The 60,830-nt window shown below is 44.3% G+C and overlaps 2 protein-coding genes across 2 annotated transcripts; both read left to right on the plus strand.

The window, feature by feature from the left end:
- Nucleotides 1–326: 326 nt before the first annotated feature.
- On the plus strand, nucleotides 327–14,365 carry LOC130482448 (zinc finger protein 420-like; the record flags this gene model as incomplete). The annotated part of the gene is made up of 5 exons (XM_056855203.1): nucleotides 327–341; nucleotides 1,965–2,091; nucleotides 2,518–2,610; nucleotides 13,185–13,562; nucleotides 13,713–14,365. Coding segments are annotated over exons 1-5 (1,266 nt in total), but the record flags the coding sequence as incomplete, so codon positions are not given.
- A 3,021-nt stretch (nucleotides 14,366–17,386) lies between these two features.
- Nucleotides 17,387–48,374, plus strand: LOC130482533 (zinc finger protein 420-like). Its single transcript, XM_056855326.1, has 7 exons — nucleotides 17,387–17,516; nucleotides 18,505–18,647; nucleotides 23,855–23,945; nucleotides 30,194–30,279; nucleotides 35,235–35,361; nucleotides 45,487–46,343; nucleotides 46,920–48,374. The coding sequence occupies exons 1-7, from the start codon at nucleotides 17,387–17,389 to the stop codon at nucleotides 48,372–48,374; spliced, it is 2,889 nt and encodes a 962-aa protein (XP_056711304.1).
- The last annotated feature ends 12,456 nt before the right edge of the window (nucleotides 48,375–60,830 follow it).

Genomic DNA, 60,830 nt, shown 5'->3' on the forward strand with positions numbered 1-60,830 from the left:
TTCACTGTTTACTGCAGTAAAGTGGTGTCATCTGCCTATCTCAAATTGTTAATGTTCCTTCCTCTAATTTTCACTCCCCCTGCATCTAAATATAATCCAGCTTTCCTTATGATATGCTATACATTTCAATTGAAGAGATAGAAAGGCAAAATACATCCTTGTCTGATACCTTTGCCAGTTGGAAGCTATCTTTCTCTTCCTCCCCTCAGCTGTTGACTCCTGGTTTCCTACCCTCATTTTTTCTCTTCATCCCAGACAGCAGAGAAAAGACACCCTTGATGCCTCCTCCTCCTCCTCCTGTGTGTAATGAAAGGAAAAGAAGCACCATGCAGCAAGCTCAGGTAAGCAGTGTGTGTGTGTGTGTGTGTGTGTGTGTGTGTGTGTGTGTGTAATCACTGGGGAGATGTGCAGTGGAAGGAAGGAATGCCTCCTTGTTTCCAAGACTCAGAGGATCAGGTTCATGGCCCTGTGTTCTGGCACTGCACGATGTCAAGTCTGCCCACTGGGGAGGCAGAAAAGTGGTCCCCCCCGTCTAGGATGGTGTGTGTAGAGAAGCCCAGGCAGAGCCTATGGAACAGTACCGGCCTCTGGAGAAAATGGCTGCTTTGGAGGGTGGACTCAATGCCATTATAGCCTCTTGAGCTCCCTCCCCTCCCAAACCCCACCCTCCCATGGATCCACCCCAAAAATCTCCAGGTATTTCCCAATTAGGAGTTGGCAACCCTACTGTGTGCTGTTCTTCCAGTATTAATTTACTGTCTCCGGCTTCTTGGCTTTTCCTCCCTTAGACCATTTTTTCAGTGATGTAAAGAAATGCTTTCTTCTTCCTCTTCCTCCTCTTCCTCCTTTTCTTCCTCCTCTTCTTCCTCCTCCTCCTCTTCTTCTTCCTCTTCTTCTTCCTCTTCCTCCTCTTCTTCCAGATTAACCCTAGATTAACATGGATACATATTATTAAAATCATGAACACGTGACATCCCCGTGGGGCTCTTCTGTCTTGCCCTTTCTTCTAGTCTGCCACTATTAATTTACTGTCTCAGTTTTTTGCTGTTCTCCCATGGGCCAACTTTCCAGTCATGTAAAGAAATGTTTTCTCCTTCTTCTTGCAGGGCGGGGTGTCCTTTGAGGAGGTTGCCCACTCCCCCTCTCAGGGGGAGTGGGCCCTGCTGCACCCAGCACAAAGAGTTCTGTACAAGGAAGTCATGCTGGAGAGTTGCTCCGGAGTTGCTCCTGCTCCGCATGGTCGGGGCCGGATTCTACAGCCAGCTCCTGCTACCTCCGCCTGCAGGGATGAAATGAGGACACACTGGCTAAGAACTCGCCCCTCCCCCTGCGCTCATGCTGGCCTTGTTCCTTTAACCCATTATCGCCACTTCCGCCGCCAGCCCTCTTGTAGTACAGAGGGAATATGTTTCTCCACCGCCTGGGTGAGAAAGGGTTAACACAGTTTCTTGGGCAGTCCTAGCAGCTTCATAGCTAACGACTCTTCTGCAAGGGGGGAAAAGGTTCCCTTTCTCAGCAAAGCAAATTCACAACCACCTTGAATAGAGGCTGTTCCTGTCCGCGGGAGGGGACAGATCGCCAGTCATAGATCCTTCTGAGCTAGAGATCTCCCAGGACCCACGAAGGGCCAGACCAAATGATTTCGCGGGCCTTAAACAGCCCCCGGGCCTGACTTTCCCCACCCCTGTTTAACGGTGATAACTCACTCACAGAGCTGTCTCAGCCTTTTCTCATTCTGCTCAGACCCCAACTGAGGAGAAACCAAAAGTGGGTGTTAGACTTGCCTCTTTCCTGGCTCCTCCCAGGAACTTCAACATAACTGTTTTCCCCATATTGCTGCTTTTGTTATGGTTCTGATCAAACTACATAAGAATACAGAAAATGTACTATGTCTGTTTTTTGCTTTTCCCCTATGGGGCAACTTTCCAGTGATGTAAAGAAATGCTTCCTCCTCCTTCTTGCAGGGCGGGGTATCCTTTGAGGAGGTGGCTGTGTATTTCACCCAGGGGGAGTGGGCCTTGCTGCACCCAGCCCAAAGAGTTCTGTACAAGGAAGTCATGCTGGAGAATTTTGGGAACGTGGCGTCTCTGGGTGAGGATCTTTTCCCCCTGGGCTGTCCCCTTCTTGCTGCAGGGAGTGACTGTAACCTTGACAACATGAGAGGGCATAAGAAGCAGTGCCAAGGGATTCCTGGTCTGGAGAAGGAGGGGTGGTGTAAGGAGGGGCTTCCTTCCAGTCTGGGCCTTGCATTGCCTGGGCTGAGATGTCGCTGTGGAGGGAACTCTGCTGGCTTCTCTGCCCCCTACTTAGTTCTTAGCTGGCATTTCAGTCAGACCTGAGTAGAGAATAGGGAGAGAGCCTCCAGTGCTGGATGGATGATTCTTGGCCCCATACTGTACTCCACTCCACCCCTCTTAGTTACCTGTATTTTTGAAGGGACAGAGTTAATCTGGTTTGGATTTGCTGAATCTATGTGCACGAAGCAGACCTAATTGTTTGCTTTTTTCTGATAAAAAGGAACCAAGATGGTCAAACCTGGCCTCATATCCCAGCTGGAAGAGGAGGAAAAGCTGTTTCTCCTGAGCTCTGATGAAGAGGAGGGACTGGCAGGTAGCTACTTAGATATCTGTCTTAGGACTGGGTGTTGACTGTGCTTCCTTCTAAGGGCAGGTGGATTTATATGGCCTTATTTATCCTTGCAGTTAGAGTTTCTCCTCCAATGAGCTTGGACGAGTAGTGAAGGCTGAAATGATGCCTGTAGATCTTGAATCTACAAAAATAGGTGACTTCTTCTCCCAACTCAGATCACTTATGCTAAGTCCAGCCAAGTATTGTCCTCTCTGAGAGACAGGGACTCTCTGGCAAAGGTGTTTGACATCCCCGTTTATTCTGAGGTCTCTTTAACTGGACAGGACAGGCAGGGACATTGTGCCTGTAAAGCAAAGGATGTGGTTCACCACAGAGACATGACCCCAAGCAACCCCAGACAGCTGTCATATGAACTCATTTTACGTCCCCACTCCAGCCTAGAGCAGTGTTGCATGTGATTGTGAAGGATCTGGGGTCAACTGTATACTAATCCTGGCTTTCCCAGCATATTTTAAACCCTAGCCAGGATTTGTCTCTTCTGATTAAGATTCAGATTCAGATAGTTTATTTGCAGCCCTTGGCCAGATAAAACAAGATACATGGACTAAAATGGTCTTACCGACAAAGGTTTACAGTCCGAGTCTTAAGTCACTTAAAAAATTAAAAATAATAAAATAAAATAAAATAAAATAAATAACATCCGAGTTACATCTGCCATTTGGACTAAGGGAGTACTCTGTGGCAACAAATTGCAGCCATACAAAATTTTGCTACCTGAGAGGTGATTGAGGGATTATCTCCTTGTAGGAGCTTTTCTACCTTTTCTCTTTCCCTGACGGGTCCCATTCTCAGTATGAGGGGCTCAATAAACTTAGAGCAGGGTATAGTGTAATAGTTACAGTTCAGGAGAACATGTTCAGTGGTTTCTAAATCCCCGGATTTACAGGGGCATAATCTCTCTACCCTGGGTATCTTCTTGAATTTCCCCTCTAACATAGCAGAGGGTAAGGCTGCGCACCTAGCCAAGGTAAAAGCCCTCCTTTATTTGTTTATCTCTAGGTAACAGAGATAGGTTGCCTGTGCAAGGATAAATTTGGAGTGGGGGGGAGCCATAAATAGGGGCGCTCTTGCTAGATCTACTTGTCACTCAATATCTTTAACTCTTTGGTTTATAGTTGACTTAGCTTGATCCCACCCTAACTGAAGTAGTGCTATGGGGGTAAAACCCAGTTTATTTAGTTTGTCTTCAATGGCTAATATCCACTTAGACCTAAAGGTATCACAAAGAATCAGTGGAAGAAGACCCTTGGGGTTGAAATTAATTTTTAGCCATAGATAAAGCGAGGACAACCCTTGCCTCCACCTTCATCATGCCAGTTTCTAAATGGATCATAGCATTTGATACACATCTGGGCAATTGCAGGGCAGCTCTAAGAAACTTGGATTGCACTCGTTCCACGGGAATAAGACATGAGGGTGGAGAGTTGAGTTGTGTTCCATATAACATTTGTGCTAGGGTTTTCGCCTGAAATAGTTTAAGGGCGGCTGGAATATAATGTGCCCCTTTGGTCCGGAGAAAATTTATTATTGAACGGGCTGATCTTTCCCCTAAATTGGCAACATAGGTATTGTGGGCTAGCTTGGAGCCAGATGCCTGGATTGTCGTTCCAAGATATTTGAATTGGGTTACCTGTTCCAACCTTTGTCTCTTCTGATTAAGAGGCAAGTACCTTTTGTCTGAAGCAGCACACTGGAAGCTGGTTAAGGAACCCAACAAACATGCAGGAGGGGTCTTAGCGGGAAGGGGGTCTCCACAGCAGATTCCCCTAGTGTTGGGGGAGGGAGGGATAGGGACAGAGAAATCACGGGCCATAGTAGAGCAATAGGCAGTTTGGCCAGAGCCTATTCGGATGTAGTGCTTTCACTTGTGAGGTTGGGTTCACTCTTTGAATGTACTCCTGTCCCTTTAGAAGATTTTTAAAAAAATAAGTACAGAGCCCTAAATGAAGAGCCCCGTGGCGCAGAGTGGTAAGCTGCAGTACTGCAGTCCAGGCTTTGCTCACAACCTGAGTTCAATCCCAATGGAAGTCGGTTTCAGGTAGCTGGTTCAAGGTTGACTCAGTCTTCCATCCTTCTGAGGTTGGTAAAATGAGTACCCGGCTTGCTGGGGGTAAAGGGAAGATGACTGGGGAAGGCACTGGCAAACTACCCCGTAAACAAAGTCTGCCTAGTAAACATCGAGATACGACGTCACCCCATGGGTCAGGAATGACCCGGTGCTTGCACAGGGGACCTTTACCTTTATAGAGCCCTAATGACTCCAGTTTCAGCAAGTGAACTGTTTGTCGTATAGAGTATAGCACAGAAAACAAACAGTGGAACACCATAAGACTAAAATATGGGAGCATAGGAAAACCAAATATGTAAAAAAAAAAAAAGTCAATCATCAATCAATCAATCAAATTTATTTATGTTGTGGTCACAGATCTTAACAACAGGCTTATTGTTTATATTAAAATAATCCCAGTTGCCGCCTTCATGTGTTAGCTGATCCCCTTGATGGTAGCTTTTGACTTCCTTCTCAAAACACTGCTATGCCTGGAAGTCCACCTCCCCCCCGCAAGAAAGCTGCCCACCTTCTTAAACCCTGTGTGTTTACTTCCCATAAATCCCAGGGCAGGAAATGCCTTGGTTTCACCATTTGTTTTTGTTTCTTTATAAATTTTTATTGCTTTTTTATAATTAAACAAAAAATAAACAACAATCATACTACAATACAAACAGCAAAAAATAACATAAAATAAAATTAAAAAACAAAAAATATAACATCACACAAAGAGCACTATTACATCCAGATCCAGTACAGATAAATTGTGTATTTTCTAATATATAGTGCCCAAACCTCCACCACCCACCGCTGTGCCCTCCACCCTTGGACTTCCGGAGGGGTGTTATGACAGTATTTAAAAATCTATTATTATATTTGTTTATTAAAAACACATTATTCTATAATTCATTAACTATACGTGTAAAATCCGTTTTTGCCAATTTATCCCAATATGCAGCGGCCTTTGACCATATTTTTTTAAATTCATCCATATCTTTACCACGTAAAGAATCTGTAAGTTTGGCCATCCGCATATACATCCATAACTTTTCTCTCCAATCTTTAATTGAAGGTTTATTTATTTGCTTCCAGTTCTTAGCAATTACAATTCTAGCTGCAGCAAAACTATATTGGCATATGACTCTTGTCACCTTTATCTAAATTTTTTTTAGGAATACCCAGTAAACAAAAGGCCGGATCTTTTTATTTTTGGACTGATCAAATTATTAGTTTCCTTTAAAACTAATCTCCAAAACTTTTTAATTTTTTTACAGAACCACCAGACATGCATAAATGTACCTATATCCATTCCACATTTCCAACAAAGACCCTCATCCTCTTTTTTCATTTTACTTAATAATACTGGGGTTATATACCATCTGTAAAACATTTTATATAAATTTTCTCGTATTTCATTAGTAATGGTAAATTTAAATTCCCATATTTCCAAATCTATATTATAACCTAATTCCCTCATCCATTTCACCATCACTGGTTTAATACTTTCTTGTTCCAAATTCATTTCTGTCAGTAATTTATAAATCCTTCCTATCAATCCTTTATTTCCCTTAATTAACATAATTTCAAGTTTAGATTTGGTTTGATTAAACCCCATCCTAATATCCTTGTTAAATATATCCCTTACTTTATAGTACATAAACCAATCTTTAATTTGAAGCTCTTCTCTGGTTTTCAACATCCAGATCCCATTCTTATATTCTATCATTTCTTTGTATGTATTACTATCCAAATTTAAATGCACACCCCTTTTCATAGAAGCTTCTATGGGATTAATCCAACCAGGAGTTTTATTTTCCAAGAAACTTTTATATTTCTTCCATGTTTGTAATAAACTAATCCTAATAATATGGGAATTGAATTCTTTATTTACTTTCTCCTTTTCATACCATAGATATGCATGCCACCCAAATCGTAAGTTAAATCCCTCTAATTCCAATAATTTCGGATTCTCTAATAGAATCCAATTTTTTATCCAGGTGAAACAAGCTGCCTGATAATACATTCTCAAATCTGGTAGTCCCAATCCTCCTGTTTCTTTCAATTCCACTAAATTATTATACGCTATCCTATGTCTCTCTTTACCCCAAAGAAAATTTAAAATATCTTTCTTCCAATTTTTAAATATCTGTGCACCTTTCAATATTGGTAGATTTTGAAACAAAAAAACATCTTAGGTAATATCATCATTTTAATTACTGAGATTCGTCCCCACAGTGATAATGGTATTTTTTCCCAACTTTTTAAATCTTTTACTACCTGTTGCCATTGGTTTACATAATTATTTTGAAATAAGTTAAGATTATTATGTGATATCCATGTACCTAAATATTTAAGTTTATGTTCAATACTAAATCCTGTCTTTTTAATCAATATTTGTTGTTGTGAGAGAGTCATATTTTTAACCAATATCTTAGTTTTATTTTTATTAATTTTAAATCCTGAAAGCTGTCCATAAACCTCCATAATTTTATTCCATCTATCAATTTGCTCAACCTGATCCGTCAAAAAACACACAAGATCATCTGCATATGCTTTAACTTTATAGTGATTTCTCCCTAATCGTACCCCAATTACTTCATCAGTTTGTCTAAATTTTTTTAATAACAATTCTAATACCAAAATAAACAACAAAGGAGAGAGAGGACATCCTTGCCTGGTTCCCTTTTGAATTTCAATCTGTGGTGATACCATTCCATTTATCATCAAATTAGCAGTTTGATACGTATATACACTTTTTATGGCAGTCTGAAAGTTCTCCCCAAAGTCCATAAATTCTAATATCTTAAACATAAACTGCCAGTTCACATTATCAAACGCTTTTTCCGCATCCAAAAATACCATAGCTATCGGAGTTGTATCTTGTTCTGCATATTCTAAGAGGTCTATTACTACTCTTACATTCTGACTAATCAGTCTACCTGGTAAAAAACCTGCTTGAGCTTCATGTATTATTTGATTTAATACCCTTTTCAATCTAGCTGCTAAAATTGCAACAAATAATTTATAATCATTATTTAGTAACGAAATCGGTCTGTAATTTTTAACTTCCGATATATTGGAATTCACCTTAGGAATTAGTACTATGTTTGCTTGTTTCCATGTTTGAGGAATAGACCCATTTAACAAACAAGAATTCATCACATCTAGTAAGAAAGGGATTAGCTGGTCTTTAAATACTTTATAATAAAATGCAGTAAATCCATCAGGCCCGGAGATTTATTTAATTTACTTTTACCTATTACCTCTTTTAATTCTTCACTAGTTATTGGGGAATCCAGTAATTCTTTGTTTTCTTGAGTTATTTTTTCCCAATTTAAATGGTTAAGATATGCATCCATATCTATCTCTGATACTAAATTCTTTCTATACAAATTTGTATAGTATTCCACAAATGTTTCTATTATCTCATCCTTATCTCTGGTTATCTTACCCTTCCTTTTAATTTGAGATATTGGTACTTTTTTCTCCTTATGTTTGAGTTGCCATGCTAACATTTTACCCGGCTTATTAGCATGTTCAAAAAATCTTTGTTTATTAAAAATAATTTTCTATTCAATTTCATCCGATATTAAAAATTCATATTGATGCTGCCATTTTCTAATCTTATCAAGCTGTTCCTGTTTAGATGTTTTATCCTGAAGTTTTCTGAGTAATCGTTCTCCTTGTCTTATTTCATCCAAAATATTTGTTTTCTTTGCCTCTCTTTCCTTAAACCATCTTGTATTTTGTTGAATTAATACTCCTCTAATCACCACCTTACTGGCATCCCAAACAATATCTTCCCTAATACCCTTACCTAAATTTTCATTAAAATAATTCTGTATATCCACCTTTAATTTATCCACTATTTTACTATTTTTAACAGAAATTCATTTACTATCCAAGGTTTATATTTTCTATCCCCTATTTTAATTTTTACTGTTACCGCATTATGATCTGATAACACCTTAGGCAGAATCTCTGGATTCTCTGATCTGTTTATCAACCCTTTTGAAAGCCATAACGTATCTATCCTGGAATGTGTAAGATGTCTTGGAGAAAAAAAAGTGTATCCCTTCTTACTACCATTCCCCAGTCTCCAGACATGAAACATATCCCATTGATCTATAAGAGCATTAAAAATTCCAGGTAATTTACCTTCACTTTTTGCTTTTTTCCAGACCTATCAAGCTTAGGTACCATTACACCATTAAAGTCCCCCATCCATATCATTTTCTCTGTAGCATATTCAGCTAATATTATTGCTAAATTATCATAATTTTTTTTTTATTAGTATTAGGCGCATATATTCCAACCAATAATATCTTCTGTAACCCACTAGTTATTTCCACCAGCAACATTCTTCCTTCCTTGTCTGGATAAATAATTTTTGGTTCGAATGATAAAGGTAAATACATAGCTATTCCATTAGTTTTTTTTTTTCATTGCATGACGTAAAACGTTTACCCAACCTTAGATTTTCCAATCTTACTATGTCCTTCGGAACAATATGCGTTTCCTGTAGACAAATAACATTAGCTTTAGACTTTTGCAAGTGATGAAATACTTTCTTTCTTTTGTTAGGAGAGTTCAACCCATTAATATTCCAAGACAAAACCTGTAACATACTAAAATTCAGTTAGATCCTTTCTCTTTATAAAGCCAAAAATGTCAACCATATCCCATAGCCTCCCCCCCTCCCTCCCCCACAATTCCCCCCATTTTTAATTTGTCCCTGTTCAGCCTTCCTTGTCATCCGACAGAGATTCCTCTGGTGACTCTATTGGTAAACCTCCACCCCCAGTTGCTTCAGACGCCTTTTATTCTTCCGTAGATTCTTTAGCAGAAGGTTGTCTAGTTGGTTTAGCTGGTTTGAAGAGCTCTGCATCATATCTTCGCAAAAACTGTTCAGCCTTGTTAATGTCTGTGAACTTGAACCTCTTAGCCTTAAAAGTAAAAGAGATGCCTTGTGGAAATTCCCATCTGAATTGTATTCCACTTAGTCTTAAACGTTCCACAATCTCCATGAAATCTTTCCTGTTCCTCAGCAACCTTGCAGGAATTTCCTTCAATAATCTCAGAGGTTCATCTTCAACTTTAAGAGGTGACTTGTAGTGGCTGTTAAGGATAAGATCACGATGACTCCTTGAAAAAAGTTGAAGTAAGCAGTTCCTTGGTACTTTATTTTTAGTTGCATATGCAGAGTTAATTCTGTAAGCCGTCACAATCATCCCTTCAACTACTTCTTCTTCTTCCTGTAGATATTCTGCCAAAAGGCCTTTCAAATATCCCCACAAATCTATTCCTTCAATTTTTTTCTCTCAGCCCACGTATGCGAAGTGAAGATTCCTTGATCTTGAGTTCAAGCATTGCCATTTGGTCTTCTTGCTTCTCATCTCTCTCCCGCGAGACCTCTAATGACATCTCCAAGGTGTCTACCTTTTTCTTGATCTCTTTAGTCTCCTGTACAGTTTTAGAAAGTTTAGCTTCCACCTTGTCTTGTCTAACAGTCAGAGATGTAATTGTGTCTTGTAAAGCAGCTATTGCAACTGAATTCTGGGAAGTAGTGGCAGTATTTTGGCTCAGTTCCTGCTTCATTTCAGTGACATCTTGCTGAGTCTTAGTTAACAGTTCAAAAACAGAAGTAAGTGTCACTTCAGGTTTAACTTTAGGGGCCATCTTTGCAGTTATTGATGTGGTTGTTAAAGGCAAAGTTGATGAGGTTGTTGTAGATACAGAAGCTCTTCGTGGTGGAAGCTGTACCTGTAGCTTTGCTTCTTTGAGAAATTCTCTGGCGTGCTTCTCCTTTTCTTCCATTGATCTTGAAGGCTAAGCAGAGTCCAGTTTATAATCCACAAAAAAGAGGGGAAAAGAAAAGTGAGGGGGCAGAGTACTTACTTTAGTTCATCAGCTTAAAAAGAAAGTTAGATCAGATGAATCACTTCAGTTTGGAGAAAACACATTCACTATGACATATCAGTTGTTGTATTTCATGTCAATGTAGTTGTTTTCTTACTCTTCTTTTTTTATTAAGAGTCTTCCAATACTGAAAGTAATTTTTTAAATTGCATCAGTCCACTGGCAAAAGTCACTAGGAACGTCTTAATGAAGTTATAGATAGTTCGAAATTGTCTTCTTTGGTAACAACTCTGCCAAACACCCCAGTTTTAATTATAAGAATTTCTTTAAAAGTAAAAAACTTGCTTTTTGAAATCGGAGTCCTCAGCCGCTTCTCTCCAGCTTTTCCCTTTGATGATGGTGCCGGCTCCGCGGCAGCGCCCGCCAGAGCAACCGTCGCCGATTTCTCGGCGGCTATCGTTAAGATGACAGGGCAGCCACCGGCTCCCAAATCAGCATCCCCTCTTCCTCCGAGGGGTGCCGCTTGCCGATATTTTGGGGGCGGTTTTTTTGCCCCCGGGGCAGCGTTTAGCTGGAGCACAATCCTCGCACTGCTGGCGGGGGGGGGGCATCCGACCCGGAAGCCGGTTTCACCATTTGTTGAGCAATTAGGCCAGCATGCAAACTCTCCATTGCCTCTCAGCCAATCACTGTCCCAGTTAAAGGTTGTTCTCCATCAAATTGCCACAGGCTGCAGATTGGTTAATACCTTCCACTCTGTCACAGGACCAAAATTCTCAGCTCTCAGCTCAAACAGCCTCAGCGCAGCAGTAATGACCCATGCCTTGTGCTGGATACTGATATGCCTCTCTTACAGGCATTGGGAGGCAAACCTTTTCTCCCTCACAGACAGCCTCTTAACCTTAAATGACTTCTCACCCTTTCCCAAGGTGGACAGAGACTCTGGAACAGGGCCTGCAACAAACCAAGATGCCAGCTCTGACCTCATATTCATTCTGACCATGCAATTACTGGACCTAACAGTACCAGCCATACCATCTCAGGTTTATTCACTTGTTCATCTTCCAGCATTATATATTGCATCAAATGTCAGCAGTGCTTTTCCACTCTGTACTTCAGACAAACAGGTCAGTCCCTATTCAAAAGAATAAACGGACATAAATCTGACATTAAAAACCACAACCCTCTAAAGCTAGTGGCAGATTATTTTAATCTTCCAGGTTATTCATTTGCTGGCCTGAGAGTTGCAGGCGTTATACAAAGATGCTTCAAAGGGAGATTACAGTGTGAGATTGATGATTTAAGGATTCTTAACTTCACTACACATGGTAATTTTCTGCTCCATAGCATTTATCTAATCTAGCTACTTATCTAATCTAGCTACTTTATCTAATCTATCTTCTTACAATGTGCACTGTACCTCTGCATCTTGAGTTCCTTCTTTGCAACACCCTTCCCACACTGACTGGGATATAAGAGATCTCCATTCTGACTCGTATCTGACGAAGGGAGCATTCACTCTTGAATGCACATAGCCAGAAACTCATTGATTTCTAAGGTGGTACTGGATTTGAAACTAGGTATTTGTGGAAACTGTCATATCATGACACCAGGTTCCCCTTTCTTTCAGCAGGAGACATGTGGGAGACAGCAAATGAAGGAAAAGATCATCCCATGAGGGAGAAAGAGGATACATATTCAGACACGAAAGGCAAGGTTGAATATTATGATGCACTGTGGAAGGAGGAGGGAAAACACTCACCTAAAGGGAGAAATAATTCTAGTTTTTTACTGGATGATCACACTCTACAGCGAAAAATATACCAAGGAGACAAGAGGAATGAGCTCACTGAAAAATCAATTATTAAAATTCAACAGAACACCTGTAACAGAAAGAAAGTATATAAATGCCTGGAATATGGGAAAAGGTTCACTCAAAGAGGAAGCCTAACTTCGCATCAAAGAATTCACACAAGAATGAAATCATACAAATGTCTAGAGCATGGAAAAAGCTTGATGCAGAGGAGAAACCTTAATTCCCATCAACAAACTAACACAAGAGAGAGAAAGTATAAATGCCTGGAGTGTGAGAAAAGCTTCAGTTGCAGTGGAGATCTTACTTCCCATCAAAGAGTTCACACAGGGCAGAAACCATATAAATGCCTGGAGTGTGGGAAAAGCTTCAGTGATAATAGTAACCTTACTACTCATCAAAGAGTTCACACAGGGGAAAAACCATATAAATGCCTGGAGTGTGACAAAAGCTTCAGTGGGAGTGGAGCTCTTACTTCCCATCAAATTGTTCACACAGGGGAGAAACCATATCAGTGCCTGGATTGTGGCAAAAGCTTCAGTACCAGTGGATCTCTTACTTCTCATCAAAGGCTACACACAAGGGAGAAATCATATAATCATATAATTGCCTGGAGTGTGGGAAATGTTTCAGCTGGAATTCATACAGGAAAAAAACCATATGAATGTCTAGAGTGTGGGAAGAGCTTTAGTAACCATAGAAGCCTTACTGTCCATCAAGGAATTCACACAGGGAAGAAACCATATATATGCCTGGAGTGTGGGAAAAGTTACAGTCAGCAACACAACCTTACTTCCCATCAAAGAATTCACACAGGGGAGAAACTATATAAATGTCTGGATTGTGGAAAAAGCTTTTTCCAGAGTGGAAACCTTACTGTCCATCAAAGAATTCACACAGGGGAGAAACCATATAAATGCTTGGATTGTGGAAAAAGCTTTTTCCAGAGTGGAAACCTTACTGTCCATCAAAGAATTCACACAGGGGAGAAACCATATAAATGCCTGGAGTGTGGGAAAAGCTTCAGTTGGAATGACAGTCTTACTTCCCATCGAAGAATTCACACAGGAGAGAAACCATATCAATGCCTAGAGTGTGGGAAAAGCTTCATTGATAATCAAAACCTTACTCGTCATCAAAGAATTCATACAGGGGAGAAACCATATAAATGCCTGGAGTGTGGGAAAAGCTTCAGTGATAATCAAAACCTTACTCGTCATCAAAGAATTCATACAGGGGAGAAACCATATAAATGCCTGGAGTGTGAGAAAAGCTTCAGTTATAATTGTAACCTTACTACTCATCAAAGAATTCACACAGGGGAAAAACCATATAAATGTCTAGCATGTGGGAAGAGCTTCTGTGATAGTGGAAACCTCACTGTCCATCAAAGAATTCACACAGGGGAGAAACCATATAAATGCCTGGAGTGTGGGAAAAGTTACAGTCAGCAACACAACCTTACTGTCCATCGAAGAATTCACACAGGGGAGAAACCATATAAATGCTTGGATTGTGGGAAAAGCTTTTTCCAGAGTGGAAACCTTACTGTCCATCGAAGAATTCACACAGGGGAGAAACCATATAAATGCCCAGAGTGTGGGAAGAGCTTTAGTGACCGTGGAAGTCTTACTGTCCATCAAAGGATTCACACAGGGGAGAAACCATATAAATGCCTGGATTGTGGGAAAAGCTTCAGTGAAAATGGGAGTCTCACTGTCCATCAAAGAATTCACACAGGGGAGAAACCATATAAATGCCTGGAGTGTGGGAAAAGCTTCAGTGATAATCAAAAACTTACTCGTCATCAAAGAATTCATACAGGGGAGAAACCATATAAATGCCTGGAGTGTGAGAAAAGCTTCAGTTGTAATGGTAACCTTACTACCCATCAAAGAATTCACACAGGGGAAAAACCATATAAATGTCTAGCATGTGGGAAGAGCTTCTGTGTTAGTGGAAACCTCACTGTCCATCAAAGAATTCACACAGGGGAGAAACCATATAAATGCCTGGAGTGTGGGAAAAGTTACAGTCAGCAACACAACCTTACTTCCCATCGAAGAATTCACACTGGAGAAACTATATAAATGCTTGGATTGTGGAAAAAGCTTTTTCCATAGTGGAAACCTTACTGTCCATCGAAGAATTCACACAGGGGAGAAACCATATAAATGCCTGGAGTGTGGGAAGAGCTTTAGTGACCGTGGAAGTCTTACTGTCCATCAAAGGATTCACACAGGGGAGAAACCATATAAATGCCTGGATTGTGGGAAGAGCTTTAGGGACCGTGGCAGTTTTACTGTACATCAAAGGATTCTCACAGGAGAGAAACCATATAAATGCCTAGAGTGTGGGAAATGTTTTAGTAATAGTGGAAGCCTTAATTCTCATTGGAGAATTCACACAGGGGAGAAACCATAGAAATGTCGAACAGTGAGAATAGAAGCCTCACTGTCCATCAAAGAATTCACATTGGAGAAACCATATAAATACTGGAGTGTGGGAAAGGTTTCAGTCAGAATCACAGTCTTACTTCCCATCAAGTAATTCACAGAGGAGAGAAACCATATAAATGCCAGGAGTGTGGGGAAAGTAATCTCCCTACTTATCATCATAGGATTCATGATGTGGAGAAACTGTACAAATGAACTGACATACAGCTAGTTACCATGGTGATACCCACCAATCACAGAGTGGTGCCAATGCAGCCCCACCCCTAGACCACCTCTCCCTTAAGGAGGAAAGACCCAGCAACTCATATTCATAATAGGCTTGTGATGTGAATGACACTCCAGTGCATCCCACAGATGATTGTCACCATCCGCATGGGACATTGCATTCCTTGAGAATTACATGTGATCTCCAGACCACACAGACCAGTTTCCCTGCAACAAATGGCAGCTTCAGAGGGCATACCCTGTGGCTTCATATCTCCGCTGATCTACTTTCTCTCCCCCAAACTCAGCTCTCTCCAAACTCCATCCCCAGGTCTCTTAGAATTTCCAAAGTCAGAGCTGGCAAGCTTGGATGAGTCCCTGTCATGGGTCCATCAGGCAGTGGTACGGCAGATATGAGGGGGAATATAGGACAACACCCCCAATTGAATCTTAAATACACCTCCCCCTGTACTTCTCCAGGGAAGAGCAGTCCTGTGTCAAGTGGGACACATGGGGGTGGTCAGGGATGGTAGCTCAAAGACAAAGCCCACCCTTTCTAGCAACCCATCTGAGCTGCCTAAAGGTACTAAAATTATTCACACAGTTTTTGCCTGTATGGAAACAATGAACATACTTTATAAAGGAAAATTAATTTAAGTAGTCTAAAGTAGCTATCAGAAGGAGATTGAAATCAGAAGGAGTTTGAGACTGGGAAGGGCAGCCATGAAGGAGGTAGAAAATATTTTGGAGTGTAAAAATGTGTCAGTGGCCACCAAGACTAGGTTAATTCATGCCATTGTATTCCCTGTTACTATGTATGGGTGTGAAAGCTGGACAGTGAAGAAAGCTGATAGGAAGAAAATAGATTCCTATGAAATGTGGTGTTGGAGGAAAGTGTTACGGATTCTGTGGACTGCCAAAAAAACAAATCAGTGGGTTATAGATCAAGCCTGAACTGACCCGAGAAGCTAAAATGACTAAACTGGGGCTATCGTATTTTGGTCATGTCATGAGATGACAAGAGTCACTGGAAAAGACAGTCATGCTAGGAAAAGCTGAAGGCAGCAGGAAAAGAGGAAGACCCAACAAGAGATGGATTGACTCAATAAAGGAAGCCACAGCCTTCAGTTTGCAAGATCTGAGCAAGGTTGTCAAAGATAGGACATTTTGGAGGACTTTCATTCATAAGATCGCCATGAGTCGGAAGTGACTTGACGGCACTTAACACACACACAAAGTAGCTATGTTCTCTCCTGGATGCCCTAGGATAGCAGAGTCTCATCAGATCTTGGAAGCCAAGCAAGATCAGCCCTGGTTTGTATTTGGATGGGAGACAACTCAGAAAGTCTAGGGTTGCTACGCAGAGGCACTCAGTGGCAAACTGCCTCTGAATTTTTCTTCCCTTGAACCCCTTATGAGGTTGCCATAAGTCAGCTGTGGCTTGACAGCACTTTTCACCACCACCAAAGTAGTCTGCAGGAGAAAATCATATCTACAGAAGAGTCAGTGCAAGAGAATAATATACTTACATCTCTTCAGTTGTCAGAACCCTGAAGGATGACAGAGGATGGGACCTCTCTCTGATCAAAATGCAGAGCTCTTCTTCACTGTATCAGCCTGGACTGAAGTTTCAGTCCCTGAGTTGTTCCCTCAGCTTTTATACATTTTATCTATAGCGATGTGTCATACTGGCCTTTTCAAAATTGCTACATTTCAGATTCTCACTGGCATACTAATTGGTAGTGGTAAACTTGCAGTATAGATAGGTATCTGTCCACCCTTCTACATTCCCCTGAGGGGAGGAATATGGCTTCACACAGAAAAGCAATGCAATACACCAGGGATATAGAGATAATGAAGAAAAAGACTGTTGAGCCCTGGCTGGAAAAATCCACGTGATGGGGATGGGTGGGGAAAATGGAAAAAATAAATAAAAGCTAAACTAAACAATTAGACTCAAAGGACAGTCATTTGAGGGAAAAGAAAACAAGCCTGCAGCTTTTATCTTACAGGCAAAAATTAACCCAAACAAATTAAGATAAAACTAAAAAGAGTAAAATCACTTAGCAGAGCACAAGCTGTTAGCGACTGTCAAACTAGCACCAGAAACTGAAAATCTTTACAGTATGATCATTTATTTAGTGTCAGCCTAGATATGCACTATATGACATCTGAATTTTTTTTAAAAAAATACAGAAATAAGTTAAAAGCATTTTAACTTTTAAAACATTTTTCATTCATTAAGAATTTTATGGCTACTTACAATCCAAGTTGTTGTTGTTATGCTAGATTTAGGAATGTATAAGAATACACCCTGGGAGTGTTGTTAAAATATTTCTGTGGAAGCACCATCCCAGGATGCCAGCGAGGCCTTCCACCAGCCTCCCACCTGGCGTTCTGGGGGGCATTATGGTGTCCCCGGGGGTGTTCCGGGAGGAGGAGCTGCCTGTAGGCAGCTTCCTCTCCTTTTTCATCCCTGGATATCCTGGTGGGGAGGAGTGAGGCTGCGCCAGCTTTTTTGCTGGCACAGCCTCACCTTTCTCTATGGGGGAAAAAGCCCCATTTAAAATGTAAAAAGCCTTTTAAGGCTTTTAAAATATTTTTGGCAGCTGGGAAACCAGTGTGGAGGTGGTGCAATGGCGCCTCCACGCTGTCCCCGGCTGCCAAAAGCTCAGGAACGTACTGTTAGCCCTGTAGCTGAACAATTTTTTTAAAATCAAATAAATAATTAAATAAAACAAACAGCAGTGCACCCTTGAATTACTGAGTTAACACAGAAAACAAAAAATCAATGAAAAGCCAATCAATTTCCTCATTCAAACCCTTTGGTGCAAGAGTACCAAGAGTGTAGATCCTAAATTTCCCTCTTCTTTAAAGTTTCTGTTGTTGAGATTGTTCCACAATCCAGAAGCGAAGGTCTTTTTCAGTATTAGTGCAGGTGGTGAAATGATGAACAGTGATGTCATCTTCCTAGTTCTAATAAAGCTCCTGTGCTCACAAATCCTCACCGTAAGAATCATAGAGTTGTAAGGGGCCATATAGGCCATCTAATCCAACCCCTTGCTCAATGCAGGTTCAGCCTAGAGCAGGGGTGGGGAACCTTTTTTTCTGCCAAGGGCCATTTGGATATTTATAACATCATTTGAGGGCCATAAAAATTATCAACTTAAAAATTAGCCTGCTATATTTACTATATTTATTTACAGCAGGCAAGTAATTGCAGTATGCAGAGATGTGGCAGTAATTAGCAGATGTAGACCTCTAGGACTAAGTATGCCTCTCAAAACAGGAAGATGATACCACGTTAGTTGATGCAAGAGAATTCCTGAGAGTGGAAGCTTTGATCTATTGACCTCTGAAAATTGCTGTAGTATCAGGGCGGGAGACCTGCCGGTGAGCAGACAGTGGTTCCCCTCTGCATGGGAAGGGGAGGCAGGCGTCCATCCAGTTTTAGGATACAGGTTTGCTGGCTGCAGGTGCAGCAAGTGTCCCCCAGTGGCAGCGGCTGTTTCCCCGGCGCTTTCTTTACACCCCCTCCCCCTGCCTGGTGCGCAAGAGATTTCAGGAGCTCCCTTACAAAGTGGCACCTCTGAAGGCTTGCTGCTCGGTGTGGAAAGAGGTAAGGAGGTTTCTTTAAGGCCGACCTGCCGAAGCACGGCAGGCGTACTGGGTGGCCAGCAGCCGGGCCACCTTAAGAGGGGAAGTGGGCTGAGAGCGCAAGAAGCAACCTGAGCAAAGCTGTTTGACTCGTTTCCTGTTGCTACAGAGAAACGTCCGTTTGTGCATGGGAGGTTTTGCCTTGGATTTGCTGCTCTCTAGATGTTTGCTTTGACCAAACGACTTTGCGGGCCTTAAATGGTACGTGGGTCGGACATTCCCCACCCCTGGCCTAGAGCATCCCTGACAAGTATTTATCCAGCCTCTGCTTAAAGACTGCTTGTGAGGCGGAGTTCACCACCACCAGAAGAAGAGTTGGTTTCTATATGCTGACTTTCTCTACCACTTAAGGCAGACTCAAACTGGCTTACAATCACCTTCCCTTCCTCTCCCCTCAACTGACACCCTGTGAGGTAGGTGGGGTTAGACAGCTCTAAGAGCCGTGACTAACCCAAGGTCACCCAGCTGGCTTCATGTGAGGGAGGAGGGAAACAAATCCACGTCACCAGATTAGATTAGCCTCCGCCGCTCATGTGGAGTAGTGGGGAATCAAACCCTGTTCTCCAGGTCAGAGTCCACTGCTCCAAGCCACCGCTCTTAACCACTACAACACTCTGGCTTGTAACTGGTCTTGTAGACATGGCTACATATATCAAATTGGTTGGACATTGTACTACATATATTATGCCACTGGAGTTACAATTGACAAAAGAATTAATATAAAAAATCCTGTCTCTAGTTGGATTCTGAAAAGTCTTCTAACAGAATAAGCACAAACAACAATGTTCACATGGGAAGTTCCCTTTTAGCAATGCCCTCCCATCAATAGTTGTTATCCTAATAGTAGGGTCTTTTAATTTGCTATTGCCCAGCATATCCTTAAGGTTTCTGTATCGTTTGAAAGTAAAGAGAGGGGGAAAGCTACACCTTGGGATACCTGATAAAAAGTATTTTTAAAAAGTACCTGATAAAATATCTGATAAAAGTACCTGATAAAAATATTTTTATATTATACTCTTGACTCTGTTGTAGACACTATTCTATATTAAGGTATAGCCATCCTATCATTATTTTGTTTTTGTTTTTTTGCCTTGGGTCTTAACAAAGATGATCTTGGGGTGATGGAGGCTCTGTGGAAAGCTTGTTTCAAAATTTTGGATGGATATTTCCTATCTGAAAATTGACTGATCAAAACCTGGGTTTGTCTGCAAAAGGCTGTGGACTGACTTCCTTCTCTTGTAACCATCACCTTCTCTATAAAAAGTGGCATGTAATGGTCTAATCCGGCTCGTGGCCTTCAGTCAGAGAAGGTCTTGCATTGGGTGAATATATCTTGTGTGCCGGGCTTTCCATTTTTCATATTGTTCTGCTAATCAGCGGAAAACCTGATTTGTGTTAATCTTAGAGAATTGTAATGCTTATATATTTAGCTAAGTTTGAGAAATATTGCGAGACCTGATTTTTATCACATGCATTTTTTCTGTACTTGTGGGATTTTTAGTTTAAATAAAATCATTAACTCCAAGAAATTCTCTCTTTGTTCTGGGCAAAGATCTGACGTCTGAGCTCTAATATTTGACCAAATATCTAATGTCTGACAAATAATATTTCATTGCGCTACAAGAGGTAAGTCTTTCTCCAAGTGTTTGTCTTGAACAGATCTAGTGGGGGATTCCGCAGCTGAGTTCAGCTAATGAGGCTTTTACATTCCCAAGAGCTAAGTGCAGTGCACATCCATAGAGCGGTTGCAAATTAAATAATTAAATCCAACCCCTTTGGAGAGATCTGTCTCCAGCTGGCGTCTGCCTACGGTCGGGCCTCAGCAAGTCAATGCGTTCCTGGCAATAACTTTCCTCCAGACGATGCAGCGAGGTAAAAGTTTATTTCAGAAGAACACAGCGATTTCAGCAGGTCAAAAGACTTAAGGCTAGCATACAGGTATGGGGGAATATTGAAACATATATAGGGTGGATACAATGGGGTTGATTGGATTATTGGAAACAAAGACACAATACCGAAGCTAACTACCGGTAAAGACTTGAGCAAAAGTATTCAGTTTTAAATGCGTGTGTTAAGTGGCTGATCTTCCCGGGCTCCCAGCATTGTTCTGCGGGACCCGGTATCAGATCAGCCATTACCGGGGCGGGTCTCCATTGAGCTGCAGATCTTGGGTAGGAGACCAGGTGCAAACGGGGAGGGATGGAATGCAAAAGGACTCCATTTTGTCCATGGGGGAAACCATCTTGTTTCTATCCGGGGCCGGCTGAGAGCCTATCTGACACCTACAGAGCTGCTCCTTTTCTTTTGCCGCAATGGCAGGAGTCAAGCAGGGCTACCAACAGTCATCAAAGCCCATGATCCAAAGTCGTGTCTAATTTTGTAATTTTACGTACGCAGATATATGTGTAGCAATATACTACACATCTGATGAAGTGGGCTGTACTTCACAAAACTCTCAGGTGACAATAAATTTTTAGTAAGCAAATCAGTAAGAAGTCTATTTAAGTTTACCCTTGTACCTTTAGCTAACACAAAAGCAGAGGCAAATTGATTATGCTGTGGTGCTAGATGAGAAGTGCTGGATCATTGGGATTGATTTAACTGACTGAAAAGATTATTTCATTTCTCATAAAATGAAGCTAAATGTCTACAGTGGTGAAGTAGTGCTTACAGAGGGATATTAGAGGTCCTACCAATACAACAGCAACCCTCTGCTTGAACAGTAGTGTTAAAATGTAATTAAATCTAACCGGGGTGGGGGAAGAAGGAGTTTGAACTTCTATTCCATGTGTGTAACCACTAATACACATTAACATTCCATTACCATACATGTAAAGGGTGGGGAGCATGTTAGTGCACAAACACCTGGTTTCTTTAGATGAAACAAAATCCTCTGGGCCAGATGAATTGCACCCAAGGGTACTCAAAGAGCTTGCAGATGTAATTTCGGAACCTCTGTCCATTATTTTTGAAAAGTCTTGGCAAGCAGGTGAGGTGCCTGAAGATTGGAGGCGGGCAAATGTTGTCCCCATCTTCAAGAAGGGGAAAAAGGAGGATCCGGGTAACTACCGACCCATCAGCTTGACTTCTATACCAGGAAAAGTGTTCGAACAAATCATCAAACAGTCAGTCCTTGAGCATTTAGAAAGGATGGATCTGATCACTAGGAGCCAGCATGGGTTTCTCAAGAATAAGTTAAGTCAGACTAATCTTATCTCCTTTTTTTGAGAAAGTTACTACCTTGCTGGATCAGGGGAATGCTGTAGACATAGTTTATCTAGATTTCAGTAAGGCTTTTGATAAGGTTCCACATAGTATTGTAGTTGACAAATTGGGAAAATGTGGGTTAGATCCTATTATTGTTAGATGGACCTGCAACTGGTTGACAGATCGTACCCAAAGAGTGCTAGTTAATGGTTCCTCGTCCACTTGGAGAGAAGTGACTAGTGGAGTTCCTCAGGGATCTGTGTTGGGCCCTGTGTTGTTCCAACATCTTTATAAATGATTTGGATGAAGGAATAGAAGGGATGCTTATTAAATTTGCAGATGATACTAAATTCGGAGGGGTAGCACATATGGTAGAAGACAAAGCCAAGATGCAGGATGATCTTGACAGGCTGGAGGAATGGGCTAGTACTAATAAAATGCACTTCAACAAAGACAAATGTAAAGTTCTGCATTTAGGTAGGAAAAATCAAATGCATAATTATAGGATGGGGGAGACTTCTTTTAGCAGTAGTGTGTGTGAAAAGGATCTTGGGGTCTTAGTAGACCAAACACTGAACATGAGTCAGCAGTGTGATGCTGTAACTAAAAAGGCAAATGCAGTCTTGGGCTGCATCAACAGAAGTATAGTGTCCAGATCACGCGAAATGATGGTATCGCTTTTCTCTGCTCTGGTTAGACCTCAACTAGACAACTGTGTTCAATTTTGGGCACCACAATTTAAGAAAGATGTAGACAAGCTGGAACGGGTCCAGAGAAGGGCAACAAAAATGGTGAGGGGTCTGCTCGAGAAGGTCGGACCAGAACCAACAGGTTGAAATTAAAAGATTTTCCGTCTAGGCATTAGGAAGAATTTTCTAACAGTTAAAGCGGTTCCTCAGTGGAACAGGCTTCCTCAGAAGGTGGTAAGCTCTCCTTCCCCGGAGGTTTTTAAGAAGAGGTTAGATAGCCATCTGTCAGCAATGCTGATTCTGTGACCTTAGGCAGATGATGAGAGGGAGGGCATCTTGGCCATCTTCGGTTCACTAGGGGTGTGGAGGGGGGAGGTAGTTGTGAATTTCCTGCATTGTACAGGGGGTTGGACTTGGTGGCCCTGGTGGTCCCTTCCAACTGTATGATTCTATGATTCTATGATCCTTTTACTAGTTTGATAGATCGTGGGGACATATTAACTCCCCACCACCTCTTCTGTTCATAATATTAACAAGGGTTTGCTGCTGTACTATCATGAGGAGTACACTGATAATTGCCAACCAGACATGAGAAGGAATTGAGACCAAGACTGACAAATAAGGGGGGGAATTAAAAGGAGGGGGGGAGAAATGAAGGCATATCATAAAAGGAAGAGAACAAAAGAAGGAAGAAGAAAATTGTGGAAACGAGGGAGAGTACTTAAGAGGAATGGTTTCCTTTTCAACAGCACACTCACAGGGCTTCCCTTCTGCAAGATCTGGCTCGGCAGAGAAAATGACAGAGCTAGATAGAAGGAAAAGAAGAGAGAAACAGTCTGCTGGAAACAAATACCTTGTTAGGAGGCTGCATCCTGGCAATGACTGTATTGGCCATGAGCTGTGCTGGCTAGTCTCGCCTTGCTCCTAAGCTGGCTTGATTGATGGGTTTAGCAGGATCTGATAAGCAAGGGTTTCCCTCAGCTTCCTAATAAACATTGCAGAAAGGCCAAGCCAGCAGAATCAGAGCAACTCCTATTTACTGAGCTGTGCCTTCCCTGCGCTATAGAACTGCATTGGGGGGGGGGGGGAATCAGAGGCATTCCGAATGCACCGTGACACTGGCTTCAGGGGTCCTCCAGCTGAATTGGGCCCTGGGAATTTTGTCCCCTTAGCTCCCTCCTCTTGGCCTCCAGAAACTTTGTCCCCTCCCACCAAAACCATGTTAAGCTGCAAGGGCTCAAAACACATCTCTGGTGGCTCCCTTTTGTTTCAGAGAAAGCTTGAATTGCTGGGCTTAACAAGAATCCTTGAATATGACCTCATCCCAGGTCCCCTGAGACCCCAGAAGAAGATGGTTCCAACAGGTTAGACTCTGGTCTTTTAAACATTATCACAAATCCAAACGTTAACCCAAAGCAAATCCAAACACACCAGAGATCTTGTGTCCTCTCTACAAACAGGTCAGTCTCTTAGACAAAGATTAAATGGACATAAGTCTGACATCAGAAACCACAATATTCAAAAACCAGTGGGTGAACATTTCAACCTTCCAGGACATTGTTGCAGATTTAAGAGTAGCAGTTCTCTTACAAAGGAATTTTAAAGGGAGATTGGAAAGAGAAACTGCTGAATTACAGTTGATATTCAAACTAAAGTCAATGCATTTACCTGGGCTGAATAAAGACCTTGCATTCATGGCCCATTACCAATACTGATTTCTCCACACCCATCTCTCCCCTGGACATCACAGACTCTTCTGCATATCACACCTAATCCCATCAAGCCTGCTATTCACATTTACATACTGTTCCTCTATTTAAAGACCGATGGATTCACATTCTAGCTGTATCTGAAGAAGTGAGCTGTGGCTCACGAAAGCTCATACCCTACCAGAAAATATTTTTGTTAGTCTTTAAGGTGCTACTGGACTCTTGCCCTTTTTGACTACTGTATTTTATTTGTTTGTTTGTTTAGTTGGTTTTGTCTCTCACCCTCACTCCCCGGCCAATGCTTTAGTAAAAGCTTATGTGTGGAAATGAGTCACTGAAACTTTTATTGGCATGGAGGCAGGAAAAGGGGAAGACCCAACATGAGATGGATTGACTCAGTAAAAGACCTGGGCAAGGCTATTTTCAATAGGACACTTTGGAGGTAATTAATTCATAGGGTCACTATAAGTCAGAAGGGACTTGACGCCACTTAACACACAGGTAAATAAGATCCCATGGGAGCCAGTGTGGTGTAGGGGTTAAGATGTCAGACTAGGAGCTGAGAAACCCAGGTTCGAATTCCCACTCTCCCTTGGAAACTTGCTGTGTGACCTTGGGCCAGTCACACACTCTCAGCCTTGACCCTGGCAAGTAAAAAGCGGCTCCTCATTGCAACAGGCTTCCTGGGGAGGTGGTGGGCTCTCCTTCTTTGTAGGTTTTGAAGCAGAGCCTAGATGGCCATCTGTCAGCAATGCTGATTCTGTGAACTTAGGCAGATGATGAGAGGGAGAGCAGGAAGGGTTGTGTCAGTATTTGGTTCTCGTGGCCCTTTCTTACACGGCCAGGATCTGATTGCCACTTAGGGGTCAGGAAGCAATTTTCCTCCAGGCCAGATTGCCCAGGGATCCTGGAGGTTTTTTGTTTGTTTGTTTGTTTTTTGCCATGTTTTGGGCATGGAGTAGGGTCACTGGCGTTGGGTGGGGGAGGAAGTTGACAATGTCTTACATTGTGCAGGGGCTTGGACTAGATGACCCTGGCGGTCTCTTCCAACTCTGTGGTTCTAAGTATTTGGATGGGAGACCAAGGATTTCCAGGGTTGTGACATGGAGGCAGCAATGGGAAACCACCTCTGAACGTCTCTTGCCTTCAAAACCCTAGAAGACAGAAGAACCAATTTGTTTTTTGCCACATCACTATTCTCCATTTTGTGTGTTTAGAATTTAAAGGTAAAGGCCCCCTGTGCAAGCACTGGGTCATTCCTGACCCATGGGGTGACATCACATCCCGACATTTCCTAGGCAGACTTCGTTTACGGGGTGGTTTGCCAGTGCCTTCCCCAGTCATCCTCCCTTCACCCCAGCAAGCTGGGTACTCATTTGACCGACCTCAGAAGGAGGGAAGGCTGAGTTAACCTTGAGCCGGCTACCTGAAACCGACTTCCGTTGGGATCGAACTCAGGTCGTGAGGAGAGCTTTTCATTGCAGCACTGCAGCTTACCACTCTGTGCCTTGGGGCTCCTGTTTAGTATTTAGCACTCAATAATTTTCCATAAGGCCTAGCTCACTCTATTCTCACAAACACCTGCAGGTTGTTACGCCAATGGGCAGAGCCGTCAAGGTCACTAGCTCATACCATCCGAATCAGTTGAACCAGCACATGTGTGGGAAGATGGGAGGGGGATGAGAGCACTCTTCTCTCCTGAGAACATAATTCCAGCTCAAACTGGCTAAAACCATCTAGAGACTTCTCCTTCGAGTCCACCTTGATTGGGAGTTGTGCGTCATCTGACCCTGGTCCACTTTTCCACAACTCTGGCTATGCCTTATGGTGGTCACTCTTTCTTTAAGCTTCAATTTCTAGGGTTGCCGACCTCCAGGTACTAGCTGGAGATTTCCTGCTAATGCAACTGATCTCCAGACAATAGAGATCAGTTCACCAGGAGAAAATGGCTGCTTTGGCCATTGGACTATGGCATTGAAGTCCCTCCCCAAACTCCTCCCTCCTCAGGCTTTGCCCCAAAAACCTCCCACCGGTGACAAAGAAGGACCTGGCAACCGCTATTCAATTTCAGAATGTCACTCTGTTGCTTGAAACAACATCCTTATAGCTATGAAGATCAGCAACAATGTAACAACTTAGTAAGTATAATGTGGCCAGCTAGACTTTATTGTTTTCTTTGCCAGTTTGCCCATTTGACTATGTAACTTGTGTTTTAATCTACTTTTGAATCTTTTTCTATTAATAAACCTTTTTTGAGCTTTAAGGTTGTTGAGTTTCCCGGCCTAATACAGTGGTTTGGTTACTCCACTGGTACAAGACTAGGGCTCAGTCTTCACCGCCTTTATAGCTCACTGTAGCCAATCTGTGTCCTAGAGAGCAAGACCAGGCCATCAGCATATATATCAATGCAGGATGACCTTCTAAGCAAGGCGCATGGACAGAGATATCCTGCAGCACCGGTCCAAAATCATTCAGGTGTAAATTAAACGGATGGGGTGCTTTTCCATTCAAAGGCTGTTACCGCACTTGTATTCCCAGCGATGTATTAAGAGTCTGAAAATGTTATAAAAAATACTGTTCGCACTGTGTTTGGCCCCTTTGGCTGTGAAGATGTCTTCCAACCATTTATATTTGGTATAAATAACCATTTGGTATCCAAAAACCCTTTGAAAGCGATGTTTTTTATAACGTTTTCAAACTCTTAATACATCGCTGGGAATACAAAGTGTGGTAACCCCCCCTGTTTGCATTTTCTGCGCTGAATCCCCAGAAATGCTCTCTAAGGGTTACATTGAGAGAGCCAGGGGGAGTCAGTCCTAGAGAGGCAAATGGGGGGTGGGAGGTGGGTTTAATACTCTCGCCTGGCTGCAGACGCCTCTGATTCCCCAGGGCTTCTGCTTGAATGGCTGGGAGGGAAGCTGGTGAGCAAAAGGGGAATATGGGGCGGAGGAGGGGAAATAGGGGCCGGGGGCTGCAATGCAAGACCCCAGGCGGAGAGAAAGGAGGGGGGACGGAGCAGGGGGGTGAAAAAGACCTTCCCCCCACACCTTCTCCTCGCCCCATCCTGCCCCAGGAGGAGCCTCGTGGCCTCTTTGTTCAGCGCCTTTGGAGGCTGGGCGGGGCTGCAGGCTGCCTAGAGGCAGGTCGACGAAGGAGAGGCGGAGGGAGGGAGGGGAAGCGGTGGGCTGCAGGGAGCTCGAAGGGGGCTGGGAAGAAGAGGGGCGGTGGGTGGGGAACCCGGACTGTGGCTCTTCTTGGTTCTCGGATGAGTCACCCGAAACAGAACCGCAGGCGCAGCAAGGGAGAGTCTTGGAGGAAACTTTCCACCTCCTCCATATCAGCGTGGTGCCGTTTTGTCACTGAGAAGGGGAGGCAGGTGTGCCAGGCCTTTTCCATGCAGGGGATAGGGTGTTCCAGGTGTGAGGCTTTTGAGAAGCAGTCTTCCCCCCCTGCTTTCCTGCACCATCACGGAGCATTTGGGAGGCCTCTCCCTCTTTTCTCTGATCTCTCCTAGACCTGCTTTGCTGTGAACCTCAAGCTCTCCACCACGCCTGGGTGGCTGCCCCCTTCAACCCCCCCTGGACCTGCTCAAATGGCAGCCATTTCCCCTTTTCCTGCCCTGGGGTCAGGGAGGCATCACCCCCCTCCCCCATGGATGAGCAGAGGACGGGGAGAAGCATGTCAAGGAGGAGAGGGGAATGGATGTATAAGGAAGGTCAGACCTCCGACTATACAGAGTGGCCTGGGTGCAGACCGAGATGAAGCTGCTTTCTACTGAATCAGACCATCGGTCCACTGCTCTGACTGGCAGTGGCTGTCCAGGGACCTGGGACCTTCTGCCTATGAAGCAGATGCTCTACCCCTGAGCCATGCCACCACCCCCCCCACCACCCCACCACCTGTTAGATTCTCTCTGCCTCCCTCCTGGTGGAGATCGAATGCCCTGGGCGGCAGGCAGTTCTCCTCCAGGAAGACAGCAGAGATGCAGAGTATTGGGCAAAGGGGTGGTGGTTAACAGCATCTCTGAGCTATCCTACCCAGTGTGATGTAGTGGTAAGAATGCCAGACTAGGGGCAGGGAGACCAGGTTCAAATCCCACCTCTACTATAGAAGCTTACTGGGTGGCCATGGGCCAGCCACAACCTCCCGGTCTAACCCAGTTCACAGGGTTGTTTTGAGGATGAAATGGAGGAGAAGAGAACGACCTAAGCCCCTGTGGATGTGTCCTTCCATCCCTTTATCTGCCCCTCTGAGGCAGACATCTCTCCTCCGAAAATGAAGCGCAGAGCCTCAGAATTGTCCAGCTGGTTCAGGATGGGAAGTGCAGTGCCAAAAATGAAGGGAACTGGGAACATCTTGGCCCAGGTTGTGGCCAGAACACCACCACCCATGCGATTTGCAAAGAGAGCCCTATGGTTTGGGGGGAGACAGCCATTTCCTGCCCTCCTTCCTTTGTAAATGTCACCTCTGAATGTCAGAGTCTGCTGCTTGAATGACTAGGAAGGATCTGGGAAGCTCAAAGGGGCTTTGGAGGGGGGAGATATGGGGGGGATGCAATACAATTCCCAAAGCAGAGAGAAGAGAGGGGTGGGTGAGAGAGAGAGTCCGCATTCGAGAGAGACGCTTTGGTCAGAGCCAAAAAAGAGCTGCCTGAGGGAGCAAGGGGTCATGGCTGCAGAGAGGCAGGGGGGTAGGAGTTTCTTCTAGATCTGGTCTATAGAAAACTTATATATATATACACACACACACACACACACACACACACACACATAGCACTTAAAAATAATATCAGATCTACAATGCCCAATTCTTTAACCACAACCAAGTATCATGTAGAGAAGGGGGGGGGGAAACAAACTTTAAAAAGCAAATTAAACAAGGACCAAAATTGTTTTGCTTCAGGGTAAGATGCCAGAGTTCTGTACAGCACACCCCATTCCCATCCACTTAATTATATAGGTGTGTATGGACCAATTCCCATAATGACAGATTCAAAGAAATTAAAGGGAGGGGAGAAGTCATGGTAATATTTGTTTGAAGGCTAGAAAGTAAATAAAAATATGGGGGTGGGGAGAGAAGAAGAAAGAGAAAAACATGATAGTTAAAACATAATATCAAAGATGCCCAGATGAAAACAATTTTTTAGCTCAACTCTAGGCTAAGTAGATTAATATAGAAGTGGACAATCTAATATTCTTTAACTGATCACAAGTAGCTACTCATTTCTCTGTAATATCCATAAACTCTCCTCCATCACCACATTTCAAAGAAATCTACTTTCTTCCCATCAGCTTTCTTCATGGTCAGCTTTCTTTCACACCCATACATAGTAACAGGGAACACTAACCTGATCTTGGTTGCCAGCAACAGAATCTTACATTCATGGATATTTTCTAGCTCCTTCATGGCAGCCCTTCCCAGGCTCAGGCTCCTTCAGATTTCTTGGCTTTAATCTCCTTTTTGGTTAACGATGAAGCCAATGAATAGAAAATCTTGGAACAATTTCCATTTCTTCACGGTCAATCTTAAAGTTGGATAATTCCCCGACTGTCATTACTTTTGTCTTCTCAATGTTCCAGTGTAATCCTGCTTTGGCACTTTGTGTTTTAACTGTCATCAGTAATTGTTTCAAGTCTTCACTATTTTCTGCCAGTAAAGTGGTGTCATCTGCATATCTCAAATTGTTAATGTTCCTTCCACCAATTTTCAATCCCCATTTATCTAAATGTAATCCATCTGTCCTTATAATATGTTCTACATATGGACTGCAGAGACAGAGAGGCAAAATGCATCCTTGTCTGATACCTTTGCCGATTGGAAATGATGCTGTTTCTCTATATTTTTCTCCTCCCCACAACTGCTGGCTCCTGGTTTCCCCCTCTCATTCTTTCTCTTCCTCCTAGGCAGCCAAGAAAAGATACCCTTGATGCCTCCTCCTGTTTCTCCTGTTTGTGATGAAAGGAAAAGAAGCACCATGCAGCAAGCTCAGGTAAGCGGGGGTGGAATCACTGGGGAGACATGCGGTGGAAGGCAGGGATGCCTCCTTCTCGGTTGCAAGACTCAGAGGATCAGGCTCATGGCCCTGTGTTCTGGCACAGCACAATGTCAAGTCTGCCCACTGGGGAGGCAGGAAAGTGGTCCCCCCCAACTAGGATGGTGTGTGTACAGAAGCCCAGGCAGAGCCTATGGAACAGTATTGGCCCATGAATATGGACCTCTCTGGCCTCTTCCCCTCAACACTTCTAGCCCTCCTGCCTATAAAGATAGCCCCTGTGGCTCCAATATGGCCATAAGGAGGGCTGGGAGTGTGGAGGGCAAATGTCCCCCCAGGACTCTTTTCCCCTTCTCTTTGTGGTAGGGTTGCCAACCTCCATGTGGTACCTGGAGAACTCCCACTATTACAGTTGATCTCCAGACAACCAAGATCAGTTTCCCTGGAGAAAATGGCTGCTTTGGAGAGAGCATTATAGCCTCTTGAGCTCCCTCCCCTCCTAAACCCCACCCTCCCCCGGACCCACCCCAAAAATCTCCAGGTATTTCCCAAGCAGGATTTGGCAACCCTTCTTTGTGCTCCTCTTCCAGTATTAATTTCCTGTCTCCGGCTTCTTGGCTTTTCTTCCCATGGACCATTTTTCCAGTGATGAAAAGATATGGTTCCTTCTTCTTCTTTCTCCAGGGTGGGGTGTCCTTTAAAGACGTGGCCATGTATTTCACCAAGAGGGAGTGGACCCTGCTGCACCCAGCCCAAAGAGCCCTGTACAAGGAAGTCATGCTGGAGAATTTTGGGAACGTGGCCTCTCTGGGTGAGAATCCTTTTCTCCTGGGCTGTGTCCCTCTTGCTGGGAGGAAGTCCCTTGAGAGGAAGGACGTGGTCAGGCAGTCCTGCCCTGGGCCTAATGGCTGATTTGTGCCACCCTCCATGATCCTTCCTCTGATGTGGGGGGGTGGTTTCTGGGCTTGCAGAGAGGGGGCCCCTGCCTGGCAGTCCTGTGTCTGGACCACATGAGAGGGTGTCAGAAGAAGCGCCAAGGGATGCTTTGCCTGGAGACGGTGGGGCAGTGTAGGGACGGGCTTCCCTCCCATCTGGGCCTTGCCTTGCCTGGGCTGAGAGGTGGTTACGGAGTGAAGTCTGCTGGCTCCTCTGCCACTTTACTTAATTACTAGTTGGCATTTCTAGATCAGCTGGCCATACAGTAGGCACACAACTGCCAGTGCCAGACGGGTGATTGTTGACCCCGTAATGTACTCAACCGTAGTTATCTGGCCAGTCAACAACCTTATTGTTGTGTATTTTGGAGGGACAGTTGACCTCACTGGGAATTGCTGAATATATGTGCTCACAGAAGAGTTATAACTTTTTTTTTAATTATTAAAAAGGACCTGAGATGGCTAAACCTGACCTCATATGCTGGCTGGAAGAGGAGGAAGAGCCTTTTCTCCTGATCTCTGAAGAAGAAAAGGGATTGCCAGGTAGTTGTTCAGACCTGTCGTGGGACTGCATGTTGTCTGCCCTTTCTTCCAAGAGCGGGCGGATTTCCATGGCCTTGTTTATTCTCACAGTTGCTTCTCCTCCCAAGAGGATAAGTACGTTGTGAAAGCTGAAATAGTGCTTTTGGATCTTTGTGAAAATTGGGTACTTCCTTCTTCCATGTCAGATTGTGTCTTCCAAGTATGGTCCACTCTGGGAGGCAGAGGCTTTCAGAGGGAGGGCTGTTTGCCAACACTGTTTCTCCCAAGTTCCTTTTAACTAGAGATGCCAGGCCTCGATCATGGGATGCTGTCGATGGAAAGCAAAGCTCTTTCTTTTCTGTAGAGAAGTGACCCAAAAGAACCCCAGACAGCTCTCACCTGAATTCATTTGCCGCCTCAGCACACAGCAATGTTGTAAGCCATTCTGGAGGGTGTGGTGCATACAATATGCCCATATGAAATCTAGCACCTTGCAGAGGGAATCCAGACTTTCTCAGCCTATTTTCCACCCTAGCCAGGATTTGTATGTTCCAATTAACAGTTGATTACCTGTTGTCTGGAGCAGCCAGTCGGGACTCTGATTAAGTACCCCAACAAATGTTTGGGAGGGGATTTGGCGAGGGGGGGCCTTCGACTGCAGACCTCCAGTGGAGCTTAGCGGGGCATAATGCCACAGCGTTCACCCTCCAAAGAAGCCTCCGCCTGCCCAAGGGAACCAACTTTCAAAACCTAGAGAATAGTTGTAAGTGTAGGAGATCTCCAGGCCCTATTGGGATGTTGACAACCTCTGCTCAACAGAAAATGTGCATACTAGAAAAGATTTCCCACCCTTTCTCTCCCTCACAGGCAACAGTGGAAAGACATCCTTGATGCCTTTTCTGCCATCTCCTCCTTGTGTTGAAGGGAAAAGTGGCACCATGAAGCTAGCTCAGGTACATGGGAAAGGCGGGGTCCACTGGGGATGTGTGTGGAGGATAGCAGTGAGGCTTCCTTCTGTGTGGCAAGACTCAGAGGATCGAGTTCCTTGCCCTTGGTTCTGGCACTGGAAGATTTGGGGCTTCCCCTGGGGAGGTAAGAAAATGGTCCCCCCCTGCCTAGGATGGCATGTGTGGAGAAGATAAAGCAGAGCCCCTGAAAGAATCATGGAGCATGAATAGCTCACAGAAAACTATGTTGTCCTTTACCATCTGGACATTTCTGGCCTCTTCCCCACAAGGCTGCTAGCCCCCTGTGCCTGAGGACCGCCCTTCTGGCCCCAAAATACCCCCAAGGTGGGCTGTGAGGGAGGGGCAAATGTCCCTATGAAATTGGTTCTTGTAGGTTATCCGGGCTGTATGACCGTGGTCTTGGTATTTTCTTAACGTTTCGCCAGCAGCTGTGGCAGGCATCTTCAGAGGAGTAACACTGAAGGACAGGGTCAATGTCAAGTGTGTAGGAAGAGTAATATATAGATATAGATATATTGAGAGTAAGAATGAATAAGGCTTGCCTTCCTGTCCTGAAAACCTCCAGACTAACAAAGACTACAGTCCACAATAGCCATGCGGATTAGCTTTGGATTTCCTATGTTAACAAATCACTTCAGGATACAATGGTTCCATATTAACATACCACACCCTCATTAGCACATTATCTTGATACTTACAGGACAATGATTAGCACATTACTTTTGATACTTTTTGCAGGACAATGATTCAGCTCAAACCCAACCGCTTTCTGACTATATATTACTCTTCCTACACACTTGACACGGAGAGACACTGTCCTTCAGTGTTACTCCTCTGAAGATGCCTGCCACAGCTGCTGGCAAAACGTCAGGAAAGAAAATACCAAGACCACGGTTACGCAGCCCGGATAACCTACAAGAACCAATGAACTCTGACCGTGAAAGCCTTCGACGATGTCCCTATGAAAAATTATCTGATTTGTAGTCACTCTAGGAATCTGCAACGAACTCAGCTCTCGAAGAATTGAACTGAGCCACACAACCACCTCAGGGCAAACTCTCTGAAAGAGATTTATTTCATTGTGCTACTGACTCCTTTTGTCCTAACTGAACAGCCACCCCTGCTTGGTTGGCTCAGCTTGAATGTATAGAAATGCACCTCTTTTCCTCATGGCCTGGTGCCTTGAGATGATAGTAGGTGCATATTTTACATTTTTTTCTGTGCCCTTCACCTGTGTGCTTTAACAAATTATCAAGGATGTCATGCTGGAGAATTTTGGGAATGTGGCTATTAATGACAGGACTTTTTGGAGGCCATTAATTCATAGGGACGCCATGAGTTGGAAGCGACTTGAGATGGCACTTGACACACACACAGCACACACAGCTTTGTGCACCTGAGGCAAGTATACCCGTATTGTTTCAAAGTGTGTTATTTCTGTCTTTACATTAAAATGCTCTCAGTCTCCGAGCACACTTTCAGACTTTACGGCAGGGGTGGGGAACAGTTTTTCCGCCAAGGGCCATTTGGATATTTATAACAAATTAGCCGACCAATCCCCAAGCAGGCAGCTGCCCCAGATGACCTCTCTGCACAGGCAAGCAAGCAGACATCCAACCGTTGGCACAATCGCCCACCTGGTGGCACAGGATGGTCTTTTGCACCATTTGGGCGTAGCCGACCAGCCGCACGCTGGAGTTGCTCCTGCTCCGCATGGTCGGGGCCGGATTCTACAGCCGGCTCCTGCTACCTCCGCCTGCAGGGATGAAATGAGGACACACTGGCTAAGAACTCTCCCCTCCCCCCGTGCACATTCTGGCCTTGTTCCTTTAACCCTTCCATTATCACCACTTCTGCCGCCAGCCCTATTGTAGTACAGAGGGAATATGTTTCTCCACGGCCTGGGTGGGAAAGGGTTAACACAGTTTCTTGGGCAGTCCTGGCAGCTCCATAGCTAACGACTCTTCTGCAAGGGGGGAAAAGGTTTCCTTTCTCAGCAAAACAAACTCACATCCACCTTGAATAGAGGCTATTCCTGTCCGCGGGAGGGGCAGATCGCCAGTCATAGATCCTTCTGAGCTAGAGATCTGCCAGGACCCACTAAGGGCCAGACCAAATGATTTCGCAGGCCTTAAACAGCCCCCGGGCCTGACTTTCCCCACCCCTGCTTAACGGTGATAACTCACTCACAGAGCTGTCTCAGCCTTCTCTCATTCTGCTCAGACCCCAAGTGAGGAGAAACCAAAAGTGGGTGTTAGACTTGCCTCTTTCCTGGCCCCTCCAGGAACTCTGCTTTCCCCCCTTATTGCTACCTTTGTTATGGTTCTGATCAAACTACGTAAGAATACAGAGATTAACATGGATACATATTATTAAAATCATGAAAATGTGACATCCCCGTGGGGCTCTTCTGTCTTGCCTTTTCTTCTGGTCTTCCACTATAAATTTACTATGTCTGTTTTTTGCTTTTCCCCTATGGGGCAACTTTCCAGTGATGTAAAGAAATGCTTCCTCCTCCTTCTTGCAGGGCGGGGTATCCTTTGAGGAGGTGGCTGTGTATTTCACCCAGGGGGAGTGGGCCTTGCTGCACCCAGCCCAAAGAGTTCTGTACAAGGAAGTCATGCTGGAGAATTTTGGGAACGTGACCTCTCTGGGTGAGGATCTTTTCCCCCTGGGCTGTCCCCTTCTTGCTGCAGGGAGTGACTGTAACGTTGACAATGTGAGAGGGCATCAGAAGCAGTGCCAAGGGATGCCTGGTCTGGAGAAGGTGGGGTGGTGTAAGGAGGGGCTCCCCTCCAGTCTGGGTGTTCCCTCATCAGGACTGAGATGTGGCTGTGGAGGGAACTTTGCTAGCTTCTCTGCCACTTGCTTAGTTCTCAGTTGGCATTTCAATCAGACCTGAGCACAGAGCAGGGAAAGAACTTGCAGTGCCAGATGGATGATTCTTGGCCCCGTACTGTACTCCACCCCTCTTAGTTACCTGTACTTTTGAAGGGACAGAATTAATCTGGTTTGGAATGACTGAATCTATGTGCTCAAAGCACACCTAATTGTGTGCTTTTTTCTGATAAAAAGGAACCAAAGCGGTCAAACCCGGCCTCATATCCCAGCTGGAAGAAGAGGAAGAGCTGTTTCTTCTGAGCTCTGATGAAGAGGAGGGACTTGCAGGTAGCTGCTTAGATATCTGTCCTGGGACTGGGTGTTGCCTGTGCTTCCTTCCAAGGGTGGGTGGATTTCTGTGGCCTTATTTATCCTCACAGTTAGAGTTTCTCCTCCAAAGACCTTGGATGAACTGTGAAGGCTGAAATGATGCCTGTAGGCGTGGAATCTATGAAAATTGGCGACTTCTCCATTCTAGGGCTGTTGAATTAAAAAAAATTCGGTATAGTTCGGATTCGGCCGAATTTAGCCCTTTTAGATTCGGGATATGCCGAAGTCCGAACTCCCCCACTTCGGATCCGTTCAATTCGGCGGGAATTCAAAGTTCGGGAAAAAAATTCGGCCTAATAAAGCCATTAAAAACACAATCGCTCCTTTCCGCGGCTCTAGGTGGGCATTTTTGGGGTTAGAGGTCCCAAACTTTCAGCAGAGCTTCAAAGGACGTTTATTGAAAGACTCCCCAAGTTTTGTAAAGATTGGGTCAGGGGGGGCTGAGATATGGGCCCTGAAAGGGTCCCCCCCACCCTTAATGTTAATCTCTCAGCAGAGCTTGCCGCCCACGCACAAAGCTCCCAGCCCCGACAACAGCTGAGAAATTTGCAAAGCAACTGCAAAGCAACACAACCTTGTAAAACAACACCTTTGCAACAGGGAAAACCAGAAGACACACAACTGAAACCTCCCCCCTCAAACCAGGGAGCGAGAGACTCGAGGGGGAACACACACTCCAGGCAGAACCGACGAAAGCCCCCTTTGGCTTCCCCCCCACCCACAGAAACTGCTCCCTCCCCACACACACACAGACTCTGCTTTCCCCCACACACACACACACATACACAGGAGAAAAATATAGATTAAAGCCCCCAAAGGGGTCTTACTGTGGCTGTTTTCTGTTCCATCAGGAGGGGCTGGGGAGGACTTGTAATCCAAGATGATTCCAATTAGGCAAGGGACGTTTTGCTCTGGAGAAGATGCACACAGGATCGGCTGATCCATTCATCCCAATAGGGGAAAGGGGAAATGGGAAAGCCCATATCTCGGGACCCCCTGACCCAATGTTCACAAAACTTGGGTGGTCTCTTAAGAACACTTGTCTGAAACTCCGCTCAAAGTTTGGGGTCAGCACACCCAAAAATGCGCCCCCTGCAGCCACAGAAAGAGAAAAGGGGGGAGCCGATATTTCTGCCCCCACTGAACCCATCTTTACAAAACTTCGGTGGTCTCTTAAGAGGGATTGTCTGAAGCTATGATAAAAGTTTGGGGGCTGCACCCCCAAAAAAGCGCCCCCTGCAGCCACGGAAATGGAAAAGGGGGGAGAGGAAAAAGGGGTGGAGCCCATATCTCGGGACCCCCTGACCCAATGTTTACAAAACTTGGGGGGTCTCTTAAGAAGCCTTGTCTGATGCTCCACTGAAAGTTTGTGGTCAGCACACCCAAAAATGCGCCCCCTGCAGCCATGGAAAGAAAAAGGGGGGAGCCCATATCTCGGGACCCCCTGACCCAATGTTTACAAAACTTGGGTGGTCTCTTAAGAAGGCCTGTCTGAATATCCCCTGAAGTTTTGGGGTCTCTACCCCAAAAAATGCGCCCCCTGCAGCCACGGAAAGGAGCGAATGTTCACAAGCACCCCCGCACACACACACAAGGATTTCCCTCTCTCTCTCTTTCCCCGGCGGGACCGCACATCAGCTGATTCCTCCAGTACTCAATCCTGACTGATTGGCTAGAAGAAGACCCAGCTTGGCCACCGATTGGCCGGGGGAGGAGAATGCTGCTTACTGAAGGTTATGCTGCTTACTGATGGCCCCAAATTGGCCGGATTTATTCGCGAACTCGCGAACTCACTGAATTCGGGCCCCCCCCCCCGGTTGCCCTCCATTTTTGAGTTCGGTTCATCCCGAACTAAAAACCACCGAATCAAGGGAAATTCGGCTGATTTTCAGTTCGGGCCGAACCGAATCAACAGCCCTACTCCATTCTCAGATCACTTATGCACAGTCAAGCCAAGTATTGTCTTCTCTGAGGGGCACTCTCTGGCAAGGGTGTTTGGCAGCCCTGTTTCTCCTGAGCTCCCTTTAGCTGGACAGGACAGGCCTTCACGCAGAGACACTGTGCCTGCAAAATAAAGGATGTGCTTCAGCACAGAGACACGATCCAAAGCAACCCCAAACAGCTGTCCTATGAACTCATTTTACCTCCCCACTCCAGCCCAGAGCAGTGTTGCTTGTGATTGGGAAGGGTCCGGGGTAAACTGTATACTAATCCTGGCTTTCCCAGTATATTTTAAACCCTATCCAGAATTTGTCTCTGCTGATTAACAGATGGTGGAATGTCCACCATGCCTACAACCACCAAGGGCAGAGGATTCACCTGTGTTCAACAGTAGCACCGCCAAAGGTGCAGAATATTCCTGCTTGAGCATAGAAGGAGTGCTAGGTTACAAGCACTATGAAGAGCACTACTGGCTGAGAGCGATGAGAATAATGAGCTCCCTCCAGCAGAGAGTGCTGAGTCAGAGGAACCAGCAACAGCTGGTTCTTCTTAGGCTTATTTACATAGGTGCTTGCATCCAGGCTGATGCGGGAACAACTTGTTACTACTACCCTGTGTTCTCTTGGTCCTCTGATCATTCCTGCAACTCTTGTGGCCTTGACCTTGGAACAGACTTTGACTTGACATTTGAACTTCCCTTTTGATACTGACACTTTGGATCCAAACGTAGAATAGCCCAATATTGACAGTCAGACTGCTATCTGATTACGCTACCTGCTTCTGGCCCTCAGGTCTGGTGGCATTCAGGACTTTGTTCATCTCAGGACCAGACTCCCTACCAAGACACTGAAAGGGTTTCCAGATACCAAGCCTTTGAATTTGGTTCATGATGCTAATTTGGTTCATGATGTAATTTCAGGCTACTTTTTTGCCATGTGCTCATGCAAAATATGGCAAAAAGAAGGAAAATGAGGGACTAACACTGCTCATACTGGTCTTAAGTTACGAGAGCGTAATGAGGAATTGACCTCTTTGCTAGCTCTTTCCCGCACCTTTCCTTTTACAAGCGGGTTTACTCTCTGCTGCCCCATCTGGCTTGAATTAGAATTTCAGTCTGTCACCTGGCAACTAGACTTGGCAAAAGAATCAGCGGATGCAGGGGCATCCTGTCCATTAGGTGGCCTTAAGTGATTGCCTAAGGCGCCAATGGTGGAGGGGTGCCAGTCAGCTCTCTTGCCCTCCCAACCCCTGCTCTGCCACCCCTCCCCTACCGAACCACCCTTCATTCTCTTCTTTCTGTGATGTTAAGAATGAACTTCATACTTTGTTTCTTGTTGTCATTAGACTACCTCCTTCTCCATCTGCTCCTCTCTTCAGACCCTCCAAAGCCATGTGTGTTAAAGCGTGAATGGCTGTCCCTCTCTTAAAGAGTGCCCTTATTCTCCCCACAACCTCTCCAAAACTCACCCCCTGTAAATTTACCCAAGTAAGAAAAGGAATTGAGAAGGTGAATGGGAGAACTGTCTACAAACTCAGTTCTTGTACAAACTGTTTGAGCTAAGTTCCTGAGCATTAAGCAGAATACAAACACAGCTTTTACAAAGCAAAAATACATAGATATTTGTGGATAATTTCAGAGGGTAGCCATGTTTGTCTGCAGTGGAACAGCTAGACTTCAGTCCAGCACCACCTTAGAGACTAATTTTTGAGATGTACGCTTTTGAGGGTCAGGGCTCCCTTTGTTTTTGTTTTTTTTGTTGTTTTTTTTAAATTTTTATTGATTTTTATAACTAACAACAACAATAAAAATAAAAAATAAAAAAATAAAACATTAAAAATTACAATAAAATACAAAATACAGAATCAGAAAGGTATCCATATACCTTAATTAATACAATCTTAATTATAAAATTCAAATCTTCAAAAAAGATACCCCTTACCCCTCCACCCACCAAAAAAGTGACGCTTCACCCGAGTTCCGAAGAAGTGTCTAAGCAGTTTTTAGTACCGTGTATACTCGTGTATAAGCCGAGTTTTTCAGCCCAAAAAAAGGGCTGAAAAAGCCGGCCTCGGCTTATACACGGGTCAATACGGTAGAAGGGGGGAGGAGGGGGGGGAAACTTACCGCTGCAGCCGAGCCACCGCCATTTTCTCCCGCCGGGAGGGGTCTTGGGCAGCCTCTCTGCAGCCTCAGAGAGACTGCCCTGCCCCCCCGGCCCCCGCCGCCATTTTCTCCCGTCGGGAGGGGCCCTGGGCAGCCTCTCTGCAGCCGCAGGGAAGCTGCCCTGCCCCCCCGGCCCCCGCCACCATTTCCCCCCGCCGGGAGGGGCCCTGGGCAGCCTCTCTGCAGCCGCAGAGAGACTGCCCTGGCCCCCCCTGGCCCCCGCCGCCATTTTCCCCCACCGGGAGGGGCCCTGGGCAGCCTCTCTGCAGCCGCAGGGAAGCTGCCCTGGCCCCCCCGGCCCCCGCCGCCATTTTCTCCCGCCGGGAGGGGCCCTGGGCAGCCTCTCTGCAGCCGCAGGAAGGCTGCCCCGGCCCTCCCCGGCCCCCGCCGCATTTTCCCCGCCGGGAGGGGCCCTGGGAGGCCCCTGCCCGTCGCGCCGCTACCACCCACGCGCCTGGGCGCCTTCCTCCGGCCGGCAGCGGTCTGGAGGGGCCTCCTGCCGGCCCAGGAAGGACGCGCCGCCGCCGCTTTGCCGCCTCACCAGGTAAGGAGTGGGTTCAGGGGCTTTTCCCCCTCCCCCCCTGGATGGCACTGGGGTCGGGGTGGGTCGGGAGGGCCTGGGAGGCGGCGGGAGGGCGACCTGGGGCAGGGGCCCTGCGCTCTAAAATGGCGGCCGCCATTTTAGAGCGCAGCATTGCCGGTAAAGGGAATTTCTTATTGACCCTCGGCTTATACGCGGGTCAATAAGAAATTCCCTTTTCTGGCCTCTAATTTGGGGGGTCGGCTTATACTCGGGTCGGCTTATACCCGAGTATATACGGTATTTAATAACACAAAGATATAAAGTTACTATAATTTCTATAACTTGTTAATTAAAACTATAAAATCCATTTTTGCCAACTTATCCCAATATGAGGCGGCCTTTGACCATATTTGTTTAAACTTTTCCATATCGTTCCCATGTAGGAATTCTGTTATTTTTGCCATCCTCATATACATCCATAATTTGTCTCTCCAGATATTGATTGAAGGTTTATTCGCTTGCTTCCAAACTTTTGCTATCACAATTCTTGCAGCAGCAAAACTATATTGGCAGATAATCCTATCATTATCACTAATATTGTTAGGTGGTATTCCCAATAAGCAAAATAATGGTTTTCTTTACTTTGCTATTAATCAAATTATTCGTTTCCCTCAATATTTTTGTCCAAAATGTTTTAATTTTTTTGCAAAACCACCATACATGCATATATGTACCTCTTTCCTTCCCACATTTCCAACATAACCCCCTATCTCCTCTATTCATTTTGGATCTCGTTACTGGTGTTATATGCCATCTATAAAACATTTTATATAGGTTTTCTCTAATTTCATTGGTTATTGTAAATTTAAATTCTCTCTTCCATAAATTTTCCCATAGTTCCAAATCAATATTAAAACCTAACTCCTTCATCCATTTAATCATAACTGGTTTAATTCTTTCTTGTTCTAAATTGGTTATCAATAATAATTTATACATTCTACCTATCAATCCTTTATTTCCTTTTGTTAATATTTTCTCTAATTCCGATTTTTTTTATTAAATCCAAGTTGATTGTCTTTATTAAATATATCTCTTAACCTATAATATAAAAACCAATCCTTTATATCAAGTTCTCTACTTTTTAAAACCCATTTCCCTTCTTTCCAATCTATCATATTTCTATATATATCCATTTCTAAATTCAAATGAATTCCTCTTCTCATATAAGCCTCTACTGGATTAATCCATCCCGGGGTTCTATTTTCTAAAATCTTTCTATATTTTTTCCAAATTTGGAACAATCCAGCTCTAATGATATGTATATTAAACTCTCTATTTACTTTTTCTTTCTCATACCATAAATAAGCATGCCATCCAAAGCGTAAGTTATAACCCTCTAATTCCAATAATCAGGGCTCCCTTTGTCAGATACAGGTCTCTTCCAGTCCCTCAGACAGAGATTCTCACCTGCTGGATCTACAACAAATATTTTTGGGATTCCAGTACCCACCTGATGTAAGGAAACAGATCATCAAAGCCCGAATGATATCAAGGGATAAACTGCTACAAGATAGCCCAAACGAAACAACAACAGAACACCACTGGTAGTCACATACAGCTCTCAGTTGAAGCAAGCTTGTAAGGAAAGTTGAAGCAAGTAAGGAAAGTTGAAGGCGGCAGGAAAAGAGGAAGACCCAACAAGAGATGGATAGACTCTATAAAGGAAGCCACGGCCCTCAATTTGCAAGACCTGAGCAAGGCTGTCAAAGACAGGGCATTGATTCATAGGGTCGCCATTAGTCGGAAATGACTTGACGACACTTAACACACACACACACAGTGTCCTCCAAAATGTCCTATCTTTGACAGCCTGGTTCAGATCTTGCAAACTGAGCGCCGTGGCTTCCTTTATAGAGTCAATCCATCTCTTGTTGGGTTTTCCTCTTTTCCTGCTGCCTTCAACTTTACCTAGCATGATTATCTTGCTCAGATCTTGCAAACTGAGGGCCATGGCTTCCTTTATAGAGTCAATCCATCGCTTGTTGGGGCTTCTTCTTTTCCTGCTGCCTTCAACTTTACCTAGCATGATTGTCTTTTCCAGTGACTCTTTGCCTTCTCATAATATGTCCTAAGTACGACAGCCTCAGTTTAGTCATTTTGCCTTCCAGGGTCAGTTCAGGCTTGATTTGATCTAAAACCCACTGATTTGTTTTTTTCGGCTGTCCAGGGTATCCGTAACACTCTCCTCCAATACCACATTTCAAAGTAATCTACTTTCTTCCTATCCACTTTCTTCATTGTCCAGCTCTCACACCCGTAATATAGTAATAGGGAATACGATGGCATGAATTCATCTGATCTTGGTTGCCAGTGACACATCCTTACACTTCAGAATCTTTTCTAGCTCCTTCATGGCTGCCCTTCCCAGTCTCAATCTCCTTCTGATTTCTTGGCTGCACTCTCCCTTTTGGTTGATGATGGAACCAAGGAATAGAAAGTCTTCAACAATTTCAGTTTCCTCATCGTCAACCTTAAAGTTGTGTAATTCTCCTGTAGTCATTACTTTTGTCTTCTTGATGTTCAGCTGCAGTCCTGCTTTGGCACTTTCTCTTTTAACTTCCAGCAGTAGTCGTTTCAAGTCTTCGCTATTTTCTGCCAGTAATGTAGTATCATCAGCATATCTCAAATTGTTAATGTTCCTCCCCCCAATTTTCACTCCACCTTCCTCTACATCTAATCCAGCTTTCCTAATGATATGTCCTGTGTACAGACTGAAGAGGTAGGGGGATAAAATACATCCTTGTCTAACACCTTTGCCAATTGGAAACCATTCTGTTTCTCCATATCCTGTCCTAACTGTGGCCTCTTGTCCAGAATACAGGTTGCGCATCAAAACGATCAGATGTGGTGGCACTCCCATTTCCTTTAAAACCAGCCACAGCTTTTCATGATCCACACAGTCAAAAGCTTTGCTGTAATTTATGAAACACAAGCTGATAGTCTTCTGAAATTCTCTCATATTCTCCACTGATCTCTAGTGCCTCTTCCTCTTCTGAATCCAGCTTGAACATCAGGCATTTCTCGTTCCATATATGGTAACAGTCTTTTGTTATAGAGTGGGGTATAAATCTAATAATTTTTTTTTTAAATCACTGAATCTAACAACACCAGCCATATCATCTCAGGTTTATTCACTTGTTCCTCTTTCAGTGTTATATATATGTCAACAAACGTCAGCAATGCCCTTCCGCTCTACATCAGACAAACAGGTCAGTTCCTATGCAAAAGAATAAATGGACATAAATCTGACATTAAACGACCACTTGAAAGCCAGTGGCAGATTATATTAATCTTCCAGATCATTCATTTGCTGACCTGAGAGTTGCAGTCCTTATCCAAAGAAGCTTCAAGGGGATATTACAATGTAAGATTGATGACTTTAATATTCTTGTTGCACTACAAATGCTAATTTTCTGCTAAATGCTAATTTTCTAAGCATTTCTATTATGCTGTAATCTATCTTCTTACAAGGTGCACTGTACCTCTTCATCCTGATTTTTTCTTTGCAGCACCCTTTCCACTTTCTGACTAGGATATAAGGACTCAGAGATCTCCATTCTGACTCGTATATGATTAAATCACTTCAGATCACGTGAAGCGATGGTATCGCTTTACTCTGCTCTGGTTAGACCTCACCTAGAGTGTTGTGTTCAGTTTTGGGCACCACAATTTCAGAAAGATGTAGACAAGCTGGAACATGTCCAGAGGAGAGCCACAAAGATGGTGAGGGGTCTAGAGACCAAGTCCTGTGAGGAAAGGTTGAAGGAGCTGGGTATGTTTAACCTGAAGAGGAGAAGACTGAGAGAGGACATAATAACCATCTTCAAGTACTTGAAGGGCTGTCATATAGAGGAGGGTGCCGAGTTCTGTTGCCCCAGATGGTCGGACCAGAACGAATGGGTTGAAATTAAATCAAAAGAGTTTCCATCTAGACATTAGGAAGAAATTTCTAACAGAGCGGTTCCTCAGTGGAACAGGCTTCCTCTTGAGGTGGTAAACTGTCAGACTTCAGTATCTCTATGATTCTTTAATACGGAATTTCACTCCAGACGTAGCAGCGAGTTGAAAGTTTTATTAAGAAAGAATAGGTTCAGCAGGTCCATACAAACATAAGGCCAGAATACAGATATAGGGGAACACGGACATATTTATAGGGACATACAATAGAATTGATTACCTTAGGAACAGAACACAAAAGGACAAGGTGTAGCAGAGCTGTCTTGAACGAATCAGATACAAGGTAACAGTAAGAACAGTGATTGCCCGTGATCTCCCATTAAGAAACCTACTTGTGAAATTGACGCGTAAATGGCTGGGCAATCTCCTGGGCTCTCAGGCATTGTTCCGCAGTCCCTGTTATCACAGCAATGAATCTCAGGACGAGTCCCCATAGAAACGCAGATGTCTGTGATGGCTTAAAAGTGGGGGGGGGGAACGGAACTGGTCTGGACTCCATTTTGTTCAAGCGAGGGGCCATCTTGTTAGAACCGGGGCCCGACTGGATGCCCTCACTGACATAAGCTCTCCTTCCCTAGAGGTTTTTAAGCAGAGACTGGATGGCCATCTGTCAGCAATGCTGATTCTGTGACCTTAGACAGTTCATAAGAGGGAGGGCATCTTGGCCATCCTCTGGACATGGAGCAGGGGTCATTGGGTGTATGTGTGGGGGGCGGTAGTTGTGAATTTCCTGCATTGTGCAGGGGTTTGGAATAGATGACCCTGGTCATCCCTTCCAACTCTATGATTCTATGAAAGGAGCCTTCAGTCTGGAAAGCTTATAGCCAGAAACTCTTGTTGGTTTCTAAGGTGCTACTGGATTTGAAATTAGATATTTGTGGAAACTGTCATATCATGACACCAGGTTCCCATTTCTTTCAGCAGGAGATGTTTGGGAGTCAGCGAGCAAAGGAAAAGATCACCCCTTGAGGGAGAAAGCTGATATGTATTCAGACATGAAAGAGAAGGTTGAACATTATGATGCTCTGAGGAAGAAGGAGGAAAAACATTCACATAAAGGGAGGAATAATTCCAGTCTTTTACAGGGCGACCACTCTCTACAGGAAAAAATATACCAAGGAGGCAAGAGGAGTGAGTGCATTGCAAGGACAGGAAATTTTACTGAAAAATCAGTTATTAAAATTCAACAAAACACCTGTACCAGAAAAAAAGTATATAAATGCCTGGAGTGTGGGAAAAGCTTCCGACTGAGTGGAAAACTTGCCATCCATCAAAGAATTCATACAGGGGAGAAACCATATAAATGCATGGAGTGTGGGAAAAGCTTCAGTCGTAATGATAGACTTACTTCCCATCAAAGAATTCACACAAGGGAAGAACCATATAAATGCCTGGAGTGTGGGAAAAGCTTCAGTAGGAGTGCAGACCTTACTTCCCATCAAATAATTCACAGTGGGGGCAAACCATATACATGTTTGGAGTGTAAGAAAAGCTTTAGGAAGAGTGGATACCTAACTGTCCATCAAAGGATTCATACAGGGGAGAAACCATATAAATGCCTGGTGTGTGGAAAGAGTTTCAGTGAACGTCGAACCCTTACTGTCCATCAAAGAATTCACACAGGGGAGAAACCATATTCATGCCTGGAGTGTGGGAAGAGCTTCAGAAGGAGTGGACACCTAATTTCCCATCAAAGAATTCACACAGGGGAGAAACCATATAAATGCATGGAGTGTGGGAAAAGCTTCAGTCGGAATGGTAGTCTTACTTCCCATCAAAGAATTCACACAAGGGAAGAACCATATAAATGCCTGGAGTGTGGGAAAAGCTTCAGTAGGAGTGCAGACCTTACTTCCCATCAAATAATTCACAGTGGGGGGAAACCATATACATGCTTGGAGTGTAAGAAAAGCTTTAGGAAGAGTGGATACCTAACTGTCCATCAAAGGATTCATACAGGGGAGAAACCATATAAATGCCTGGTGTGTGGAAAGAGTTTCAGTGAACGTCGAACCCTTACTGTCCATCAAAGAATTCACACAGGGGAGAAACCATATTCATGCCTGGAGTGTGGGAAGAGCTTCAGTGAGCGTCGAACCCTTACTGTCCATCAAAGAATTCACACAGGGGAGAAACCATATTCATGCCTGGAGTGTGGGAAAAGTTTCAGTTGTAATGGCACTCTTACTATCCATCAAAGAATTCACACAAAAAACCCACATAAATGTCTGGAGTGTGGGAAAAGCTTCAGTAATAATGCAAAACTTTCTTCCCATGAAAGAATTCATACAGGGGAGAAACCTTATAAATGCATGGAGTGCGAGAAGAGCTTCAGAAGGAGTGAACACCTAATTTACCATCAAAGAATTCACACAGGGGAGAAACCATATAAATGCATGGAGTGTGGGAAAAGCTTCAGTCGGAATGATAGTCTTACTTCCCATCAAAGAATTCACACAAGGGAAGAACCATATAAATGCCTGGAGTGTGGGAAAAGCTTCAGATATAATCGCAGTCTTACTTCCCATCAAAGAATTCACACAGGGGAGAAACCATATTCATGCCTGGAGTGTGGGAAAAGTTTCAGTCGTAATGGCACTCTTACTATCCATCAAAGAATTCACACAGAAAAACCACATAAATGTCTGGAGTGTGGGAAAAGCTTCAGTAATAATGCAAAACTTTCTTCCCATCAAAGGATTCACACAGGGGAGAAACCATATCAGTGCCTGGAGTGTGGGAAAAGCTTCAGAAATAATCGCAGACTTACTTCCCATCAAAGAATTCACACAGGGGAGAAACCATATAAATGCATGGAGTGTGGGGAAAGCTTCCGTTGGAATGACAGTCTTACTTCCCATCAAATAATTCACACAGGGGAGAAACCTTATAAGTGCCTGGAGTGTGGGAAAAGTTTCAGTCGTAATGGCACTCTTACTATCCATCAAAGAATTCATACAGGGGAAAAACCATATAAATGCCTGGAGTGTGGGAAAAGCTTCAGAAATAATCGCAGACTTACTTCCCATCAAAGAATTCACACAGGGGAGAAACCATATCAATGCCTGGAGTGTGGGGAAAGCTTCCGTCGGAATGACAGTCTTACTTCCCATCAAATAATTCACACAGGGGAGAAACCTTATAAGTGCCTGGAGTGTGGGAAAAGTTTTAGTCGTAATGGCACTCTTACTATCCATCAAAGAATTCACACAGAGAAACCACATAAATGTCTGGAGTGTGGGAAAAGCTTCAGTAATAATGCAAAACTTTCTTCCCATCAAAGGATTCACACAGGGGAGAAATCATATAAGTGCCTGGAGTGTGGGAAAAGCTTCAGTCGGAATGACAGTCTTACTTCCCATCAAAGAATTCATACAGGGGAAAAACCATATAAATGCCTGGAGTGTGGGAAAAGCTTCAGTCATAATGGGAGTCTTACTTCCCATCAAAGGATTCACACAGGGGAAAAACCATATCCATGTCTGGATTGTGGGAAAAACTTCAGGCGGAGAGATAGTCTTACTTCCCATCAAAGAATTCACATGGAGGAGAAACCATATCAATGCCTGGAGTGTGGGAAAAGGTTCAGTTCGAATAATGGTCTTACTTACCATCAAAGAGTTCACACAGGGGAGAAACCATATACCTGCCTGGAGTGTGGGAAAAGCTTAAGTAGTAACGTAAAACTTTCTTCCCATCAAAGGATTCACACAGGAGAGAAACCATATACATGCCTAGAGTGTGGGAAAAGCTTCCGTGACAGTGGACAACTTAGTACCCATCAAAAAATTCACACAGGAGGAACCATATAAATGTCGAGTGTCGGAAAAGCTTCCGTCTCCATAATCAGCTTACTTACCGTCATACGATTTGCAAAGGGGTGAAGCCATATAAATGTCAGTAGTGTGAGGAAAGCTTATTTTCACACCCAGTCGGTAAAGCATATGAATGATCTTACTTACAGCTAGTACCCTGGTGACACCCACCAGTCACAGAGTGGTTTCTGATGTCAGTCCACTGAGGGACAGAAAGGGTACAGCCAGTCCCCACCCACCGGTGCCGCCACACCCCTTGACCCCCTCTCCCATTGGGAGGAAAAACCGAATAACTGTGTAACCATAATAGGACTGTGATGTTAGCAACACTCCAGGATACCCCACAGATGAGTCACAGAGGATTGTCACTGTCTACATGGAGCTTTGGATTCCCTGAGAATTACACCTGATCTCCAGACCACACAGACCCGTCCCCCTGGAACAAATAGCAGCTTCAGAGAGAAGACCCTAGGGTTTCACATCTCCACTGATTTCCATTTCCTTCCCACACAGAGCCCACTCCAAGCTCAATTCCAAGATTTCTCAGAATTTCCGGAGTCAGAACTGGCAAGCCTGGATGAGTGTTTCAGTCATGGGCCCATCAGGCAGTGGTATGGCATATACTGGGGGGGAACAGATGACAACACCCTCAACTGATTCCTAAACCCACCTCCCCCCATACTCCTTTAGGGAAGGGTGCCCATGTGTCAAAAAGGCACATAAAGCTGAACTGCTCGGGAGGGCAGGGATGGTAGCTCAAAGAAATAGCACACCTGTTCTAGCAATCCACCTTTGAAATTCACAGTTCACAGATCTGTGCAGCTTAAAGGTACTAAAATTATACACACAATTTTCTTCAGTAAAGCGAAATAAATTTCGGGCCAAGATCATTATGCTTTCCCCCCTTAGGCTAGTCATAGATCCATGGTAAAAGTAAACGAGATACTCTAAAATCTTTCATTTTCCTGTCAAAAAGGCAAGTTTGTTGTAGAAAAATAGCAGGGAAATTATGACCCTTAGAATGGGAAAACATCTATTAATTCTTTAAGCATGTTTTAATATAGTGCATTGCCAAGAGGCAGTGGGTTTTTTTGTTTAAAATGAGTAGGGAAACAATGAACACACTAAAGTAGTTATGTCCTGACCTGGATGCCCTAGGCTGGCTGAGTCTTGTCAGATCTTGGAAGCCAAGCAATGTCAGCCCTGGTTAGTATTTGGATGGGAGACCACTCAGGAAGTCTAGAATTGCTTTGTAGAGCCACTCAATGGCAAACTGCCTCTGGATGTCTCAATGGTCGTAATGTTATCATAGTCTCTGACATGTTACAGCACATAAATTTGTTGTACATGTGCAGAATTATTCATTATAACATTATAAAACTAACACTATATATACAAACAGTTATATAACTGAAGGTTTAGTTATTTTCAAACTAAAGGAAGAACAAAAGCCTCTGGCTTCATTTAGCTGGTTTCTAAAATACTCCTGCCATCTGTCAGTAGAGTTTAATACAGCCAAGACCAGCATACAGTAGAGAGATTTTACCCTTTTCAAGGATGCCCTTCAAGATAATCTCTTAGGTGGAGACCACCACTGCTTTAATAGCTGTCTTCATATCTTATCAGTTATAGATTGTCTTTCTCCCCCCACAAGGCTATAAGGGATGCTCTTCCCTCACAAGGCTATAGGGGATATTTTCACCCTACAAGGTTACAAGACATGATTTTTACACTCCAAACTACAAGGCTAGCCAAGGCTAACTAATGCAACATAAGCATATAATTGTGTATTAAGATTTAAATGTGTTAACATACTATTGATTTACAAATGAATGTATTAAATGCGTCTTGTGCTAGTATGGAAAATGGTGTTAAATTTGAGTAATATAGAGTTATTACAAAGCTCAAAAATAATAGTTTTTAGTTAAGTAAAATGGCAAAGAGGATATGGATGTCCAAATATGGTCATACAAGTGGAGCAACTTAGCGCACTAAGTGGAGCTACTTAGCACACTAAGTGATGCAATTTAGTATATGCCTGCTACAGGGTTATAGCACCCTTCTAGATAATAGATGTGCAGTTCTTTTCTACCTCCTTTTCAAGGAGTGTGAAACAGTATATATACAGGCACAGTAAGACTAGATTTTCAGAGCTCAATCAGAGTCTCTCAGAAGATACTGGTATGTATGGTTTTGAATTATTATTCTAGATATTGTGAATTAGATACTTTAAACTGAATCAGATTTATTTGACTATTATTTTTTGAAGTTGGATTTTAAAGCTGAATAGTATGTAATACTTGCTTGCTTTTACTGCATACATTGTAACTGACTACATTGTCACTGCATACATTGTAACAGAGAGTTAAGACTTTGTAATTTGCATTTACACATTTTTACTAGAAGTATATCAATAAAAAGACTTGCTTTTTATAAAGTAGGTAAAGTCGTTGAGTCCTGCTTTGGTGGCTGGCTGAATAAGATAATATATCACTTCTTAGGAAGTGGTCCTTTCTAAGAGCCCGGTCACTTCAACAGCACGACCCGCTTCAATGTCAGCATCTCTTGTGATGAAATCCACAATGGTGTCTTTGGTTCTAAAAGATGTTTATATTTTTGCCAGGTTTTAAATAAAGAAGATTTAACCATATGTTGTTGAAATGATGTATGTGTCTTAATTTTATCATACCACAAATATCTATGCCAACCACTTCTATTGTCAAAACCTTCTAAATCCAGTAGTCGTGTATTGGTCAGTTCCATCCTGTCATTTAGCCATACTAAAGCAGATGCTTCAGCATACAGTTTAAAGTTAGGAAGTGCAAAGCCACCCCTTTCTTTCGAATCCACCAAATACTTGTAAGCAATTCTTGTTTTTTTTCCTTGCCAGATGAAATTCAATAAATCTTTTTTCCAAAGGTTAAAATATTTTGCTTGAGAGATTACAGGTAGATTTTGGAATAAAAACAATAATCTTGGTAATATGTTCATTTAAGTTGTCGAGATACGTCCCAGAAAGGAAAGGTTTTTGTTCATCCAGTTTGACATATCTTTTTTAATTGCTTCTCATAATTTAAAATAATTATTATTAACCAAATATTCTTAGTAGAAATCCAAATCCCCAGGTACTTTACTTTATTAGTCTTCTCCCATCCTGTAATAGTTGTAAAATCATTCTGCTCTGCTCCAGAAAGATTTTTGAATATTATTTGTGTTTTGTCTTGATTAATTTTAAAACCTGAAACATGGCCAAATGAATTCAATATTTCAACAGTCTATTTGCCGATTGATTCGGATAGTTCAAGATTAACAAGAGATCATCTGCAAATGCCCTCATTTCAAATTCATGTTTGTTTATCTTTAGGCCATGAATAGCTTCTGTTTCTCGTATCTTACAACACAAGGTTTCCAAGACCAAAATAAAAAGTAAAGGGGAAAGCGGACATCCTTGTCTTGTCCCTTTTTGTATTTTACAAATGTCCGATATTGATTCATTTACCAGTATTTTTGCTTGTTGTTTAGTATAAATAGCTGTGATGCCTCTTCGAAATCTTTCACCAAAGTTCATTTTCTCTAGAACTTTCTTCATAAAGTCCCAGGATACCATATTGAAAGCTTTTTCAGCATCCAGGAAAATAAAAGCTGCTTTATGTTGACTTTTATGTTCATAGTATTCCAATGCATCCAAAAGAATTCTAAGATTGTCTTTAATTTGTCTTCCCGGAACAAAGCCAGCTTGATCTTCATGCAAGTCTTTAATTAATTTTTTAACTCTATTCGACAATACAGAGGCATAGATTTTGTAATCCACATTCAATAGTGAAATAGGCTTATAATTAGCTACGTTTTCAGGGTCTCTTCCAGTTTTATGAATCAAGGAGATAAAAGCATGTGACCATGTCTCAGGTAATAAACCTGTATCCAATATAGTATTGCGGACCATTAAAAAGGGGTTCAGAAAATTTAATTTAAATGTCCGATAAAACAGAGCTATTATTTCATCGGGCCCAGGAGTTTTGTTTATTTTTTGTTCAATGATTGCTTCTTCTAGTTCTTCCAAAGAAATTGGTGCATCAATAGTCTTTTGTTGGGCTGATGACAATTTTTTGATATTTATAGAATTTAATTTTTTTTTCATCTTCTTATCTGAAATATTGTCTTTCTGATATAACCTAGGGTAATAAGATGTAAATTGTTTTTGTATATCTGTTGTTGTATAACCCGGTCCTTTTGTAGTTTGTATTTTGGCTATAATTTTTTTTTTGAACCGAGTCTCTTAAATGAGTAGCCAAAAATTTACCAGGTCGATTTGCATGTTCGAAATATCTTTGCTTCGCAAATTTCAAATTTTTATTCATCTCTTCTGTAACTACCAGGTTTAATTGATGTTTAAGAGCATTTATCTTCAACAGAATAGTATTTCTTTCATCCTCCTGAGATTCCATAGTTAAGTGTTCTAGGTTTTGTAAATCCCACAGGATATTATTTGTCAGCTGTAATTGCCTTCCATGCCATATTTTTTTTAATCATAAAGCCTCTAATTACTGCTTTAAGGGCATCCCAAACTGTATTTAAGGTGGTTTCTCCATTCATGTTGATTTTAAAAAAATCTTTAATAAGGGTACATAGTTCAGTCTTTATTTTCTCATCTCTCAAGAGTCTTGTCATTTAGTCTCCATCTAAATGCTTGTCTGTTATTCCATTCAAATGAGACTGGATTATGGTCTGAGAATGTTCTTGGTACAATATGCACTTTACGTAACTGTGTGAAAATTGATTTACTTGCCCAAATCATGTCTATTCTGGAGTGTGAATCATGTCTTGCTGAATAGAAGGTATATTCTTTAGCTGTTGTGTTCATTGTCCTCCAAATGTCCTGCAATGCAAATTCCTCCATCATTTGAAAAAAGGTTTTTGGAAGGCATCCTTCTTTGTCATTTATAGCTTTAGTCTTCTTATACAAAACAGAAGAGGTAACTCTTAAATGGTACGCGGGTTGGACATTTTCCACCCCTGGCCTAGCTTGGAAAGAAGGCGGCTGAGGGGAGACATGATAGAGGTCTATAAAATTATGCATGGTTTGGAGAGAGTGGACAGGGAGAGGCTTTTCTCTCTCTCCCATAATACCAGAACACGGGGTCATCTGCTCAAGCTGGAGGGCGAGAGATTCAAAACAGATAAAAGGAAGTATTTTTTCACACACCGCATAGTTAAATTGTGGAACTCCCTGCCCCAGGATGTGGTGATGGCTGCCAGCTTGGAGGGCTTTAAGAGGGGAGTGGACATGTTCATGGAGGAGAGGGGTATTCATGGCTGTTAGTTAGAATGGATACTAGTCATGCTGCATCCCTATTCTCTCTAGTATCAGAGGAACATGCCTATTATTTTGGGTGCGGTGGGACACAGGCAGGATGGTGCTGCTGCACTCGTCTTGTTTGTGGGCTTTCTAGAGGCACCTGATGGGCCACTGTGTGAACAGACTGCTGGACTTGTTGGGCCCTGGTCTGATCCAGGAGGAACTTTCTTATGTTCTTACGGGGTTTTGGATGCCATGGCTAAAAAGTGGTTGGGAGACGTCTTCACAGCTAAAGGGGCCAAACAAAGTGCGAAGAGTATTTTTATACCATTTTCAAACTCTTAATACATCGCTGGGAATACCTAGTGCGGTAACAGCCTTTGAATGGAAAAGCAAAGGCAACGTTCAAAACGCAGAAAGGAAAGCCGAGTGCTGTCTTTTTGCTAAAGCGATCCTCCCCCCCCCCCCGCCCATGATTATCAGGGAGATTTCTAACTTTAGGTCATCCCATTAAAATAGGCACAGTATAGCCCGACCCTTGGCTGTGGGAGATGTTTATTTGCTGTTGGGTGACACCCTTTCCTGAGATGCTGGGTTTGCATTTTCTGCGCTGAGTCCCTTGAAAGGCTGAAAGGCTCTCTAGGGTTACATTGAGAGAGCCAGGGGGAGTCAGTCCTAGAGAGGCAAGTGGGGGTGGGAGGTGGGTTTAATACTCTCGCCTGGCTGCAGACGCCTCGCATTTCCGGGCTTCTGCTTGAAGGGCTGGGAGGGAATCTGGTGAGCAAAAGGGGAATATGGGGCGGAGGAGGGGAAATAGGGGCCGGGGGCTGCAATGCAAGACCCCAGGCGGAGAGAAAGGAGGGGAGGCGGAGCAGGGGTGGGGGTGGAAAAGAGCTTTCCCCCCACACACCTTCTCCCCGCCCCATCCTGCCCCAGGAGGAGCCTCGTGGCCCCTTTGTGCAGCGCCGCGCCGGAACCCAGCTGCGCCTTTGGAGGCTGGACGGGGCTGCAGGCTGCCTAGAGGCAGGTCGACGAAGGAGGGGGAGGAGAGGAGAGGAGAGGAGGGGAGGGGAGGGGAGGGGAGGGGAGGGGGGGAGGGGAGGAGAGGAGGGGAGGGGAGGAGAGGAGGGGAGGGGAGGAGGAGAGGAGGGGAGGGGGGGGAGGAGAGGGAGGGGAGGGGGGGAGGGGAGGGGAGGGGAGGGGGGGGGGAGGGGAGGGGAGGGGAGGGGGGGGAGGGGGAGGGTGGCAGAGCCGGGGGTGCTGCAGGGAGGTCGAAGGGGGCTGGGAAGAAGAGGGGCTTTGGGTGGGGAACCCGGACTGTGTCTCTTCTTGGGTCTGGGATGAGTCACCCAAGGCGCAGCAAGGGAGCGTCTTGGAGGAAACTTTCCACCTCCTCCATATCAGCGCGGTGCTGTTTTGTCCCTGAGCAGGGGAGACAGGTGTGTCAGGCCTTTTCCATGCAGGGGATTGGGTGCTGCAGGTGTGAGGCTTTGGGGAAGCAGTTCCCCCCCCCCCCCTTGGTTCTTGTAGGTTATCCGGGCTGTGTGACCGTGGTCTTGGTATTTTCCTTCCTGACGTTTCGCCAGCAGCTGTGGCAGGCATCTTCAGAGGAGTCACACTGAAGGACAGGGTCTCTCCCCCCCCCTCTTTCCTGCACCATCACGGAGCATTTGGGAGGTGTCTCCATCTGTAATCTGATCTCTGGGTTTGTTTGTTTGTTTACCACACTTTGCATTCCCAGCGAGGTATTAAGAGTTTGAAATGTTATAAAAAAACATCACTTTAAAAGGATTTTTGGATACAACGGCTTATAAATGGTTGGAAGACGTCTTCACAGCTCAAGGGGCCAAACACAGTGCGAACAGTATTTTTTATACCGTTTTCAAACTTTTAATGCATTGCTGGGAATACAAGTGCGGTAACCCCCCTAGACCTGCTTTGCTGTGAACCTCAAGCTCTCCACCACGCTTCGGTTGCTGCCCCCTTCAAACCCCCTGGACCTGCTCAAATAGCAGCCATTTCCCCTTTTCCTGCCCTGGGGCCAGGGGGGCATCACCCCCCTCCCCCATGGATGAGCAGAGGACGGGGAGAAGCATTTCAAGGAGGAGAGGGGGATGGATGTATAAGGAAGGTCAGACCTCCGACTATACAGAGTGGCCTGGGTGCAGACCGAGATGAAGCTGCTTTCTACTGAATCAGACCATCGGTCCACCAAAGCCAGTATTGTCTGCTCTGACTGGCAGTGGCTGTCCAGGACCTGGGGCCTTCTGCCTATGAAGCAGATGCTCTACCCCTGAGCCACCCCACCACCACCACCCCCACCACCCCACCACCTGTTAGATTCTCTCTGCCTCCCTCCTGGTGGAGATCGAATGCCCTGGGAATTGGGAACATCTTGGCCCAGGTTGTGGCCAGAGCACACCCCCCCACGCTATTTGTAAAGAGAGCCCTATGACTTTGGGGGGGGGGAGGCAGCCATTTCCTGCCCTCCTTCCTTTGTAGAAGTCACCTCTGAATTTCAGAGTCTGCTGCTTGAATGGCTAGGAGGGATCTGGGAAGCGCAAAGGGGCTTTGTAGGGTGGAGATATTGGGGGGGGGGGGGCTGCAATACAATTCCCAAAGCAGAGAGAAGGAAGGGGTGGGCGAGAGAGAGAGTCCGCATTAGAGAGAGACGCTTTGTGCAGAGCCAAAGAAGAGCCGCCTGATAAAAATCTGACCAGAGGCAGGAATAGGAAAGGGACCTTCTTTGGGATTTGGACAGGGGAGGGGGCAATGGGTCGAGGCTGCGGAGAGGCAGGGGGGTAGGAGTTTCTTCTAGATCTGGTCTATGAAAAACTATATATATATACATAGCACTTAAAAATAATATATCAGATCTACAATACCTAATTCTCTAATCACAGAAAAGTATCATGTAGAGAAGGGGGGGGAGAAAACAAACTTTAAAAAGCAAATTAAACAATTACCAATTTTTTTTTTGCTTCAGGGTAAGATGCCAGAGTTCTCTACAGCACCACCCATTCCCATCCACTTAATTATATAGGTGTATATGGACCAGCTCCCATAATGACAGATTAAAAGAAATTAAAGGGAGGGGAGAAGTCACAGTAATATTTGTTTGAAGACTAGAAAGTAAATAAAAATATGGGGGGGGGAGAGAAGAAGAAAGAGAAAAACATGGCAAGATACCCTGATAGTTAAAATATAATATCAAAGATGCCCAGATGAAAACAGGTTTTTTTAGCTCCACTCTAGGCTGAGTAGATTAATATAGAAGTGGACAATCTAATCTTTAAATGATTACAACTAGCTACTCATTTCTCTGTAATATCCATAAACTCTCCTCCATCACCACATTTCAAAGAAATCTACTTTCTTCCCATCAGTTTTCTTCATGGTCAGCTTTCTTTCAAACCCATACATAGTAATAAGGGATGCTAACCTGATCTTGGTTGCCAGCAACAGAATCTTACATTCATGGATATTTTCTAGCTCCTTCATGGCAGCCGTTCCCAGGCTCAGGCTCCTTCAGATTTCTTGGCTGTAATCTCCTTTTCGGTTAACGATGAAGCCAATGAATAGAAAATCTTGGAACAATTTCCATTTCTTCATGGTCAATCTTAAAGTTGTATAATTCCCCGACTGTCATTACTTTTGTCTTCTCAACGTTCCAGTGTAATCCTGCTTTGGCACTTTGTGTTTTAACCGTCATCAGTAATTGTTTCAAGTCTTCACTCTTTTCTGCCAGTAAAGTGGTATCATCTACATATCTCAAATTGTTAATGTTCCTTCCACCAATTTTCAATCCCCATTTATCTAAATCTAATCCATCTGTCCTTATAATATGTTCTACATATGGACTGCAGAGACAGAGAGGCAAAATGCAACCTTGTCTGATACCTTTGCCAATTGGAAACGATGCTGTTTCTCTATATTTTTCTCCTCCCCGCAACTGCTGTCTCCTGGGTTCCCCCTCTCATTCTTTCTCTTCCTCCTAGGCAGAAGAGAAAAGATACCCTTGATGCCTCCTCCTCTTTCTCCTGTTTGTGATGAAAGGAAAAGAAGCACCATGCAGCAAGCTCAGGTAAGGGTGGGTGGAGTGGGGGTGGAATCACTGGGGAGACATGCGGTGGAAGGCAGGGATGCCTCCTTCTCGGTTGCAAGACTCAGAGGATCAGGCTCTTGGCCCTGTGTTCTGGCACAGCACAATGTCAAGTCTGCCCACTGGGGAGGCAGGAAAGTGGTCCCCCCCAACTAGGATGGTGTGTGTAGAGAAGCCCAGGCAGAGCCTATGGAACAGTATTGGCCCATGAATATGGACCTCTCTGGCCTCTTCCCCTCAACACTTCTAGCCCTCCTGCCTATGAAGATAGCCCCTGTGGCTCCAATATGGCCATAAGGAGGGCTGGGAGTGTGGAGGGCAAATGTCCCCCCAGGACTCTTCTCCCCTTCTCTTTGTGGTAGGGTTGCCAACCTCCAGGTGGTACCTGGACAACTCCCACTATTACGGTTGATCTCCAGACAACCAAGATCAGTTTCCCTGGAGAAAATGGCTGCTTGGAGAGAGGAGTTTATGGCATTATAGCCTCTTGAGCTCCCTCCCCTCCTAAACCCCACCCTCCCCCAGACCCACCCCAAAAATTTCCAGGTATTTCCCAAGCATGAGTTGGCAACCCTTCTTTGTGCTCCCCTTCCAGTATTAATTTCCTGTCTCTGGCTTCTTGGCTTTTCTTCCTACGGACCATTTTTCCAGTGATGTAAAGAAATGTTTCCTTCTTCTTCTTCCTCCAGGGTGCGGTGTCCTTTAAAGACGTGGCCATGTATTTCACCAAGAGGGAGTGGACTCTCCTGCACCCAGCCCAAAGAGCCCTGTACAAGGAAGTCATGCTGGAGAATTTTGGGAACGTGGCCTCTCTGGGTGAGGATCCTTTTCTCCTGGGCTGTCTCCCTCTTGCTGGGAGGAAGTCCCTTGAGAGGAAGGACGTGGTCAGGCAGTCCTGCCCTGGGCCTAATGGCTGATCTGTGCCACCCTCCTTGACCCTTCCTCTCATGTGGGGGGGAGGGGGTTTCTGGGCTTGCAGAGAGGGGGCCCCTGCCTGGCAGTCCTGTGTCTGGACCACATGAGAGGGTGTCAGAAGAAGCGCCAAGGGATGCTTTTTCTGGAGAAAATGGGGCAGCCTAAACAGGGGCATCCCTCCCATCTGGGCCTTGCCTTGCCTGGGCTGAGAGGTGGTTGTGGAGTGAACTCTGCTGGCTCCTCTGCCACTTTACTTAGTTCCCATCTGGCATTTCTAGATCAGCTGGCCATACAGTAGGCACAGAACTGCCAGTGCCAGATGGGTTGTTGTTGACCCTGTAATGTACTCGACTGTAGTTATCTGGCCAGTCAACAACCTTATTAGTAGTGTGTTTTGGAAAGGACAGTCGATCTCACTGGGAATTGTTGAACATATATGTGCTCACAGAAGAGTTATAATTTTGTTTTGTTTTTGTTTTTTATAAAAAAGGACCTGAGATGGCTAAACCTGACCTCATAACCTGGCTGGAAGAGGAGGAAGAGCCTTTTCTCCTGATCTCTGAAGAAGAAAAGGGATTGCCAGGTAGTTGTTCAGACCTGTCGTGGGACTGCATGTTGTCTGCCCTTTCTTCCAAGAGTGGGCAGATTTCCGTGGCCTTGTTTATTCTCACAGTTGCTTCTCCTCCCAAGAGGATAAATGCGTTGTGAAAGCTGAAATAGTGCTTTTGGATCTTTGTGAAAATTGGGGACTTCCTTCTTCCAAGTCAGATTGTGTCTTCCAAGTATGGTCCACTCTGAGAGGCAGAGGCTTTCAGAGGGAGGGCTGTTTGCCAACACTGTTTCTCCCAATTTCCCTTTGACTAGAGATACCAGGCCTCGATCTTGGGATGCTGTCGATGGAAAGCAAAGCTCTTTCTTTTCTGTAGAGAAGTGACCCAAAAGAACCCCAGACAGCTCTCACCTGAAGTCATTTGCCGCCTCAGCACACAGCAGTGTTGTAAGCCATTCTGGAGGGTCGGGTGCATACAATATGCCCATATGAAATCTAGCACCTTGCAGAGGGAATCCAGACTTTCTCAGCATATTTTCCACCCTAGCCAGGATTTGTATGTTCCAATTAACAGTTGATTACCTGTTGTCTGGAGCAGCCAGTCGGGACTCTGATTAAGTACTCCAACAAATGTTTGGGAGGGGATTTGCCGGGGGGGGGGGGCTTCGACTGCAGACCTCCAGTGGAGCTTAGCGGGGCATAATGCCACAGCGTTCACCCTCCAAAGAAGCCTCCGCCCGCCCGAGGGAACCGACTTTCAAAACCTAGAGAATAGTTGTAAGTGTAGGAGATCTCCAGGCCCTATTGGGATGTTGACAACCTCTGCTCAACAGAAAATGTGCATACTAGAAAAGATTTCCCACCCTTTCTCTCCCTCACAGGCAACAGTGGAAAGACATCCTTGATGCCCTTTCTGCCATCGCCTCCTTGTGGTGAAGGGAAAAGTGGCACCATGAAGCTAGCTCAGGTACATGGGAAAGGCGGGGTTCACTGGGGAGGTGTGTGGAGGATGGCAGTGAGGCTTCCTTCTGTGTGGAAAGACTCAAGAGGATCGAGTTCCTTTCCCTTGGTTCTGGCACTGGAAGATTTGGGGCTTCCCCTGCGGAGGTAAGAAAATGGTCCCCCGCTGCCTAGGATGGCATGTGCTGAGAAGATCAAGCAGAGCCCCTGAAAGAATCATGGAGCATGAATATCTCACAGAAAACTATGCTGTCCTTTACCATCTGGACATTTCTGGCCTCTTCCCCACAAGGCTGCTAGCCCCCTGGGCCTGAGGACCGCCCTTCTGGCCCCAAAATACCCCCAAGGTGGGCTGTGAGGGAGGGGCAAATGTCCCTATGAAATTGGTTCTTGTAGGTTTTCCGGGCTGTGTGACCATGGTCTTGGTATTTTCTTAATGTTTCGCCAGCAGCTGTGGCAGGCATCTTCAGAGGAGTAACATTGAATGACAGGGTCTCTCAATGTCAAGTGTGTAGGAAGAGTAATATATAGATATAGATATAGATATATTGAGAGTAAGAATGAATAAGGCTTGCCTTCCTGTCCTGAAAACCTCCAGACTAACAAAGACTACAGTCCACAATAGCCATG

The sequence above is a fragment of the Euleptes europaea genome, chromosome 1 (assembly GCF_029931775.1).
Source record: "Euleptes europaea isolate rEulEur1 chromosome 1, rEulEur1.hap1, whole genome shotgun sequence".
Classification (NCBI taxonomy): domain Eukaryota; kingdom Metazoa; phylum Chordata; class Lepidosauria; order Squamata; family Sphaerodactylidae; genus Euleptes; species Euleptes europaea.

Coding starts and splice junctions, on each gene's coding strand:
- LOC130482533 (XM_056855326.1), top strand. CDS start 17,387: ATGCCAGCGAGGCCTTCCACCAGCCTCCCACCTGGCGTTCTGGGGGGC. Junction 18,648..23,854: donor GCTGCTCGGTGTGGAAAGAG/GTAAGGAGGTTT, acceptor CTTTTGTTTCAG/AGAAAGCTTGAATTGCTGGG. Junction 46,344..46,919: donor GTCTTACTTCCCATCAAAGA/ATTCACACAAGG, acceptor CACCTAATTTAC/CATCAAAGAATTCACACAGG.